Raw genomic sequence first — 72089 nt, 5'->3', positions numbered from 1 at the left:
CTGGTGTGAAAACCGTGGGCGAGAGTGTCTAGCTCTATATCTGAGGGTGTGAAATATCACTACGTATCCCGGCTAGTCACCAAGGGGTGTGAGCTACACTGTATGGAAATATAATCACTGTGAAGTTCTAGGTTTCATGGAGTAGTTGCGTGTTGGCAATGTAATCGCTGTGGAACTTTGGATTCATGGAGTAGTTACGTGCTGTTGTGAGCTACATCGTATTGGCAATGTAATCTCCTGAAGCTTCGAGTTTCATAGCGTAGTTGCGTATTAGTGTGACGACATTGACCGTATGTTTTGGTATCGTATGTTCTTGAATGCATTTGTGAAAATACTAGAACTGTATGGAACTGTATGAAAATGTTTTGGAACTATGTCGTATTGTATAGTGTTATGTTTTATGTATAACAACACTGGTATGCCGCACACTGATATAACCTGCTTTCTCCCTTACCGAGGGGTGTCTTACCTCGAATGTACATACAAATGTTTTTCAGGTCCATCAGGTAGCCGCGTTTAGCATCCTAGCATTCAGAAGAGGGGGTATCGTTAGCTACTGCTAGTGCCTGTTAGGTATGAGTTTTTGTATTCGGGTTGTTGGGATGGTTTTTGTAGGCGCCCGGAGTATGTTTGTATTTATAGGAATGTATATACTAGTTTTGTATAGACTCTAGTATGGTATTGTTCATGTATAGAAAAGACTGTATTGTGCTGTGTATTTGACGAGTATAGATGTGTATGTTTATATTTTAAGGGCATCCGTATACCCCACGGGGTTGGACCATCATTTGGTGTTGTATCATGTATGTTTTGAATTGATACAGAGATAGGTTAGGTTACTATATTTACACATGGGAGCCATCACCGGGTTCAGGGCGTGACACACATCCTCATAGACCCGTCCTTCTTCTTTACAAACAACACTAGAGCTCCCCACGACAATACATTGGATCGTATAAATCCCTTATTCAGAAAGTCTTGTAACTAATCCTTTAATTCTCTCAATTCATCTGGAGCCATACGGTAAGGAATCTTAGAGATCGATGTTGTCCTTGGAGGTAAATCTATAGCAAAATCCACCGCGCGTTCGGGAGGCAACCCAGGTAGCTCCTCTGGAAAAACGTCTGAAAATTCTCATCCTACTAGTGCATTGTCAAGTTTCAATTCATTTTATGGAACTTCCTTTTCAAAAGACACAAACCCCTGACTTCCGTCCAGGAGCAATCTGCTCGCCTGCATGGCTAACTCTAGCTGCGACGGAGCACGTACCCGTGAACCAACAAATCTGAATTCTTGCTCGCTAGGGGATCTAAAAATCACTTTTTTATGATGGAAATCAATACTGGCATGGTTAACTTCCAACCAATCCATACCCTGTATTACATCAAACCCACATATATCTAACACGATTAGGTCAGCTCGTAGCACTCTCTCATGAATTTCTATTGGAAAGCCTCCGAGTACCCTTTGACACCGCATCATTAACCCTAACTGTGTAGCCACTGATAATTCTATATCTAATGACTGGGTCTCACTTCTAGATAATTTGAAGTAGCATGCAGAGACAAAGGAATGAGTAGCACCAAAATCAAATAAAACAACAACTGGATATGATAGAACAGTAAAAGTACTTGTCACCACATCCGCGGTCGACTCAGCCTCACCCAGTGTCAAAGCATAAAACCTCTTCGAGGCTACATTCCTCCGTTGGCCTCCCCGAGCTGTCTGATATCCTCCCCAATAGGGCCTGGGAGTTAGAACCTAGTCTAGTTGTCCTGGGCATGCACATGCCATGTGCCCGGGTCTCCCATAATAATAGCAAACATCTCTCCCTGCCCCGTACTCCCCCAAATTTTGTCTTCCGCATGTCTAACATACTGGGTGGGTCTGCTTACCCTGATTCTCCCGAGGTTCTATCGTCTGCCTCTAATATCACCTATCACGACCTCCTCTCCATGGGCCCCGACTAGAGCCTACCTAGAAACCCTGAGGCATGGGCCTCTTTCTCTAACTCTAAGTTGCTATACCTCTCTCTCTACCACTCTCAACAATCGTAGCTATGTCTACAACCTCTACAAATGTATAAGCCCTAAAACCAATCATCTGCTCAAACAAGTTCTACCTCAGACCCTCTTCAAACTTTCTTTCCTTTTTCTCTTCACCTGGTGCTAAATATGGGGCAAATCGCGATAAAAGAATAAATCGAGCTGCGTACTGAGATACTGTCATCTTCCCCTGTACTAGGCGCATTAACTCTGCTGCTTAAAGAATAGCTCCTTGGATTGGTCCCACGTCACTGGCACTGGAACCGGCCTCTGCTCCTCAATTAGTCACGCTGATCTCCACCAACGTTTCGCCTCTTCTGTTAGTTTAAACACCGCAAATACCACCTTCTGTTCATCCATACATGGGAGCATAGCCAACGTCTCCTCAATGTCTTGAACCCAATTTTTAGCTATAATCAGGTCATCTCCTCCAGCAAAAGATGGGGGTTTCATCCGTATAAACTGCTCGATCGTGCAGCTATGCTCCCTTGAGCTCTTGGCCATCTCGGCCATCACTTGCAGGGTGACACTGCGCAGTACTGCATCAGTATCTCCACCTCCCATACTGGAAGGTCTTGGTCTGTCTTCCCCAGCGTTCGTGCCATTGCTTCCTAGGTCCATACTGAAAAAAAGGAGAAAAAAAGGAACACCCTTAAAGACCTTGTCTCCCGTGCAAACTAATACTATTCCATTTAATTGAAACCCCATATTCACACTTAACTGCCTCCCCTCGTACTAAATTTCAAAATCAAATCCTGTAACCTAAACACATGACCTGAAAATAGTTTACTATGGCTTTCCTGAAATCGTCACTCCAAGAAAGACACAGAAACTACCACGAAAATCCTATACCCAAACTACAGAACAAAACCTCAATCCTTTCCTATACTTTGGTATTGCTTCCGCTGCACTCTAAAGTCTACAGAACCTAGCAACCTAGGCTCTGATACCAAATTGTAATGACCTGCTAAATTTTTTATTTTTATTTTTAGGTTATACATATATACTGAAATTTACACCGCTCTGATACCTTCTAATACTAATCTAACTATCAACCTAAGCAGCGAGAAGCTGAATTCACATAAATCCACAACCATATATATATATATACAATACTAGAGTGCCACAATATCCTCAAAATACACATATACCCCTGAACTAGGGCTACATAAAAGTACTCGCTTCCCCAAAAAGACTCACCCTACTAACAGGGTAGCACTGTAGCCTCCTTCTATCTGCAAGCTTGATTTGCTTGCCTAGTAGGATCACCTAAAAAATTTGTCAATTTGACAGGGTAAGATGACGCTCAGTAAGATGAAATATGCTATTGCTAATGTGTGGCAAGTGAGCTACATACTTGTAAAATCTGATTTATAAAACTACCATAAATAAAAAAACTAAATAAAACATGTATTCTTGCTGTAATATAAATCATACCTATGTTGCTTAACATAAACTAATTTTTTTTTTTAATATTTTATTCATAACATTGCTAATTTCTATAGGTAAGACTATTTTCTGAAAAACTGATCATACATATATATAATAAGTGAGAAAATTTCCTGGATGGATAACTGAAAGTCATGATTTAACCCCTCATGACAGGGTTGTGTGGCCCGAAGGCGGGACCTAACCTGACTGGCCGACCAGGGTAAGTCAACTGAACTCCAACAGTCAGATCGGCTCCCTCAACCCTTATCTGATGGGGAGTCTATTCACAACATAGGCACGATCGACTTATGAATACCACATACTATCTGAGTAGTGGTTACACTATGAACTGAGTATAGCTACGGTACCGTGCTCTCCTAGCTGAATATGGTCCATCAAGGTCTGATACTATATATAAATAACTGATATTTCTAAAATACTGCTTTTACCATGATTTTATAACAACTGAAATAACCATAACATTATATAAACTGATCTGAATAAATTGTAATAATTAAATATCTGAGATATCTACATAACTGAATAACTAAAATATGATTAACTGTAGTAACTGAATGTTATGGTTATGAGGTTTGTATATCATAGTATTTTGAAAATATTGTAAAATACAAGTTTCTTCTATATGTATACTGTAAATCATGGTATTTTGAAAATTATATAAATCCTGTGCTAATCTAATATTAAACTTATGCGACAAAACTAAATATCAATATTACCAAGCTCTGAAAACTGTATATATGGTCTGAATAATAATTTGCTAAAAACATATGATTTGTACTGAATCATAAGAGAATTGCTTAGCATAACATATTTCCCTTATTTGATTTGTGCTAAAGTCCCCTACTGTGACTGGTCCAACACCTGCAGGGTTCCCCACTCAACACCCTGAAAACAATATATCTTAGAATAAAATATCATTATTTTTTCGACTACTACATGTCCTACAACTGCTGGAAAGCCTAATTTTGAATAAAAGACCTTACCCTAAATATGGGATGAAATCCAACTTGGTCCTACCAACGATCCGCTTCGGAAGACTTGGAGAGAACTTCCTCAGGAGTTTCGTGGTGACCTCAGAACGTCAATATGGCGACTAACGGAGCCAAAATCGAAGAGAGAGGAGGGAGAAACCGTAGAGGAGAGACAAAAGGAGGATTTTGCTAATAATTATGCGTGAAAATCCGGGGTTGGGACTATTTATTTTATGGGCTTTGTCGACGAACCAAGTCATCTTGTCGACGAGGTCAATAAGGAGGTTCATCATCGTCGACCAAATTCAGAACTTGGAAAAAAAAAAACCTCTCTGTATCTTCTCATCTACGAGACACATTTTCATCGACAAGATCCTCATGTACCCTCGTCGATGAATCCCTTGTGTTCGTCGATGAGGCCCTTATAAATTTTCTTGGGTTATTACAATATGCCTCTAGACAATTGAAAGAATATGAAAAGAATTATCCTACTCATGATCTAGAATTGGCTGCAATAGTTCATGCATTGAACGAAGAGAGATGTGAAATATTTTCAGATCATAAAAGTTTAAAGTACTTTTTCATGCAGAAGGAGTTGAATATGCACCAAAGAAGATGGTTAGAGCTCATCAAGGATTATAATTGTACCATCAGCTACCATATAGGTAAAGCTAATGTGGTGGTTGATGCTCTGAGTTGAAAATTAGGGGAGGCAGCACAGTTAGCATAACAACCCAAAAAATAATGGTATTTAAATAATAAAAAGGGAGAGAAATTGAAACAGTAACAGAAGAAGGCAGTCGACTTTGTTGACGAACGCTCCATGTTCATCGACGACATCGCTCTTTGGAAAAATACCCCAATAAATTTATTGGAGCCTCGTCAACGAATACAGGGGATTCGTCGATGAGGGTATAGCAGGACCTCGTCGAGGAGGGTGAGCTTCATCGACGAGAAGATACCAAGAGACGATTATGGGGAAGTCTAAAATTCGTCGATGAGGGAGCAGGTTCGTTGACGAACTTTTTATAGGACTCGTTGGTGAGGTGACGTGGCTCGTCGATGAATCCCATAGTATAAATAATGTAAAAACTCGGTTAAATGCAGACATTCAATGTCGTTCTCTCTCCTCTCTCTCTCTCTCTCTCTCCCTCTCTCTCTCTCTCTCTCTCTCCTATGACCTCTCCTCCATATCTCTTCAATTTCGGTCCCGTCAATCATTGGATCAAGGATCTAAGGCCACCATGATGCTCCTAGCGGAGTTCTCTTCAAGTCTGCAGGGGCGGATCATCGGTGGGATTGAGTCAATTTCTCCCCAGAATCAGGGGAAGGCCTTTTATTTAGTTTTTGACCTTATGGCAATTGTAAGAAATGATGTGGGTCAAGAAATATTAATATTATGTTCTGGAAAATGTGGTTTTCAAGGTGTGGAATAGGAAGCCCTGCGAGTGTAGGACCAGTATACGATAGGGGCTTTTTGACAATTAGGTAAAGGAAATATGCTATGCTATGTAATACTAGTATGATTTTAGTATGAGTTATATGCTTTTACCAGATTATTATTTCATAGCAGGAATTTATACAATTTATCAAATACATTTAAAATGTTTTAAATTACTATGTGGCATGAGAATATGAATATAGTATAGAAACATGTTTTTACGGTATTTTCAGGATTTTGCTTTTACAGATTATACAGACAGGGAATATGTTTTATAGTGTTTTTAGAATACCATGATTATACAATTTTCAGTACCATGATATACAATTTTACAGTTTATTTCAGAAATACAGTTGATACAGATACAGTTTATCACAGCGTCATGGTTAATACAGATATTATAGAATCATTGTAAAACAGATAGATTGTATATAGTAATGCATTATTTAGTATCAAACCCTGATGAATCAGACAGTAGAGCACGGTACCGTAGCTATAGATATACAGATATTTAGTTCAAAATGCAACCACTTAACTCAGATAGTAAGTGGTATGAGGTCGATTATGCCTAGTTGTGGACAGGCTCCTAATCAGATATGGGTTGAGAATGACCGATCTAACCAAGGAGTAAAGTGGTTTATCCTGGTAGGACAACCAGGATAGATCCAGCCTTCAGACCGCACAACCCTATTATGAGGGGTTAAATAATGACATACAACTACCTCGGAAAATATTCTCAGATATTATGGTATTAGCAGATTTTTCGAAATAGTAGTATTATTATGAAAAGTAATTTCATACAATTTGACATGTTAAATTATGTAGTTAAAGGTTTTATAATATGTTATGTAGTATCAGCATTTTCAGTTTGAGTTATTTGTACTACTCTTAACTAGGATTAATTTTTACAGATCCACATCTCAGTGGCCACACACTAGTGATAGCATGTTTCGTCTTACTGAGCTTTGGCTCATCCCAGTCTTGAATTATTTTTCAGGTGAGCCAGTTGGGCGAGTGGAGCAGGCTTGCAGATAGAGGGGCCTTAGTGTTGCCCTAACAGTAGAGTAAGTATTTTTGGGAGTATTTTTGTATAGCCCTAGCCCAGTTAAGGGTATTTTAGGGAACAGTTGTACATGTATATTTTGGGAATATTTAAACACTCTAGTATTGTATATATATGAGGTTTTGTTTCATGTTATTTTCTTTCCGCTGTGTAGGAAATTATTTTAATTTAAAATAGTAAAGAATTTATCTTTATAAAGAGGTCGTTACAAATGTGGTATCAAAGCCAAGGTTGTTAGGTTCTGTAGACTTTAGAGTTCAGCGGAAGCAATACCAGAGTATAGGGAAGAATTTTAGGTTTGTTCTGTGGTCTGGGTACATGATTTTCCGTGGTGGTTTCTGCATTTTTCCTAAGGTGACGATTTCAGGAAAATTATAGAAAACTATCTTCGGGTTGTGTGTTTAGGTTACAGAACTAGATATTGAGCTAGGAATGGGGAGAGTAGTTAATTATAAATATAGGATTTGAGTAGCATGAAATAGATAGGGTATATGTAGAAGATAAAGTTCTCAAGTGTGTTTTTTGTTTTCAGGATGGATCCAGGAAGCAGCGGCACGAATGCTGGGGGAGACAGGCCAGGACCTTCTAGTATTGGAGGTGCCAATACGGATGCCGTTCTACGCAGCGTCACCCAGCATGTGATGGCTGAGATGGCCAGGAGCTCAAGGGAGCGCAACTATTCAATTGAACAGTTTACACGGATGAAGCCCCCATCTTTTGCTAGAGGGGATGACCCGATTGTAGCTGAAAATTGAGTCCAGGATATTGAAGAGACGTTGGCTGTGCTTCCTTGTACAAATGAACAGAAAGTGGTATTTGTGGCATTTAAATTGATAGGGGAGGTGAAGCATTGGTGGAGAGCAGCTCGACTGATAGAGAAGCAGAGGCTAGTCCCAGTGCTGGTGACTTGGGATCGATTCAAGGAGCTATTCTTCGAGCGATATTTTCCTTCGATTGTTTGGAGCGCAAAGGCAGTAGAGTTTCTGCATCTGGTACAGGGGCAGATGAGTCTATCCCAGTAGGCAGCTCGGTTTGTCGAGTTGTCACGTTTTGCCCCACATCTAGCACCTGATGATGAGAAAAAGGCCAGGAAGTTTGAAGAGAAACTGAGGCAGAATCTGTTTGAGCAGGTGATTGGCTTTAGGGTTCAGAATTTTGTAGAGGTTGTAGATAGAGTTGCAATCATTGAGAATGGTATTCAAAGGGGTTTAGTAGCTTAGAGGAAGAGGAAGAGGCTAGCGCCTTAGGGTTTCCAAGCTGGCTCCACTAGGGGTCCATGAAGAGGAGGCCGTGATAGAGGAGACCAAAGGCAGACGACAAGACCTTGGGAGTACTAGGGTATGCAGACCTTCCCAGTGTGCCAGACATGTGGGAGACGTCATTCAAGGGAGTGCCTGGTAGGGAGAGGCGTATACTATCGATGTGGGAGACTCGGCCACATGCCAAGTGCATACTCAGGGCCGCAGGACCAGGTTCCAACTCCCAGGCCCTATCGGGGAGGATATTAGGCAGCTTAAGGAGGATATCAGGCACCTCATGGTGGCCAACAGAGGAATGTGGTCCCAGCGTGAGTATACGCTCTGATGCCAGGTGATGTTGAGGCTGCTACGGATGTGGTGATAGGTACATTTACTGTTTTATCATATCCAGTCATTGTTATTTTTGACTCAGGTGCTACTCATTCTTTCATCTCTACATCTTATGTTAAATTATCTGAGAGTGAGACCCAGTCATTAGATATAGCATTGTCAGTAGCTACACCATCAGGGTTAGTGATCAAATGTCAGAGGTTACTTATGGGCTATCTGATAGAAATTCACGGGAAAGTGTTACCAACTGATTTGATTGTATTTGATATGTGTGGGTTTCATATAATACTGGGTATGGAATGGTTGGCTGCCAATCACGCCAGCATTGATTGTCGTCGGAAAGAGGTAATTTTCAGACTTCTTGGTACGTAGGAATTCAGATTCATTTGGTCACGGGTACGTGCTCCAACGCAGCTGGTGTCAGCCGTGCAGGCAAGCAGATTAATCCTGGATGGAGGTCAAGGATTTATAGCGTTTGCGAAAGAAGTACCCGAAAGTGAATTGAAGATTGACAACACCCCAATAGTATGAGAATTTCCCGATGTTTTTCCAGAGGAATTACCTAGGTTGCCTCTTGTACACGAGGTGGATTTTCCTATAGATTTACCACCAGGGACCGCGCCGATTTATAAGGTTCCCTATCGTATTGCTCCAGCCGAATTGGGAGAATTAAAGGAGCAGTTGCAAGGCTTGTTAGACAAGGGGTTTATACCCAGTGTATCGCAGTGGAGAGCTCCAGTGTTGTTTGTAAAGAAAAAAGACGGGTCTATAAGGATGTGTATCGATTATAGAGAAATCAACAAGGTTACTATTAAGAATAAATATCCTCTACCCCATATAGACGATTTGTTTGATTAGCTCTAGGGTGCACGGGCATATTCTAAGATCGACCTCAGATCTGGGTATCATCAAGTGAGAGTAAAAGCAGAGGACGTCGTGAAGACAGCCTTCAAGACCAGGTATAGGCACTATGAGTTCCTCGTTATGCCTTTTGGTTTGACGAATGCCCCAGCCGTGTTCATAGACTTGATGAATAGAGTTTTCCACCAATATCTAGATCAGTTTGTAGTAGTTTTCATTGATGATATACTAGTATACTTGATGAGTTTTGAGGATCATGAGGTGCATTTGAGGCAGGTACTGCAGATGCTCAAGGAAGAGAAACTCTATGCCAAGTTTAGTAAGTGTGAGTTCTAGCTTGGGAAGGTTGCATTTTTAGGCCATGTGATCTCAAGAGATGGTATTTCTGTAGATGCCAACAAGATTGATGCGATAGTGAGTTGGGCCAAGCCGAGGAATGTACAGGAAGTTAGGAGTTTCTTAGGACTGGCAGGTTATTATCGTTGTTTTGTTGAAGGGTTTTCAGCTTTATCAGGACCTCTCATGCATTTGAGCAGGAAAAATGCCAGATTTATATGGGATGAAGAATGCGAGTAGAGTTTCTAGGAATTAAAATAGCAGCTTGTAACTGCACCAATACTAATGATTCCATCGGGAGGTGATGGTTATGTTATTTACAGTGACATGTCCTTAAAAGGGCTCGATTGTGTAGTGATGCAGCATGGTAGGGTGGTAGCATATGCGTCCAAGCAGTTGAAAAAGTATGAAAAGAACTACCCTACTCATGATTTGGAATTGGCTGTTGTTGTACACGCACTAAAGATCTAGAGGCATTACCTTTATGGTGAGAGGTGTGACATATTTTCTGATCACAAAAGTCTAAAGTATTTCTTCACACAAAGAGAGTTGAATATGCGGCAAAGGAGATGGTTAGGACTCATCAAGGATTATGACTGTACCATCAGTTACCACCCAGGTAAAGTAAATGTTGTAACTGATGCTTTAAGTCGTAAGTCAAAGGATACAATGTAGTTAGCAGTAACAGTTCAGCACCCGATTCAGATGGATTTGGAAAGACTTGGCATGGAGTTAGTAGAAGATAATCCTCACGCGCTTATTGCCGGTTTGGTTATACAGCCTACACTTTATGAGAGAATTAAAGTTGCTCAGAGGGATGATCTGGAATTGGTAGAAGTGATAGCTAGAATACAGGATGGTCAGGGGGAAGAATTCAGCATTGCTGATGATGGAGCTCTGAGATTTCGCATTAAAGTTAGCTACCCTATGAACAAGTTAGCAGAGATTTATATATAGGAGATTGTTCGACCCCATGGAGTGCCGGTATCCATAGTATCAGACTGTGACCCTCGATTTACATCATGGTTTTATAAGAGTCTGTAGGAGGCTTTGGGCACTCAGTTAGCATTCAGCACTGATTTCCACCCTCAGATCGATGGTCATACTGAGAAAAAAATCCAAGTATTAAAAGATATGTTTCGTGCTTATGTGCTAGACTTTGGAGGTAGCTGGATTCAGTTTTTGCTGCTAGTTGAATTTGCTTATAATAACAGTTATCAGACTAGCATCGACATGGCACCCTACGAGGCATTATATGGTAGGAGATGTAGATCTCCTCTTTTCTAGGATGAAGTAGGTGAAAGGCAAGTTTTGGGTCCAGAGATTCAGCAAGCGTGTGAAAAAGTGTGACTTTTTCGAGACAGGATTAGTGCAGCGTAGAGTTGGCAGAAAAGTTACGCAGACACTCACCGTCGAGAAATGAAATTTGAAGTGGGTGATCATGTATTTATGAGAATAACTCCACTGAAGGGGATCTTGAGATTTGGGAAGAAGGGTAAGTTGAGCCCTAGGTTGATTGGCCCATTTGAGATACTTGAGAAGATTGGGTCAGTAGCTTATGGGTTAGCTTTACCGCCATCTTTATTTCGAGTTCATGACATATTTCATGTTTCTATGCTAAGGAAATACGTCCTAGATCCTTCCCATATCACCAGTCAATGTAGAACTGGAAATCAGTAAGGCTTTAGCATATGAAGAAGTTCTAGTACATATTTTAGATAGAAAAGAACAAGAACTACGCAGTAAGAAGATACCACTAGTAAAAGTTCTATGGAGAAACCACATGATTGAAGAAGCCTCGTGGGAGCTTAAAGATGAAATCAGATGGAAATATCCCCACTTATTCGATGAATTATAGTATTGATGTATATGCTAGGATGGTAATTTTATTTTGTTGAGTTCAGTGTAATTGTAATGTAGAGCATAGGTTAGGTAGTATTTTGGTTTTGGGGGAAATTTTCTTTTTATAGTTGTAATCTCCCAAAATTATCCATGTAACCATGGTATTCCTCTGTCATAAGTGAGGGCAAGTAATAAAATAAGTACACCATTTGCCTTTATGAGATGGTAGAAGGTAATATAGATAGTAAATTTCGAGGACGAAATTTAATAAGGAGGGGAGAATGTAACGACCCAAAGAATAATGGCATTTAAATAATAAAGAGGGAGCATTCGTCGATGGCATTGCACTTTGGAAAAATTCGCGTTCATCGACGACATCGCACTTTGGAAAAATGCCCCAATAAATTTTTTAGGGCCTCGTCGACAAATACAAGGGATTCGTCAACGAGGGTATAACAAGACCTTGTCAACGAGGGCGAGCTTTGTTGACGAGAAGATACTGAGAGAGGATTATGGGGAAGTCTGAAATTCATTAACAAGTGGGCAGGTTCATCGATGAACTTTTTATAGGACTCGTCGACGAGGTGACGTGGCTCGTCGACGAATCTCGTAGTATAAATAGTGCAAAAACTTGGTTAAACGCAGACATTCAACGCCGTTCTCTCTCCTCTCTCTCTCTCTCTCTCTCTCTCTCTCTCTCTCTCTCTCTTTTTCTCTCTCCTACGTCCTCTCCTCCATCTCTCTTCGATTTTGGCCCCATCAATTGTTGGATCAACGATCTGAGGCCACCACGACGCTCCTGGTGGAGTTCTCTTCAAGTTTGCTAGGGCGGATCGTCGGTGGGATTGAGTCAAATTTCTCCCTAGAATCAGGGTAAGGCCTTTTATTTAGTTTTTGACCTTATGACAGTTGTAAGAAATGATGTAGACCAAGAAATATTGATATTATGTTATGGAAAATGTGGTTTTCAGGGTGTGGAATAGGAAGCCCTATGGGTGTAAGACCAATATACGATAGGGGCTTTTCGATAGTTAGGTAAGAGAAATATGCTATGCTAGGTAATACTAGTATGATTTCAATATGAATTATATGTTTTTACCAGATTATTATTTCACAGCAGGAATTTATACAGTTTATCAAATATGTTTAAAATGTTTTAAATTACTATGTGGCATGAGAATATGAATATAGTATAGAAACATGTTTTTACAGTATTTTCAGTATTTTGCTTTTATAGATTATACAGATAGGGAATATGTTTTATAGTATTTTCAGAATACCATGATTATACAATTTTCAGTACCATGACATACAGTTTTACAGTTTATTTCAGAAATACAATTGATACAGATATAGTTTATCACAGCGTCATGGTTAATATAGATATTACAGAATCATGGTAAAACAGATAGATTGTATATAGTAATGGATTATTTAGTATCACACCCTGATGGTTCATACAGCAGAGCACGGTACCATAGCTACAAATATACAGATATTTAGTTCATAGTGCAACCACTTAACTTAGATAGTAAATTGTATAAGGTCGATCGTGCCTAGTTGTGGACAGGCTCCCCATTAGATATGGGTTGAGAAGGGCCGATCTGACTGAGGAGTAGAGTGGTTTATCCTGGTAGGCCAACCATGATAGATCCAACCTTCGAGCCGCAAAACCTTGTCATGAGGGGTTAAATCATGACATATAGCCATCCAACGAAATATTCTCAAATATTATGGTATTAGCAGATTTTTCGAAATAGTAGTATTATTATGAAAAGTAATTTCATACAATTTGACGTGTTAAATTATGTAGTTAAAGGTTTTATAATATGTTATGTAGTATTAGCATTTTCAGTTTTAGTTATTTGTACTACTCTTAACTCGGATTAATTTTTACAGATCCACATCTCAGTAACCACACACTAGTGATAACATGTTTCGTCTTACTGAACTTTGGCTCATCCCAAGGTTGAATTACTTTTTAGGTGAGCCAGTTGGGTGAGCAGAGTAGGCTCGCAGATAGAGGGGCCTTAGTGTTACCCTGATAGTAGAGTGAGTATTTTTGGGAGTATTTTTGTATAGCCCTAGCCCAGTTTAGGGTATTTTAGGGAATAGTCGTACATGTATATTTTGGGAATATTTAGACACTCTGGTGTTGTGTTTCATGTTATTTGCTTTCCACTATATAGGAAATTGTTTTAATTTAAAATAGTAGAAAATTTATTTTTATAAAGAGGTCGTTACAGTTAGCAGCAGAAAATCAACACCTGATCCACATTGACTTGGAGAGGCTTGGCGTGGAATTAGTAGAAAATTGTTACCAAGAATTTATTGCCAACCTGGTGGTGTAGCCTACTCTACCAGAAAAGATTAAGGTAGCCCAGAAGAATAATGTAGAGTTGATGAAGTTAATAGAGAAGGTACAAGACAAACAGGGGGAGGAGTTTAGTATATCAGATGATGGAGCTCTATGGTTCCGTACCAGATTGTGCGTGCTTGTAGATGAGATTATCATAAAGGCAATCCTTGAAGAGGCTCACAGGTCCCTGTACACAGTACATCCAGGTTGTACTAAAATGTATAGGGATCTGCGAGAGTATTTCTAGTGGAGTGGCATGAAGAGAGAGATTCCTAAGTTTGTGCAGCAGTATTTGAAGTGCCAGTAGGTTAAAGTTGAGCACCAAGGGCTAGCGGGCTAGCTACAACCACTTTACATCCCGGAGTGGAAATGGAATCACATTTTTATAGAATTTGTGATGGGCTTACTGCTAGTACGATAGGGCTAGAATGCTCTTTGGGTAGTCGTTGATTGACTAACAAAGACTGCTCACTTTATCCCTATCAGAATCAACTACTCCATAGACAGACTGGCAAAGATATATATTCAAGAGACAATGCGATCACATGGTGTGCTAGTGTCTATAGTATCATACTGAGACCCAAGTTTCACATCACGATTTTGGAGGAGCTTGTAGGAGGCTCTAGGGTCTCAGTTATTATTCATCACGACATTTCATCCTCAGATGGATAGGCAGTCAGAAAGGGTGATTTGGATATTAGAAGATATGCTACTGGCATGTGTGCTGAATTTTAGGGGTAGTTGGACCCAGTATCTACCGTTGGTAGAGTTTGCATACAATGACAGCTATCAGACCAGCATCGGCATAGCACCTTACGAGGCGCTATATGGTAGGAGATGTTCTTATCCTCTATACTGGGATGATATTGGTGAGAGGCGAGTTTTGGGACCAGAAATAGTGCGGTAGGCATACAATAAAGTCCAGCTTATTAGAGAAAGAATCAGTGCAGCTTAGAGTTGGCAGAAAATCTATGCAGATAATCACCGCTGAAAATTAGAATTTGAAGTAGGAGACCATGTATTTATGAAAATAGCGTCATTGAAAGGTACTATGAGGTTTGGGGGAAGGGTAAGCTAAGCCCTAGGTTTATTGGCCCTTTCGAGATACTTGAGAAAGTGGGGTCAGTTGCCTACCGGCTAGTCTTACCACTAGTTTTATGCAGAATACATGATGTGTTTCATATTTCTATGCTAAATAAATACATTCCAGATCCCTTCCACGTGGTCAGTTATGTAGGGATAGAACTCAAAGAATCACTGGCTTATGAGGAGATACCAGTGCAGATCTTAGACAGGAAAGAATAGGAATTGTGTTATAAGAAGATTCCATTAGTAAAGGTTTTGTGGAGGAATCATGCGGTGGAAGAAGCTTCATGGGAGCTTGAGAAAGAAGTACGACAGAAATACCCACATCTATTTAGTGGAGATCAGTAGTAAATATGAAGGGATGCAGGTAAGTATGTTAAGTTTATTTTGTGTAGGTTAGTTAAGTACATGTAATAATATTTTGTTAGTAGGTAGTGTTTTAGTCTTGGGGAAATTTTTCTTTTATGTATTTTTAATCTCCTAAAACCCTGATGTAACCACGGTATTCCTCCGCCACAAGTGAGCGTAAGTAATAAAATAAGTACTCCATTTTCCTCAAAGGATGGTGTTAAATACATGTAGTAAATTTCGAGAGATGAAATTTTATAAGGAGGGGAGAATGTAAAGACTCAAAAATTTTAATAATTAAATAATTGAGAAGAAGGATAAATTTAAAGGAGATTAAGCAGGGTTCGTTGATGAATTTGTTCTCTTCGTCGACGAACCACCTTCTTTACTTCGTCAACGAAGCCACGTGTCTCGTTGATGGGAAAATATCGTGTGAGGTTATAGTAGAACCTGAAATTCATCGACGATGGTTAGAAGTTCGTCAACAAAATTTCGTCTTGGACTTGTCGACGAGGTGACGTGTCTCGTCGATGAAGCCACCTGTATAAATATGCAAAATTAGGGTTTTCAACTAGATTTTCATGCAAAATCCTTCTCTCTCTCTAAACTCATTCCACTCTCCTTCTCTCTAAGTTTCTGGCTTCATCCTTCGCCGGTTCGACGATTGGAAGCCACCACTCTACTCCTGGGAAGATTCTCTTCAAATATGCTAGAGTAGTTCGTTGGTTAGGCTAACTTGGGCACCATCCTAAAATTTAGGTAAGTTGGTTATTTTAGGCTTTAGAAGTTATTTGGCGTTTCTGAATTGAGGAAAATGCTTTATATAGAATAATACTGAAGTTTTGTTAGGGAAAATGCAATTTCAGGGTGTTGAGCTGAGGAATACATGGGTGTAGGTTTGGAATATTTTGTGAATTTTTCAGTAAGCTAGGTAAGGCGATAAATTAAGTCAATATTTTTCATGAAATTATTATGAATTAAACAAAATTTATTTTCTGAAAAATATGTATGATATAGAATTATGTTTGGGAATACTACTGTTGAACAGAGAAATGATTTTAACACACTTTATATGGAAATATGATTTCAAGATAAATTATGAGTTTATAAGGCTATGAACATTTGTGTGGCATGAGTATAATATTTCCATGAAATTTATGTTATATTGAAATATTATTATTTTCCCAAAATAAGCATGTTATATGAGTTTACAGGAAAACCATAAAAATAGTAGAAGAACTATGATTATAAGAATATTTTGCTAACAAGTGCAAAAATTTCGTGTACAAGTCCTTCATGTTATGTCGGCGCTGATATTATGATTTTTATGTTATGATATAATGGCATAAAATGTCGTAATTATGCATGTGATGTCAAGTTTCAAGAAAATATTATCATGTTATGTTTTACCCTGATATATGAAATTATTATGTTCAATATCATGAAATGTATTATATGTTATCACAACCTGGATAGCTTAGTTTAGTTTCACGAAGTATGGTACAATAGCTATATGTTCACGTTTACATTTATATTAGTGCTACCACACATCTTATGTAGAGTGTGGGAGATGGCAGTCGATGTGGCTTCATGGGAGTTTTGTAGTTATCCTGGGAGTTTGGCATAGGTGGAACAAGCCCATCGTACTTACACTATAACCGATATTGAGTTAGCATGGTCAGTTAGCCATTGCTAGGTCCAGCTTTCGGGCCGCACAACCCTGTCATGTGGGGGGGTAAGACATGATGATAGCTAACTATCTATCTATCTTGGGTAATAATTTAAGTATGTTATGTTTATGTATGGTGATTTTCCAATACAAGAATTTAGTATGTTGAACTATTTTATGCTAAATCATGTTTTATTCAAATATGATACAACTGTTTATACCTGATATGAATTATGTATTGTTTATAAGTATATCATGAAAAATACTCATGTTTTCACACACTGATATTAATTTGTCTCCCTTACTGAGAGGTGTCTCGCCCCAAAATTACAAACATTTCAGGAAATCCAGGTAGGAGGATGGATAGAGCCTACAGTAGTAGAAGTGGGTTGAGTTACCCTATTTGTAGGGTAAGTGGGTGAGTTATGGTCAGGTGGATTTTTGGATTGAGACCCTAGGAATACTTTTTGGTCTTTTTGATGGATGAATGTATATATATATTACAGATTTAGTAGAACTTTGGTATGGTTTCTGGTGTTTAATGGCATGCATGATTTTATGTTTCCCGCTGCTTAGGTATCAGAGTTATATGACAGATATATCCCTGGTACCACGGGTCCAAGTTGATCATGATTGTGACAGTTTAGTTGGATATTAGAATTATTAATATTAGCTTTATATGGGAAAAAAATAAATATATGGTAAATTAGGTAGGTCGTTACATATAATATAATAATTAACATAAATACCATAATAATATAACAATAACATAACAAAAATGCTTATCTCAACCTAATAATAAACATAAACAATATAATATAAACACAATAATAAACAAGAAATCCTAATAATGATATTGATGTGATGGTAAACATAAACCTAAAAATAACATAGTAATAAATAAAACATGATAATATAAACTTCGAAATAAATATAAACACAGAATCCTAGTATCATAACAAAGATCAACATCATAATAAACATAAAAAATGTAATATAATCATCACAATAAAATAAATATAATAGGAAAAGGATAAGAAATAAAGACAACAATAAAGAGTCATAGTCGTGTAGTCCTTGGTGTGCTCTGGAACTAATGAACGTAAGAAGAGGGAAACACATGTGATGAAGAGGTTCCTCATTGAATTCTTGCATGTTTCTAAATGGCAAAAAAGAGAGTTCCCACTGAAGCAACAAAATCCAACAAAGCACAATATACAACAACCAACATATTGAAAGGTATTGAGAAGAAATATATATATATATATATATATATATATATATCATAAAATGAGTGCAAAGTGTGTGTGCAGCGTGAGTTTGTGTAGAGACCCAAATTCATAAAATAAAGAAATAAATGATAAAAAAGGAAAGGGAAAATAAAAAGGGGATTTCAGCAGGCTTCGCCGACGAGTCCCTTGTGTTCGTCGACGAAGGCTCTTATATGGTTCGTCGCTGAAATTCAAAGCTTCATCGACGAAGAGATCCAGAATGTTCGGAAAATATCAGGCTTAGGGTTTGTCGACGAGGTCCTTCTTTCGTCGATGAACAACCTTCAATGGTTCATTGACGAAGGCGCCATTCATCAACGAATTTGACTGGGTCAAGGGGTTTATAAATAGAAATTTTGTTTGCTTGTTCATTAAGAAACAAAATTTCTCTCTCTCTCTCTCTCTCTCTCTCTCTCTCACTCTCTAACCCATGCCCATACTATCTCTCTCTACTATTTCTCTCTGCTCGTTGAAAGATTCGACGATTGGAAGTTACTACGAGGGTCTAGGGGAGATTCTCTACAAGTCTAGTGGAACAGATCTTTGATTTGAGCTTTTCGAGCATTACTCCAAAATCAGGGTAAGTAGGTTATTTTAAGGCTTTAGGGTTGTTGTAAACTATAGGAAGGCCTAGGAAATGATTAATGGTTGTTGATCTAGAGTTTATGTTGATTTATTTGGGAAAATTGTGGTTTTAGGATTTCGAACTGCAAACGTTGTAGGGTGTGGAGTTTGGGGTTTCTAGTGGGCTTTCTTGTAAGCTAGATAAGGGGATTTGTTTACATCAGTTACTTGTGAAATTTGAACTGGTTAAACTGTATTTTATGGTTTCATAAAAATTAGGGTTTTCGGGTGTGGTCTTTATTTTTCTTTAAGCTTATATATTCTTATTATATTAAAGGTTGGAGATGCTTGAACCCATGTTTTTAAATTAAATGATATTTTTCGAACCATTTATTATATTATAGCATATTTAATCAAATGAGTGTGACATGAGATGGTAAATGCGAATGAATTGAATTGGTTAAATATTTGTATGAGATATGGGAACTGGCATTCCAAATTGTTTTTAGGAATTATGGAAAATAGGATGCCGATTTAAGAACGAGGGTTATGAACACATGGTAATGACGATGAATGAATGAGTTTGTGAAAAATACTGGAATTACTTAAATGCTTTATGGAATGAACACATGTTACTGTGCTTTCGTTATAAATTGTATATATGATATATGAACCACCTGAGGAATTGGTTATTGTGAGAGCACAGTACCGTTGCTAGTGGATGATACAATGCAACTACACGTTATTGGTAAGGGTGGGTATCTGAAAAGTCGATTGGTCACTGGCTCTGGTGTTTGATCTAGGGTGGGATTGACCAAAGCAAACTTGTAACATTTAAGTGATTATACTGGTGGGCCTCCAAAGCTAGGGTCTACAGACTGCACGACCCGTACCATGGGGGAAGTAAATGGTGTTTATGTGGTGTTCCTAGGCAGGGATGAGTTCGATATGCATATACATGATTTAAAAATAAAATGGGTGGAGCTACAACTTTGAGTACTGAGCCGAGGGATTTTAAAGTGTATAGGCCTGTATCCTACCCCAACCTCGGGAACTCTCGCTGGTAATGAGCGACACTATCTTTTGTTGGAATTATATACATATCTTCTATATTACAGGGTTGAGAATGTTTTAACTATGTAATTCATTTCAGTTAAAATCACTATTGTTTTTCTATTGGAATAAACTCATATAGTCACACACTGATGTAATATGATCCACCTACTGAGAAGTGTCTCACCCCAATATACAAAACTTGTTTCAAGTCCTGTAGGAAACCGGACCTAGCATTCTAGTGGGTTCTGGAGCGTAGTGTTTTGGGAGTCCTTTTTGTAAGTACTCGTGTAAGTAGTGGACTATGGTCAGGTTATTATTTTTATTTTATTTTTTTGGGATTATAATAGAAACATTGGAAGTATTTATGTAATAGTATTGACTTAGAACTCTGGTATGGTATTTTGGAGATTGAAACTTTTCTGTTGCTTTATTGTATGTTGTTTATGGATAGGGCAACCGCAAACTCTTTGGGATCGAACACTGCTATAAATGGTATTAGAGAGTATTTTGTTTTATGTTATGTTTTCTAGCACTCCGGGCCCACATGGTGGGTAGGGGCGTTACAGTTTGTGTTCGCATACTGTGTGTTTAAAGCATGTGTTTAAAATGTATATTTTGTTGTGTGTTGTCTATGCAATGTGCATTTATGCATATGTAGCGTGTGCTTTGCTGTTTGTGTGCAATGTGTTTTACTATGTGTGTTGTTGTGGCTATGAGTGGTGTTGCCGCTACTGTCTAGAGTGGTCATGAGGATGAAGTTGTAGGGAAGAAGGTGGCCTTGGCAGTGCTTGAGGATGGTAGCCATAAGGTTGAGGGCAGACAGTAATAGTGAGGGCTACTTGTGGTCGAGTTGTTGCTTGTGCTCATGGCTACTAGAGGCAGTGAGCTAGGTTCTATGTGAAGTGTGGGGTTTTGCATATGGACTTCGATTGTGACTATGGGAGGTGGAAATCGCAGGCTACTATGTTCATCATCATTGGAGACGTGAGGGGTGCAAAGGTTGCTGTGGTGGTTGACGATTCGTGGCCAGAGCTGCTGGGTTTGGGAAGTTGGGCGAGTGGCTTGCATGGTTCAAGATGGAGCTGCTCAGCTATTGGTTTGGCATGGGCTTGCCAAGACGGTAGAGAATGAGGGAATGGTGGGGCTAGAAGATGGAGGGTGATGGAGATGAGGGTAATAGAGAGATGAGGAGAGGGATTATTGAGAGAGATGGGGAGAGTAAAGAGGCCAGAATATAGGCTCTGAGATAGGGGAGATGGAGAGTAATGGATAGAGTAAGGGAGTCATGAGGGAACGAAGACACCCTTGTGCCATCGTGAGAGGAGAGAAAAAAATTGTGCAATGATGCTATTCCCCCCAGCAGTCGTGAAATTTGCGTGTGCTTTCTCCTCTTTTTATAAGCTGTTAAAACCCTAAGAAAACCCTAAAATTATTTTCCTTTGATTGTTCGCAGCCCCTCCTTTTAATTTCTTCCTAAAAAAATAAAATAAAGGATAGGCCAAATAAAAATGGAACTTGATTCACAGAATAAGAAGACCCGGACTCAAATTTTAAATAAAAAGACCCGGGAAAAAAAATGGACTTAATTTTAAAATAACAAAGACTCAAATTATTTAAATGACTGAGACTTAACTTCAAAATAATTGAGACTCAATTTAAAATGACGAGGACTCACATTTAAAAATAACGTGACTCTGATTTTTTTTTTTAAAAAAAAAAAAAACTAGAACTCAATTTTTTTTTTTTTTTAAAGACCGAAACTTAATTTTTTAAATGACTAGAACTCAATTTTTGAAATGACTAGGACTCAATTTTTTAAAAATAAAAGAAATCAATTTTGAAATTAAAGGACCCAATTAAAAATAATTGGTACTCGAATATGAAAATAAAAGGACTTGATTTTTTAAATAACTAGGACTCATTTAAAAAAATTCTAGACTTAATTTAAAAATAATTGGACTCAGATCGGGTCCTCCCATTCGTTAGATGCAAAGTCGACTTTTTTTACGAAGGGTCTTCCCAACCTAGCCTGGTTAAAATTGGGGTGTCTACAGTTGTCACTTTGTGCGTCATCATCTCACCTGTGGCACCATTGGATTATTATCAGTTTCTTCTGCTAATCAATCTACACATACTTCACTAAGACGCATCCTCCAAGATGCATCAGAATTTAGTTTCCAAACTCAAATCGGTCTCCATTTTACAACCTTGAGTTTGAGGGTGACTAGTAATGTATATAGCACTTGTCCCACATCGAGTTGATAAACAAACTTTTCTCTTAGACTAGACTATAAATAGGATACCCCTTTTGTATACAAATTGCACCATTCAATACAATTATCTTCTCTTGTATTGTCTCCCTCTCTCTCTCTCAATAAGTATCATTAATTATATTCTTATTGACCCATTGATTGATCGTTCACCCATATTTACTCCAAATTTATGCCTACTTGTTTCACTAAATTTATGCTAGAATCAAACTTCATGATATGCTTGTGATTGCATTTTAACTTCAATTTATGGTAATAATAAAATAAAAATTATCATTTTATCAAACATAGAAATAATAATTGACTAGCAAAAATGTATATCAATCAATAAAATAATAAAGAGAAGATTTTTATAAGTATAATTTTTTTTTTAAAGAAATTATAATTTTTTTATGAATCATTTTAAAAATAATTAAAAATTAGTGTGATAATTAAAATTTGTGAATGCACACATGAAAACTTGTTACACACATGAAAACTTGTTACGTTGCATGCATGGGGTGGCATAACCGACTTTTAGAAATTTGATTTTGTGATAATTTCTTTTTTCAAATTTAATGTCACAACTTGTCGGTCAGAGGGACAACGGCATGAGGGGGGCTGGGTGCCGCATCGTGTGACATGTGGCACAACCATTTTAATTTTCTTTTATTTTAATGTTAGAACCAAATTTTGAAAAGTCAAGTCTGACTCTTAGTACAACTCACTAACCTTATTTATTATTATTTGAAACGGACTTTTGAAAAATTGGCTCTAGCTTTCAACCAATCACAGAAACTGTATGAGGGATTAGGGATAGCACAGAACGACGATTTGCGACGGAACTGCAAGCCATCACCATCGAGGACAGACCACGGAAACTACACGCCATCGTTGCTTGGGGAGTCGCCGTTGATTCTCTGCACAATGCTCATTCCTTTCCGAGGAGACGCAAGAGGGGTTTGCTACTCCATAGCTTGGCATCACCGTTGCCCTCACCCAAAGACGGACAAGGAGAAGGAGGACCAAATAGCATGCAGGTCAGTCTCTTTCCCATCTAGAAAACTCTAACTCTATTCTTTATGTATAGCAGCTCAGTCTCATCGGCGTCAACTTGTCAATGTGTAGTGTGGTTGGGAAGGTGTCATCCCCCACCGATGGCCTCACTGTCAGCGGGGAATGTTGTCTAGGTTGGTTCAAGGGTGCAGTCGTATACACAAGCCGTAAAAATAAAAAGTTGAGGTACCTACATTCAAAATTCCTGTGAGATTGCTAGTTAATATCAATGGTGAATTGGGATTTATTTTCTCAGATGCGGAAATAGTTAAGGCTGAGGAAGAGTTTTGTTTTGCATTAGTGATGAAATTTTTGAGGAATCGGCCATCTATTGAAAAGTTTTGTTATCGATTGTGAAAACGTGGGGCTTGATGGAAATTCCAACGGTCAGTGTTATGGATGATTACCATGTGCTAATTCACATGAAAAATGAACGTGATTTTTTGCATGGTTGGGCAAGGGAAGGTAGAACTATGGAAGGAAGTTCGTTTTGGCTGTTCAAATGGACAAAGGATTTTGGTGTCAAAAAAGAATCTCCATTGGCTCCTAAATGGATTTTATTACCGGGGTTACCAATGCATCTTTACCAGACATATTTTCTACAAATTATAGTGACTCGTTTTGGTCGTTATCTTGGAACCGATAATGCAACAATCAATCGTACGAGAGCCCTGGGGCACGTATTTGCATGGAAATCAACCTGACGATGGAGACAGTAAAGGGATTTCCTCTTATTTTATCTCTGAAACAATGTATTTGGCAAGAGGGCAAATATGAAAAGATGGGTTTTTTTTCATCTAAATGTTGCCAGCAAGGACATACCTTAATTGTTTGTTAGGTGGGAGAGAAGCGAAGGGATGATGGAAAATAAAAAGAAAAAAAAAAGATTTGGAAACCAAAGACTAATGATGGTGTAATGGAAACCAATACCGATGTGGATAAGGAGGCAAAGAAGGTGGAGCAAGAAGCAGGACCCAATAATGTGCCGATGAAGAAGAGGAGCATAGATAGGTGTCCTGTATTAACAAAAATTCATGTAGCTAAAAAAACGGGGAACTTACTAGGCAAAACTCTGATGTACCACAGGGAGGCTTGAAAAATAAGGTAAATGAAGGTTCAACAAAGAGTGATGAAGAGGAGTGTGAGGAAGACTGGTGTGATGATGATGCTCGAGTTTCGTACGGTGAAACTATGTCTCAATAGAAATTGGATCATGCGGATAGTATTTAACTGACTAAAAGTGGGAACCAAGGTTTACATCAGGGGGAATTAGCTCTCAATTATTCGTTAGAAAGGGATGAAGGTGAAATTTTAGGGTTAAAGGGCAAAGAAAAAATGCATGAGTCTGATACAAGGCAGAGATGGACTCCCAAAAGCACTAAAACCATAAAGGAAAAATCTGAAAGGAACTCCCATAGGGTTCACATCCAACCGCATAAATTAAATTTGTGACTGATACAAATTTTTTTTTGGAATATTAGAGGATTGGGCAGGTCTAGAGGCAGGTTAAAGAAACTAATTAATAGGTTTAATGTTTGTTTGTTTGCTATGTTAGAACCTTTCGTGGCTATGGACATGATGGTAATGTTGGGTGGTTTTCTAAACTATCACCATTTTATATCGAATGAAAATCAGGGTGATAAATTGTGGTTGTTTTGGAAGGATATGATCAATGCCCTTGAGGTGATTTCAACCACGACTGAGATGATTTCCACATGGTTCTTCAAGGAAGGCCAAAGGATGTTGGTGAGTTTTGTCTATGCCAAATGTTCTTATGTTGAGAAAAGAGAATTATGGTGGCAACTGGAGGAGTGCCAAATTTCGGATTTTCCTTGGTTGGTTCTGGGTGATTTTAATGTTATTCGAACGGATGCCAAAATAATTGGTGGAAATCCAATACCACTCTTACCTATGATGGAGTTTAATGACTATTTACATCATTGTGTTCTTTTTGATTTACCAAACATAGACCCTTGTATGTCATGGTGCAATGGCCATGAAGGGGTGGCTCGTAGCTGGGCTAAGCCTGATCGAGCTCTCATTAATAATGCTTTTTCCAACCTCTATTGTTCGTCTCAATTCAAATATCTGAGTAGGAAATCCTCAGATCATAATCCCATGGTGGTTTATACGAATACGTCAGTCTCTTTGTATGGTCATACTCTATTTCGGTTCCTTAATGTGTGGAGCTCGTATGATTTGTTTTTGTTGTGTGTTAAAGATGCCTAGATCAGGAATGACTCGGCCTCAGGTCCCTTGAAACTTGCTATTCGTCTTAAGAGAGCTAAAGTTGCTTTACGTGCATGGAATAAAAATGTCTTTGGGAGAGTGAGAGAAAACCTACAAGCTCTTGAGGAAAGGATGGAATCTCTAGAAAATCAGCTGCAATTAGGTTTTTCTGAGGAGGTCGAAGCCGATTTGTTAGCTTTGGTGCAATCCCAAGAAGGGGGGTAAATTGCTATTTAAAAAAGTTTATCCTCTAGGTCAATTTACTAACAGCGATATTACACAAGCCTAAAGTCAATCTAGTGCATATAAAATAAATCAATGTAAATATACAGCGGAATTTAAACTTCAATAGAAATTTAACCAAGCATGTACAATAAAGCAATAAAGGAGAGACACCAGAAATGTTATCTAGGTTCTGCAAACTACCTACATCCCCGCCTTGGCTAACAAGCACAAGGATTACCACTATAAGTTTACTTAATGGGTGGAGCGGCACCCAAACATGCAGGTCAATTAGCATAGGGCTGACCTCAACCTTTACAGCCAGGTTAAAATAACACATGCCTGACCTCAACCTTTAACAACCAATCCTTACTGGGCTGGATTGCCGCCCCCTCAGACCACGCTTGGAATACAATAGATTTCTTAATAAACTTTGCATACAACAAATATGCTTCTCAATTAAGCAGATTATGTATCAACGTAATCAATACACTACCGAATGATACTATAAGATAAGCTCAGTGTAGCCTTAGTGTTTACTCTCAAAGATTAATGCAAATATGACAATCTGTTTGTGAGAGTGTATGTAAGTGATAGGATCTTTGTGTCAAAATTTGTCTCAAACACAATGCACCAAAAAAGATCACATGCATACTTCAAATATCTCAAATAAATATTTTTTCAAGATAAACCACAAGAGATATTCAAAAGTGATTTGTAAAAAAAATTATTTGATCTTCGTATTAAAATGACAGTCTCAATCAAAATGTATAGTAACAAAGATCTTTAGCACTCAAATCAATATCTCAAAATATATTTCTCAAAGAAAAGCACAAGAGATATTTTGAAAATGATTTGTAAAATATTTTTAGCAATCAAAATCCAATGTGAACACCTTGAGTATTGCAATGACAATACAAAACTCAAAGGCTCAACGAAGTATTCCTAGGGAAGACTTATTAACAAAGTCTCCTAGAAACACTTCGGGCTTACTCTCAAGATAAAGAAATTTCAATCAATCACCAAACAAGTGAGAGTGTAAGCCTTATGAGAAGAATACTCAATCACACTTACAAAGAGATTTAAGCAATAAAAATGAGTAAGAATGAGTGTAGGAGGCTTAAAAATGGAAGTAGGATTTTTTGAATTTCATAGGATTTTTTCTAATTAAGATTGCTAATCCTTGACTAAATTTTGCAAATGAGGGGTATATATAGAATTCCCTAAAATCATAACCGTTCAAGACATATTAGTCAATTTTTAAAACGTTCAACTGAACTTAATAAATTTTAACTGTGTTTTAACCTTGGTAATTCTCGCCAAGCCAAGAGCATTGGTCGAATGAACTTAAGGTTCGGTTGACCAAGTGGGTTGGTTCGGTCGACCGGGAGAAATTTGAACTAGAAGGTTGGTCGACCGGACATGAAGGGTTCAAGGGCAATTTTCCAAATCCACGCGGTTCGGTCAACCAGGTCAATTTGAACTACAAGGTTGGGTCAACCAAGCAGTTGGCATTTCCCACATGGGGGTTCGGTCGACTAGAGCATTGCCCATATAATCTTGGTTGGTTGACCGAGCGATCAACTTGTTAACTCAGGGAGGTTCAGTCGACCAGGGCTTGCCTGTATATATATGGTCGGTCGACCAAGCAGTCAACCTATTGACCCGATGAGAGTTTCGTCGATCGAGGAACTTAGTGAAACTGAGTTTGGTCGACCAAACATGCTAATTTTGGCATTTTCGGTCCTTTGCTTTTTAAAATGTTTTTCCTATTCATATGATGATTAATTTTAAGTCAATAATGAACACTTTTATGCATAATAGTGTCCTATGGCTAGTCTAAGGTCTTTGAGAGCTGACCGAAAAAATTCTGCGTCAGTCGACTGAAGGGTGCCATACGGTCATTTGGTTTTATTATGGTCATTTGAGCTTATCTACTTTATCATACATGTAATGCATTAATTATTGCATACAATTGAGCTTCAATTATTACAAACCGGAATAAAAACTTAATTAAATTGCAATTAATAAAAATTCTAGGTCTTTGTCTTCTTTAAGCCCATATGTGTGCACCATATGATACTTCCAATTGGTCTTGCACACAAACTCATCAACCATTAAATACCAAAGTATTTTTCATAATCAATACGGGATATGACCTATAAGGTCAACATGATTACTTGACCACTAAGTTGGAAATTTAGGTGTGGGAGAATAGGGAAGCATCTCGCTTAGGACAAATTGCAAACCAAAAAAAAAAAAAAAGGTTGATTAAGGGGGATCAAAACTCTAAATTTTTCCATTCAATTATCAATCAGAGGCAGAATAAGAGTTGTATAGACTGTATAGTTTTGAATAATGGGAGGATATTGGATGGTGCGGAAGTAATACACAATGAAGCCGCTGTTTTTTTTTTTTAATTTTCTCTCAGAGTCTTCAATGGTTCAACCTTGTAATCTCACCGAGTTAATTCAAAGGCAGATTTCAGATGCTGATAATAATTTTCTCTACACCGACCCGATGGAAGAAGAAGTTAAAAGAGCAGTGTTCTCTATTCCTAAAGAAAGTAGTCCGGATCCAGATGGATTTGGCTCTGAATTTTATATATCTTGCTTTGACATTGTGAAAAAAGATGTCTTAGATGCGACAAAGAATTTTTTTCAAGGAACTCATCTTTCTAGGTTCTTTTTCTCTTCATTTATTGTTTTAATTCTGAAGGTGGACAATCCTTCTAGTTTTTATAAATTTTGGCATATTAGTTTGTGCTCTGTGACTTACAAATTTTTTCCAAGATTATTGTTTTTAGGCTAACTGAAATTGTTGATAAGTTGGTCTTGCATGAGCAAGATGCTTTTTTTCCCGGGCATAGTATTTTTGAGAATGTTACGCTTGCACATGAAATGGTTCATTCTTTGCACAAAAAAATGGCTAGAGGCAATGTGATGGTAAAACTAGATATGGCTAAGGCTTATGATAGAGTGAATTGGAATTTCTTCTAGAGATTCTTAAGACTTTTGGCTTCTCTTAGAGGTTTTGCAAGCTTATAAAAAATTGTGTGGAGTCCCCGTAGTTTTTCGTTATGATGAACGGAACATTTAAAGGGTTTTTTCAATCAACTAGAGGCTTGAGGCAAGGGGATCCACTTTCTCCTTATTTATTCATCATAATGGATGAAGCTTTTACAAAGTTGCCTAGGAAAAGCAATGAGACATGTCGTATTAGACAATTTAATCATCCCATTGGGGCCCCTTTGGTTTCGTATTTGCTTTAAGTGGATGATATTCTAATTTTTGCAAATGGTGGGAAAAGCTCTATTAGAAATTTGGTTTACACTCTCGAGATATATGAGAAGTGGTCGGGTAAAAAAATTAATAAGACAAAGTCTGCGTTATTCCTTTCGAAATACATTACTCCTGCTCGAAAATGTGGTCTATTAAGAATTATGGGTTTCATGGAAGGTAAATTCCCAGTTACGTATTTGGGTGCGCGTTTGGTTTCTGTAAAATTGTCTTCCATGATCTTGGAGCCTCTTGTGGAGAAGATTAGGAAGAAAATTGTAAGGTGAAAATTTAAGTTGCTTTCGCAAGGTGGAAGATTGATTTTATTAAGACATGTGTTCTCTAGCACGCTAATACATTTGATGTCGGTTATTAATGTTTATCGCATAAACTCTCTTCTTGCTAATTTTTTATAGGGACAGGTGAAAGGTAAAAGGAAGATTCATTGGTGCTCTTGGAAGAAAATTTGTAAACCTACCTCGGAAGGGGATATGGGCTTGAGAGATCTTAAAGAAGTCCAAAAAACTCTTCTTATGAAATTTTCTTTCAGACTGCTCACTTCTAACAATCTATGGTCAGGTTTTTTCAGGACTAAATATTGTAGAAACGATCATTTCACTACAAAAGGACTGGCTTTTAGTGATGAAAGTATTAGTGACGGATTCAATTTCGTCACTACAAGGGGGTATTAATGACGAATTTGAAAACCGCCACTAATACAAAACTATTAGTGACGAAATTGAATCCGTCACTAATAATCTCGTCACTAAAAACTGAAAAAAAAAAAATCGCAAGAAATAATTTTTCACGCAGAAATTATCCCGGGAAAATACTTGCAATGATTTGTACAGTATTTAGTCACGAATAAGATCTGTCACTAAAAAATTCTTATTAGTGACGAATAAATAACAGTCACCACTATTATTTTAAATATAAATAAAATTTTTTATTTTAGAGTATTAGTGACGAATTTGTATATTCGTCACTATTGCCCCAGTATTAGTGACAGATTCGGGAACCGTCACTAATAATTCCTGTATTTAAAAATAAATAAGAATTTTTTTTTTCAAAGTATTAGTGACGAATTTCTTTATTTGTCATTATTTGCCTATTATTAATGACGAATTTGAAAACCGCTACTAATACTTCCCGTATTTAAAAATAATCTCAATATTTTTGTTCTAGAGTATTAGTGACGAATTTGTATATTCGTTGTCATTGCCCCAGTATTAGTGACGGATTTGAGAACCGTCACTAATGCTTCCTGTATTCTAAAATAATTTCAATTTTTTTATTTCTGAGTATCAGTTACGAATATCGATATTTGTCACTATTTCCCTTGTATTAGTGACGGATTTGAGGACCTTCACTAATACTTCACGTATTTAAAATAATAATAATTTTGTTTGCAGAGTATTAGTGACGAATTTATTAGTTCATCACTATTGCCATACTAGTAGTGACAGTTATGGATTCTTCACTACTAGTCCTTTTATTAACTTTGCCTGATCTTCCTTCTCTTCCCTCCTTTCCCTTTCCTTTCCCGCTCGTCTACATGCCTCCCCTCCTTTCCCTCTTCCTTCTATCCCCTGGCTTTCCCTCCTCCCTTCGTTCCCCTCCTTTCCTTCCTCCTCCGGCTGCCTTCAGCAAGTATCGTAGCCGCCACCGCCGCTACCCGCCTCTCGCCATCGAGTCCCCAGCCTCCGGCTGCACTCAGAATCACAGCCCCAGCCACGCTGCCGCTACCCAACTAGTTGGTCGCCGTTGGGTACCCCACCTCCAACTGCATTCGGAGCCGCACCCCCAGCTGCGCCACTGCTTGAGTCCTCTACCTCCCAACCTCAGTTGGTTTTTTTTTTTATTAAAATGTGAGCGATTTTAGGCGATGGAGGCTAGGATCCATTGGATCAAGAATTTGGTTTAGCAAATTCTTGGAATATAAGAATGAAATTTATTTTTCATCATATTTTCTCTTAATATTAAATATTGTTATAAATAAAAAGTATTCTAATATGATTTAAATGTTCAAACAAGAAAAATACTTATAATATGTAAAATCAAATTCTTATTTATTTATCTGCCATGTATTTAATTTCTATCTCACTTTCTATGATAATAAAGAATGAAAAAATAAATTCTTCATATTTTTCTTTCGTTTATCTAACATTTTCGAAATTTTAAACAAGTCCTTAATTTTTATGCTCTTTTTAAAAAAAAAAATTTTTTTTCCAATTTCTAAATCACAACCAAAGCAAAAATCAAAATTTCTAAAATTTTGCTCACCATGAAATTCAATAGTTAGTTCAAAGATAGCAATTTTTTTCTACACAACGCGCACACAAAGAACTTCACAACATATTTAGAATAGAATGATATTAAATTTCCTCAAAACATTCACAATTACACCCTTTTCTAGCAACAATTAAATAAAATTCAATGGACACCAAAAAAAAAAAAAAAATCCATTCAGCTGCCACAAAAGCTATTGAAACTTTGTTCTGCAAAAAAATCTAAAACCCATTCGGCTTAACCCAACAACAATTGTTTTGCTTCCTTGTACCGTAGAAATTCTCCAAAGAAACTTCATAACCAAAACAGTGATACCTTTTTATTTTCAGAGAGTAGAAAATAATGCTTTTAGTCTCACCATAAAATCTGGGAAAGTAAATTTTATTCCCCATTTTTGGGGTTTTAGCGACTGCCCATACAATGGACGAATCACTAACAAAGAGCATATGGTTTCCCAAACTCTCAATTTTGACCCATACCATGGCAATGCGATTTAGCCTTAAGACCTCAACCCATTTTCCGAAATGACCCACAAAAACTGATAAGAGCTCTCAATCACATTCTGCCAAGTTGCCTCCATTTGACTCAAAAAATTTGTTTGACTCAAAAACTTTGATGGGTAGTGGATGGTGACAAGTACATGCAAGATATATTTATAGCATAAAATGTTTCAATTTATGATTGCAAATTAACTTATTGAAATTTAAATTTTGAGGAATATGACTAGAGTTCAACTTATTTCTTCTCTATTGGTGGACAAAACTTACATAAATGGCGAAAGAAGGCCTTTGTGCAAATGTCTAGAAGTTTTAAGTTGGGTTTTAGGGGAGGCTTATCCAAATCTTATGTTCATATGATTTGTTTCATCTATTTGATATCCTTCTATGATATTCATATACATTCGAAATGATTTATGCCTTTTTATGAATTTATGATTTGAGTTAGGAATCATACAATTCTAAGAGTTATGATTATACATATAGTACTATGTTGCTATAATCTATCAAGTTTTAGGGCAGGAATTTTTTGGGATATGTTCAATTTACAGACGACATGCTGCCAGATTTTCGTTAAAGTTTGTCCATAAATAAAACTATGTACAAAGAAATTTATGCATGATCATTTAAAACTTAAAGTCATTCTAACTCGCGCCTCTCACGTGTTGAAATTCGTAAGAAAAGAGATGATCTTTGGCTGATAATTGAAAATCAAAAAGACTTGGCTAATAACAACAATCTTAAGTGTACAGTGAAAGGTCGAGAACTAAATGTCATATGAAGTAAAATTTCAAATTAATTACTGCCATTTCATGTATTCATTGAAGCTTAGACTCCTCCAAGAACGGTTACTATACATTCATTCCTAATCGTACATATGGGACAAATCAATTGTTATATTTCAATTGATTATTAGTCATACTATGTTGACTAATAATCACTTGAACATGTTAATTATTTGTTTCACTTACCATTAGTAATGTTTGTATTTCAACCATTCTTAGATTGTCCAATGTGGACAATTCAAGAAGTTGAATTTACGTTGTTGTCTTTGTTCACGCTTTGTCAATTTTCATTATATATTTTGAGCGCATCTCTACTGGTGTTCTCTGGGTGCATAGTGGGATGTCATGACAATTTGTTAGTGATGGAAAACTAGCAACATGTTCACTTCCCCCCATCTCGTGTACTTGGAGAGACATGGGGAGATGCTGCCGAAATTTATAACGACTACGACGAAGGAATTTAAGTAATTGATCGCAATGTAAATGCAACATTCCTGAATGGGATAGGATCCGTACCCTTTATAGTATGATGGTTAATTATAGGATTCACGATGCATGCGTTATAAAAATTACGTGAACGTAATGAACACCATTTACTTGAACATGTTATAGGGTAATTAATAAACATGGATAAGAGTTGGATGAACGCTCAGGGTAGGTTTTTTCCAGAATACGTTAAAGGGGTATATGATTTCATAGAGTTCGCGCGTCGTCGTGCAAACAAAGCCAGTAGAATAAGGTGTCCTTGTAAGAAATGCCAGAACATAACATTCAAACACATTGATTGGGTCCATTCACATTTATTAGACTTTGGAATGGAGAAAAGGTACACAACGTGGGTGTTCCACAATGAAGATTACATAGTTCAGAGCGATGATGATAACAATGAAGATGAGGGGGGAAAATATAGTAGGTGGTGATACCTTTTCGGAAGGGTTAATTGAAATGTTAGGTGACTTGCAAAGGGGGATTGCAATGGACACAACCGATGTGCCTATGTCGCATACTGGTGATGAATCTACTTCAGCAGGTACCGTACCTTGCGATGCTAGTATGTTGAATTGACTCGGTAAACTATTTGCTAATCTTATGAGGGATACACGACTGCCCCTATATCCAAACTGTAAAAAGTATTAAAAAATTAGAGTTTCTGATAAAGTTTTTTCATGCAAGGACAATGCATGGGTTATCTCAGAGTGCATTCAACATGCATTTAAGCCTTATTAAGGCAGCATTTCTCGATGGTGAAACACTTCCAAAGTATTTTTATAAGGCGAAGACGTACATTTGTGATTTGGGTCTCGGTTACACTTTAATGCATGCGTGTAGGTATGATTGTGCACTCTTTTATGGTGAACATGAAAATGTGAACGAGTGCCCAGAATGTGGTGAACCAAGGTATACAACTAATCAGAAGAAGGATAAAAAATCCCCAAGAAAATTTTGGATTATTGTCCATTAATCTCACAGCTGCAACGATTGTATATGTGTAAAAGGACTGCTACAGATATGAGATGGCATCAAGAGAAACGTCTTCAAGATGGAAACACCCTTAGCCATCCAGTGGACTTTGAAGCTTGGGCCGATTTTGATAAAATGCATTCGTGGTTTGCTAGTGATCCTTGCAACATCAGACTTGGCCTTGCTTCAGATGGGTTCAATCCTTTCGGTAACATGAATAACCCGTGTAGCATGTGACCAGTTATGATGATGCCATACAATATGCCACCATGGCGATGTAAGAAAGAACCTTTCATTTATATGTCTCTACTCATTCTTGGATCGAGGGCACCTGGTAATAATATTGATGTTTACCTGCATCTGTTAATTGACGAGTTGAAAGAATTATGGGAAAAAAGGAGTGGAGACATTCGACATGGAAACCGAGACAACATTTCAAACGCATGCTACAGTCTTGTGGACAATTATTGATTTCCCCGCTTATGGCAACTTGCCAGGTTGGAGCACAAAAGGTTACTTAGCATGCCCATTATGTAATAAGGATGCTAGTTCCTTATCCTTGAAGAATGGCCGCAAGTTATGCTTTATGTATCATCGTCATTTTCTACGAATTGGACATCCTTGGAGGACTCGTAGCATCAGAAGCTTCAATGGAAAACCTGAACGAAGGTCGCAGCCAAAGCGAATAAGTGGGGAAGAGATATTAAACCAACAAAGATTGATCAAAAATGTGAAATTTGGGAAACCACCGACCAGTAGAAAAAGAAAACGCACTAAGTGAGAGTTGAATTGGACAAAGAGAAGCATCTTCTTTGAGTTGTCATACTGGAAAGATATTCTACTATGCCACAACTTGGATTTCATACACATCAAAAAGAATATTTGTGAGAATGTCATTGGTACATTGCTTGATATAAATGGGAAGACAAAGGACACCACAAATGTTCGTCAAGATATGAAAGATATAGGAATACGACCTGAGTTGCACCTGTTTTAGACGGGGAAAAAATTCTCATGCCATCAACTTGCTACTCATTTTCGAAGGATGAGAAGAATAAATTCTCCGAATTGTTGAAATCAGTGAAGTTCCCCGATGGATATGCATCGAACGTAGCTCGATGCATAAACACGTAGGAAGGGAAATTCTAGGAATGAAAAGTCATGACTGTCAGGTCCTTCTATAACGGGTTCTACCCATTTTCCTTCGTGGACACTTGACTGAAGATGCTTGCTCAGTGTTGAATGAGCTGGGAATCTTTTTTCGACAGTTGTGCTCAAAAAAATTGAGCGTAAACGTACTTGAATGGTTAGAGGATGACATCGTGATCATATTATACAAGTTGGATAAAATATTTCTGCTAACATTCTTCGATGTGATGGTCCACCTAGCCATCCATTTACCAAGGGAGGCCATAATTGAAGGACTGGTTCAATATCTTTGGATGTATCCTATTGAAAGGTAAATTATAAAATCCTTGTATAATGGTCACGTGATTTCCTTGTTTTTATTTTTTTTTTCTTTACTGTGTCTACAAGTCTATAATGCTACGTAAAAAGCACAGGTTCTTGTCCACTTTAAAGGGCTACATTCACAATAAGACACGATCAGAAGGTTCAATCATTGACGCCTACATTGACAATGAAAGTATTGCATTTTGCTCAATGTATCTACATGATATTGACACAATGTTCACTCATGAGGAGCGAAATGCAGACGTTCATGCTATTAATGCCAAAGATGAAGAACCCAGGAGCTCTTTATTTTGATATAATGTTCGGCCTCTCGGTGCACGAGTTTATGATTTCATTGATATGGACGAGCTACAAAAGGCTTACGTCCTCAATAATTGTGATGAAACTATTCCATATATCAAGTACATAGTTCCAACCTCCTTGCTTTGCATTGTATTTACATATACATAATTATATACTTAGTTGACATTAACACGTACTACTATTGCATATAGCGAACATATTGCTAAACTCCTGACCCAAAATGAACGGAATGTTGATGAAAGACATAAGAAGGAATTTATCAATTGGATTAGGAGTCGTGTAAGTAACAAATATTGCTTGAGTGAGAAGCAATGTATGTTTTCACTATTGACAGTTTATTCTTCTAAACTCCTGCTTATTTAATAGATGAAAGTCATGTATTACAATAAGGAACTAACGGAAGATTTGACCACGTTGGCATGTTGCCCCTATCAACGAGTTAACAGCTACAGTGGTTGCTTTGTCAATGGGTTACGATTTCATACAAAGTCCCTCGAACTGCATAGAAGAACCCAAATTGGGAAAAATATTGCACGGCTCATTTAATCGACTAGAAGTTTAGTAGGTGCAACATAGAATAGATTACGGTCTCATAAACTAGTATAGATACTTGTGAATCCATAAATCTTCTTGAGCCCTTCCATGCTACCATGAGGCAATTAGAATAGCATGATTATCCATTGTAGAAAAGGATTGCCCAATATCACTGGAGTAATCACTACGATTTCCAATTGAATTCGTTGCATATGACAATTAGGACAATTCCAGCACTCTCTTGGAAACTCATATCGTTTTCCGTTCATAACAACACACCTTATATTTGTTGGCCTTAAGGTTACGACATAGAACTAAACTCCCCAAATAGTACTATCCATACAACAACCTCACATTATCAAACAACTTGCGTAGTACACGCTCATGCTTTAGACCTTGCTCTTCAAAGAAACATTGATGAAACCTCTTGGAAATAAAAACAAAAGATTACTATACAAAAACGTATATGTCATTATGCTGCTTGTGGAGTATTGTAGTATAACGTTTATATTTTGGAGTATACATGCTTCATGGATCTTTTGCATGCTGGATAAATTAGTGCATGCTGATTGACTACTGGATAATGCATGCTGGTTGGATCATCATATGCAAGCAACTGAATGACAATAGGCAGTTGATTGTGTGCTGACAAGTTAATGATGTATTGGGAACTGCATGTTGAGTAGTTGACATTAGGATGTTGCATGCTAATTGATGAAAGGATTAGTCACAATGAAAATTGCATGCTGAGTAGTTGTTATTAGGTTGTTGTATGTTGGTTGAGTGGTATTATGTAGGATGATAAATGATGAATGAGTAAATAAACTCATTATTAATATAAATTGCATAAATGCATGCATGATAACATTCATGGAAACTTAAGCTTCATCCTAGGAGAAATTGTCTTAAAAGTGTTATGATGCATATGTATGAAACTCATTGTGTCTTGGTTGTTAAGCCTTTCCTAAAAATGATGCAAATTATATATAACTTATTTGGCTCCATAAAAATATGGTTCATGGACACCATTTGGTACAGTATTATGCTCTAGAATTTACTAAGGATTCAAATGGTTGCTTATACTGGTATTGAGAACTCAATTGAATTGATATAAAATAAGTATAAGTGATTCATTTTGTCTGAGCTAGTTTTAATGTCAAAAGGGGGAGTTTTTGAAGCAAATGATTATTCTTGTTCCTCACACCTTTTGATGATGTCAAATGGGGGAGATTGTTTAGAAAAATTCTTAACTTTTCATCCTTGATATGCTCACCCAACTTTTGGCTTAAAAGTTTAGCTTAGATTTTACTGTGTAACAAGTGTTTAAAGCATAAATGACTTGTTTTTGGCTCACAATAATCATAAGTATCAAATCGATACTTAGGAGCTGAGTCTCTGAGCTTTGCCATACACTTGTAGCATATGGCTCATAATAATTGAAAATTTGTTTAAATGTCATTTTCAAAGCTAAATGCAAACTGAACTAAGCTTAAAGGGTTTTAAACTTGAAATGTTCTAGAAGTTTTCATTTGAATATGCTTATATTGAGACATAGAGTGCTTACTCTTTTTATTTATGCATACTGTGAGGGGGAGCCTTGTTGAGTAAACATCAAGTTTTCCAAAAGAGTAGTGCCCAAGAAATATATTTAAAAAATCTTCCTATTGAGGTTTTAAAAGTCTAATCGAGTGGCAGTAGCCTGCCATGACCTGGCATTCGCCAGTCATAGTGAAAAAAAAACAACCAGAAGATTGGCAGTCGCCTGCCAAAACACGGGCAGTTGTCTGGATTAACCACCCAGACGCCTGACAAGGTTCAGGCAGTCGCCTGGGACCCTACTGCCTTACAAGTTTAATTCTTCACCTAGGCGTCTGATAATGTTCAGACAGTCGTTTGGGACCCTACTGCCTCCTAAGTTTAATTCTTTTCAAATTTGGCAATCACCTGGCTCTCAGAATTTTCCTTATTTGCTTTGAAAACTTTTCTTCATTTGAGACCTTTGTTACTTTGATTTAAAAACATATTTTAAGGTATTTTAAAAATGTGTTTCTTATTTTATTTTTTTTTTATAAGAGCTTCAATTCAGTTTATATTGAAGTTTACATGAAGTACTTACAAAGAGACATCTTTAAAACTCTAATCTTTTGATCTTCAAGTAAATCATTGTTCTTCCTTGATTATCATTTTCTCCTAAATTATGAGTAACTTATTCTTTCATTTCCTTTCATTTTTCTCAATTCCCTTTAAAATTTTTTAAAATGCATCCATCTAAAAGGAGGATCATGTAATGAAACATGACTCCTATTCTAAGTCCTCTCCTATTTTAAGTCATATATGCATATTTTCCCTTCTATTCAACTTATCTGATTTCTCCAAAAAACTCTTTCAATTCAAAGGATGGCAAACTTTAACGACCTGCTTAATTTTCACACTATTTTTTTCCTTAAATAAAACAAATCAGTATAGTAGATCCAGCAGATCATAATCAACCTAAACCCGTGTGTACCAGGGATAAAATAGAAACACATAACGGAAGCCTAAGCAACATGAAACATAAAATCATAATATTATAATCACAAGATCATCCATCTCATTACCAGAGTTATTACATCCATTATATTTAGGTATATACATCCCAAAAGAAAGTCCTAGGGACATTTTTCACAAAATCAAACCGGTTGTATCAAAACTTACCCTTCAGAGAGGGCAAATCAACAGTACTAAATCAGCGGAGCTTTACCCGCTCTCCTATTAGGAGCTCCTGAAATGTTTATAATATTTTGGGGTGAGACACCTCTCAGTAAGGGAAATAAACTAATACTAGTTTGTGGCAACATGAGTATTTCCGTGTTCTATATATAATCATACATAAACATATTAGTATAAATGTCTGTATCATATATGGGAAACATATATTCTTATATCATGGCAGATCATACAGGATTTCCATAAACATAATTCATCTCCTATAATATAATACGAAAACAATCCTAGTAGGTTAGCTGGTTGTTGTCATGTATTACCCCCACATGAGTGGGTTGTGTGACCTGAAGGCGGGACCTGACAATGGTTGGCTGACCACTGCCAAGTCAAAAGTACAACCTATAAGTTCAATGAGTCTTCCAGACCTAGTCTGTATACCAGGGGCGCTCACACTTCTTAAAACCACATCGACCATCCAACCTCACACCACTCCATATAGCAACGTTAACACAAATATCATGATAAATCATGAACACATAGCATCGGCACCATGTAAGAGCTAGCCTAAACCAAGCCCAACTAAGTTCTGATAACATATAGCATATAATCAAACTGTGATATATTGATATTTCATACTATTAGTTCCTAAACCAATATGATCGCATCATTTTGTATATTTACATATATCGTAAAAATCATCGGCTCGTACGCCGGTATCTCATATTTTACCATAGTTCGGTCAGTACGCCGGCAAATCATATCCATAACTCAGCCCATACGCTGGCAAATCATGTCCATAACTTGGCCCGTACGTCGGCAAACATATCCATAGTTCGGCTCGTATGCTGGCAAATCATATCCATAGTTCGGCCCGTAGGCCTGCAAATCATATCCATAGATCGGCCCGTACACAGGCATACATATAAAAATCTCGACCCATATGCCGGTTTTTCATTATAAAAATCCATATCTTTATCATATTCCTAGAAAACCGTATTTCATTATAATTTATACTTATGCCACATGAAATAGGTTTCATACATATTTAAACATATTATCTTTTATAGCAGTATTTCCCAAACAATAAGCATATATAAATATATTTATTTTCCTGAAATCAGATGTTGTAATAACATACATACATTTTCATAAAATAACTAACTTAGTTTATCCCCTTACCTGATTCTTGAAAAGCCCCTAAAATAAAAAGTCCCACACCCGCAGGGTTCCCCGTTCGACACCCTGAAAATGACATTTCCCAAAACTAAATTTTAGCATTTCTACGCGTACTATGCTTTTTACAACTGTTAAGAAGTCAAATATTGAGTAGAAAGTCTTACCCTGAATTTGGGATGAATTCCAAACTCGACCCACCGACGATCCACTCCAGAAGATATGCAGAGAACTTCCCTAAGAGTGTCGTGTAGGCTTCAGATCTTCAATCCGGCAAAGAACGGACCCTAAAAACTAGAGAGAAGGTTAGGAAACCGAAATGGGAGAGAGAGGAAGATTTTATGCTAGAAATTCGGCTGAAAATGGAGTGTAACACTATTTATATACTAGCCCTTGTAGACGAGCCACGTCACCTCGTTGACGAGGTCATGAAGACAACTCGTCGATGAACTCTCTTCTCGTCGACGAAATTCAGAGTCACCCAAAACCCCTCTCAGTATTTTCTCATCAAAGAATCACACCCTCGTCGACGAGTCCAATATACCGCGTCATCGACAAACGCAAAGCATTCATCAATGAAGGCTGCTACCGCCTTCTTATCCTAACTCCATTGTCCTTTCTTTTTAATATTTAAATACCATTATTCTTCAGGTCATTACACAAACTGATTAAGAAGAATACAAATTAAATAATTAATTCATGAAATTTTTAAAGACGTAATTAAAACCTGCTCGTAAGCACCTGAGCTTATCAAAAGGGCAACAGAGGACTCAAATATTAGACATAAATTTATTTAATTGGAGATTATGGTAGAAGGACAGACTAACCTTGTTGACTTTTTGAGTCCGATCCCTATTTTGATGCTGACGAAACACATGTTTCTTATGTGTGTATTTAACATGTGAACAGGTCCATTAATTTAACACACACATAAGGAAACGACGATGAAAGCTTGCAGGACTTAAATACTATACGATCAACCGCATTCCATGAAGTTAGAAAAGCAAAAAGACGAAGAAATTTGTTTTTAATTTGTAATTGCATTTAATTTTATATCTCTGGTCTGTAATAATGCATGCATCTGCATGATGTGTTTGAATGTTCAGAACGATCGTAGATAGACCCTAGGGACTAGCACATCTCACCAAAAACCTTTTTCTAAAAAGACTAAAATCATACAAAGTTTTTGGAATAGTTTTAGGATCAAACAAAGTTTACGAAAACTTTGATCGACCTTCGGTCGACCGACACCGGATTTTTTCGGTGTCTTCAAAAGGATCTAGAAATGACCCTAGGACACTCACCCATACACTTATATATGTTAGTCATTTGAATAGGGTGTTTGTTGTCTAAAACAGGATTGAAATGCACAAAATGTGCACACTTGGTCGACCGACCGTTCTTGTTCAAAAGTCCTCAATCGATCGAACCCGGACCAGGTTAACAGTTTGACCACAGTCCAGTCAAGCTTATGTAGTTCATTTGACCCCGGTCAACCAAACCTCCTAGGGAGTCAACTTTTTGACTACCTGGTCGACCGAGCTCAAAATGTACTCTAATGCTTTGGTCGACCGAGGGTCCTCGGGAGATGCCCTAACAACCTGGTCGACCGAACTTCTAAGTTCAAAATGTCTTGGTCGACCGAAACTCACTATTTTGAAAAATCGCCTCTTTCGGTTGACCGACCAGTTAGTTCATTTTCACCCTAATCGACCGAACCGCGCTAATTTGGAAAAAAATCGTCATTCCTGGTCGACCGAACCTAAAGTTCAAATTTGGCCTGGTCGGCCGAGCCATATGAACTTCGATCGACCGAAAGTCTTCTGGTCGACCGGTGCTCTCGGGTTGGTCCAAATTTTTACCACGATTAACTTTTTAAAATGAGGTTAATTTTAATTAAACGTCACTAATCTTTTTCTAAAATAACCGTCGTGTCCCCAATGGTCATATTTCTCATAAACTTTATAAATACCCCTTCATTACTCCAAATTAGTAACTTTGATTAACTCTAAATTTCTCTCTAATCCTTGGTTAATCAAAGTTCCCCCAAAATGCTTTTTTTTTTTTTTGTTTAAATCACTCTTTTGGGGTCAAATATTTTTTTACTCAAATCTCTCCAACTCTCTTTCATGTATTTATTTCAAAATCTTCTTTAAGGAGAGTATTTTATTTAGGGCATTTCATTTGCACATATTCTCACTAGGCATCAAATACTTGAAAAACATTTCTGAGAATATTGCTTAGGTGTTCTCTCGAATTATTTCCTTGATAAATATCTTTTGGGAGAAGTTATTTATTACACAAACATTTTATTGAACTTAACTCCTAGATTATCCAAATATTTCTAACTTGCATATATAAATCTTTGTAGGAGAACTTAATACACATTTTTCATACACATTGCATTTGTGCAAAATCATTAAAAGAGCAAAACCTTAGGTTCTCCTATATTATTATTGAAATACCTTTTTGGAGAAATTTTTTTTATTAGGGTTTAAATATAGTCAAGCACCCTTACTCTCTTGAGCATTATTTCATATCATTGGAGTGCATACTTTTACTGAGCTTATTGTGTACATCTCTGCTTGTATTTTAGAAGCATATTTTATGTACAAAAATGGTTTTCATGTAACGGTTTGGTTCAGCCCGTTAATTGAACTAGGGAGTCTCAGCCCCGTAAGTGAGATCGGTTCGGTTCAGCCCGGAATTGAACTGGGGAGTCTTAGCCCCGCAAGTGAGACTAGTTTGGCTCAGCCTAGTAATGAAATGGGGTTTTCCTCGCCCCGCAAGGAGATGATGTAAAAGGCTTTTACTCCGCCCGGTTAAGTGAGCAGGTATAGTGGAATCCTTGGGGGTAAGCCCAAGGTGGGGATGTAGGCTGGTTTGGCCGAACCTCGATAAAAAATCCAGTATCGCTCTTTCTATCTTATTTAAATTCCTGCACTTTAATTTCAGCATGTGTATGAATGTTTATTTAATGTCGAAATTATTCTCATGCACACGTTTGATTTAAATAAGATACTGTACAAGTGTATGTTTGCTTTTATTGTTAAACTCGCTTTTCATACACGTATACATGTTGAATGGGATATGATACTGTGGTGAATCAGCGAATTGTTTAAATTAGCCAAAAAGTTTTTAAAACCCAATTCACACCCCCCCCCCTCTTGGGATCACACCAATTCTAACAAACCTCGTGTCCTAAAAAATTAATCAACTATTTAAAAGATCTTAAACACCATCATAGAAAAAAATAATAAGCTAATTTTCATGACTAAACATGCCTAAAAGACTTAAACTAAAGGTGTCTCAATCTTAAGATAATAATTACATGTATGGTTAATGAACATTATCAAATTCTCCGTGGTTGATTCAGTTGCTTTGGCATTTTTTATTATTGGTGTTCTCTTCAGTTCTTCTGTTGATTTGTTGGTTGCTCACTATTTTTATTGCCTAATTGGTTTCCTATTTTAGGTCTTCTTGCACTTTTGTATCCTCAGGTCTCTGACTTGAGCTTTGTTTATTAATGAATTCACTCGGTTTTACCTTTCAAAAAATTAAAAGGTAATTACACATAATATATATATATAAGTAGTTGCAAGTATAATTGTGTGTGTATCTTCTCATGGTTATTCAAAGACCCTTTCATCCCTTCAATTTTATAGGCTACCTTTCAACTGTGCAACTCAATGGAAATATGTGAACTCAGTGTTTAGCTTTAAATACTGACATTATTTTTTTCATTATTGATATTACTATCATATAAATTGTGTAATGTGCATGATTATGAAATCTTTGCGAATTTGTTATATCATATAATTATTTTTCCTAATTATGCTGAGCGCCAGCTCTCCATTTGTATACTAATTTTTCTTAATGACTCTTAATTTGTAGAGTTCGCGGCTGTTATAATATCAGCACGATACCATGTGTGCACTACAGTCAACGTCAGATGCAACTTTTGACGATATCTTTGCAATTTTTATTGTCATTTGAACAAATGAAATTTTTGTATTTTAATTTGAATTTGTACTAGTATTTGTATTTGAATTTTGAATATTTTGAAAATTTTTTTGTCATATGAACATATGTTATTTCTTTAATTTAATTGAATTTGTATTTGAATTCGAAATTTTGAATGATTTACAAATTTTGTAGTAATTATGGTTTCAGTTTATGTATTCGAAAATGTAATTACAGATATATAGGAATTGATGATTAAACAAAATTAGTATTAAAGGTTTTTAAAATTTTTTAATTATTAGTGAAAGATTCAAATTCGTCACTAATAATAGGCATTAGTGACGAATTACATATTCGTTACTAATACTGTACAATTAGTGACAAATAACAAATTCGTCACTAATGGCTAGTATTAGTGACGAATTTAAATCATTCACTAATGTCATACTATTAGTCACGAATTACAAATTCATCACTAATGCTACTATTAGTCACGAATTTGAATCCTACTAATGCTTAATGTAATTCGTCACTAATACCTTACTATTCATAATGAATTTGAGTTGAGCCGTTCTTGAATTTATAGTGACGATATTAGAGATTTAGTGATGGTTATGATCCGTCACTAATACTCCATTATTAGTGACAAGATTTTTAATTCATCACTAAAAGTTAGTAGTAACGGTATATATAGCAACTATTTTAAAAACGTCACTAATACTCATAAATTCGTCACTAATACCCTGATTTTTTTGTAGTGTTTATTAATAAGGAAAGGGAGGCCAAATGACTCAGTTCTTGAAATCAATGATGGCCACCGTTCTGGAAGTTATGGATGATGTTAAAATTTTGGTGAGAGGTGGGAATTCTTCTTTTTGGTTCGATAGGTTGCTTACATCAGGCCCGTTAGTAGTGCATACTAAGGATTTTTCGAACAAGAAACTATGTATTAAGGATTGTTGGTTGAATAACAACTGAAACTCTGATTTATTAATGGAATTGGTTTAGGCTGACAAAATAATGGAAATCTTGCATAATGTGCCAGCTGGTAAAAGTGGTTAGGTTATATTCATTTGGAAGTCTGCCCCTGATGACAAGTTCTTTACAAAAACGGCATGGGAGGCAGTGAGGAGCAGAAGTGATAATTTTGAGTGGAATGACTGGTTTTACTATTCTTTATTACCTAGAAGAATCTCAATGTGTTTATGGAAAGCCTAGTTTAGATGTTTGTCAGTAGATGATAGAATTCAGGCCAAAGGAATATCGATGGCTTCAGTTAGTGATTGTTGCGTGTAGAGAAACCAGGAAAACACTGATCACATTCTTTTTTTAGGCGAGATGACTTCAGAGGTTTGGTGTTGGGCTAGTGTGGTGTTAGGGATTCCTTTCCAACTCCCTAGAAAAACTGAATTGCAAACTTGTTCCACTATGCTCGAAAATTATTTATTAAAGGTATTTTAATCGGTTTGGTTCCCTATTTGATTATGTGGTGCGTCTGGAATCGAAAATGCAAAACGAGAATGGAAAGAGTTTATCAAAGTGCAGATCAGACATGGAGAAGTGTTCGATACTGGGTTAGTTCTTTAGTTGAGAGCTTTAATTATTTTCGAAAATTGAAGATATCAGACATTACGATTTTGAAAGAGTTTCAAATTCAGAATTAGAGAGTTTGCGCCAAGCTTGGAACAAATATTTCATGGGTTAAATCCCTAGTAGGGTGGATAAAACTTAATTGTGATGGCAGCTATAGGGGCAATCTAGATACTTCAAGAGGTGGAAAAATTATTCAAGACTGCCATGGCATGGTGAAAGCAATTTTTTCAAGCTATTTTGGCAATGATATGAACAATAGTGTGGAATTAAAAGCAATTTTGGAAAGAATTTATTTATGCAAATGACTTCATTATTTTAATGTGATTATTAAAAGTGACTCGTGAATTGTTGTTGATTAGCTTCAAAAGGGTAGATGTACCTTATGATATCTTTATGATTTTTGGGAGGACCTCGTGGCGGAACTAAAAGAAGTAAATTTCATGGTGATCCATCAATATAGGGAAAGTAATAGTGTGACTGATTTTCTCGTTAAAGAATGAGAAATGGAAAATAATGTAATCTACGAAAAACAACATTTTTATCATGTTCTCTGAAATGTATCCTTTAGATGAATAGGTTGAGTCTCACTTCCTTTTGTCATTAGTTTAACCTCTTGATTTTTGTTTGGTAGGTTTAGATTTTTTGATTTTATTTTATTTTATTATTTTTATTTTTGATAAGTTTGTTTAGATTTTTTTTTATTTAACTTTATTTGGATTTGTAGTCTTGTTTTAGTTGGTTGTTGGTGTTGTTTTTGGAAAGTTTTTAATTTTTTATCTATAATCTCTCAATGCTTATCTTGTAACTACAGTATTTATCCGCTAAAAGTGATATCATATCAATAAATAAATGGGAATGCCGCTCTCCTTATTTATTTATTTTTTTAAAAAAAGGAAAAATAACTAATCACTTTTAATATTTTAATTCTTTTAATAAAAATTGACATTTTAATAGTCGATTATGTTCATTTTTATAAACATATCTATTCCTACCTTGTGTTTATTGTATTTTATTTTAAATATTTTCCTAAAAAAAATCTCAGATATTCCATGTTTTGGTGGTTTGTTTGGCTCTTTAGTATCAGGCGAAAATATGTCTGACACAGTCTCAAAGCCAAACAAGGGAGGGCGGTGCTATCATTTCACAAGCTTGCATTTTCCAATTCCCTCGAGTTTCAGCAGATATTCCTGTAGTATACTCAGTAGGCGTTAACTTCAAAGTTTTCATGGAGTCACTATTGCTCTGGTGGTATAGCCAGAGGGCACGTCCTTAGCAATTTCACAATGTGGCAATGAATTCACAAGTTTAATTTTCATATTACTTAAAGATGTTTATGTCTTCAAGCAAAAGTTGTCTATTTCATTTCGGAAAATTGTACCCTACAAACCTAGAGAGATAGGCAGGCCATTGAAATTTAAAATCAATGGTGACTAAGAGGGTGCGCACGCTGTGTCTGTGATAGACACACTTTGAGGTGTATATGGTAGAAGTCTGGATGATGGTCTTTGTTTATATTGTCAATCCACATATTGCAATCCTACCCTCTACCCTATTCACCTTACCTAGCCGTCATTCGGCCAGGAAAAAAATGAATATGGTGGGCTTCAATTTTTTATTCACTTGGGTTGAGATGTTACACGTCTTCAAGTAGGTTTAGGCTTTTAGTTTCAACCATGTTACATCACAGTTTGGCATATGACCCATCTAATATCATTCGCAAGTCGCAACCTGCTCAACTGGAGGGATCCTTGATTTCTTGGTGATGTTTGAATAATACTTGTCAATATGCATATATAAGTGGCTCACTACTTGCACCTCAATTGTTAGGATAACTCTCCCGGCCCCTTAGCTTCCTACTGCCACCACACACACTCTCCCAGGGCACTAACACATTCTACTACACCATGGATATCTTATACTGTTAACTTGCTCTCTTCTTGTCACTTCTCATTTTTCGACTTCAACTTCGTCCTCGCCGAATTTCACCACCGACCCCATTTGCTCTTCCAATAATTGGCCACCTTCACCTCATTAAGAACCCACTCCACGTAGCACTCGAGAGACTATCACTCCGATACGGTCCCATACTAAATCTCCGGCTCGGTGTCCTGCCTATCGTCGTCGTGTCTTCTCCCTCTGCTGTTGAGGAGTGCTTCACCAAAAACGACATAATACTTGCAAACCGGTCGCAATATCTTGCTGGGGATGTCCTTAGTTACGATTATACGTCCCTCGCATTTGCTTCATATGGTCACCTTTGGCGAAGACTTCGTCGCAGAAATTTTCTGCCATCCGTAAAGAAGAAGTTCGTGACTTTCTTCGCCGACTTTATGAAGTCTCAAAGAGTGGAAGCCAAAAGGTGGAGCTGAGGTATTTTTTTCTCCCTTCTAAGTTCAATGCTCTCATGAGGATAATTGCCGGAAAGCGCAGCATTGAAGGAAAGGCTGCAACCACCGATATGGGAATCAGGCAGCATCTGCAAGTGTTGTGAAACTAGATATTGTTCCACCTAACTTTACACCAATTACAATTGTACAGGTAAATAGAGAGTGAATAATTGTGCAAAATTACACCAGGTAAATTCCCAGAGAAGTGGGGGGTCACAACGGACTGCTTAAATCCCTCTTTCCTAGACAGAATTTTCCTTAGACATGTAATTAACACAATATATTACTACAACTATACCCGACAAAAGTTAACTACTGAATAGATGAAAGGAAGAACACCAGAATTAACGAGATTCGGCTAATTGTGCCTACGTCCTCAAACACTATCAATCAATATTTCTCTATTGTAGAAATATTACAAAATGAGAGAGAGAAGAGAGAATGTGCCTAAGAGAGAAGTAGACAATTTTGGGGATTAGAATACAAATTGAGGTGATGGGTTTATATAGGTTAGGAAATACCACTATTACAACCACTAATCACCTACCTTTGAAAAAATAGCCCACCATTAAAGACTTCAATGGCAATGGTAGGCTTCTAGAATGAGCCATAATTCAACAAATCTCCACCTTGGTGAAATTCCATCTCTTAACATCTCTCATAGATTCCATAATGTCTTCAAACGCGCTTGTAGTGCAAAAATTTCAATTTTCAACAATGTTGATCAAGTTCAAGTAATGTTGAAACTTGATCATACTCACCACTTTTGCCATCATATCAGCAGGATTCTCAGTGGTTCGAATCTTCTGGATTACTACTCCACATTCTTCCAGAATTTCTCGAACAAAGTGATATCAAACGTCGATGTGCTTTGTCCTTGAATGGTAGACTTGGTTCTTTGCTAGATGGATAGCACTTTGGCTATCACAATGCACCTTGATGTGTTTCTGTTCAATTCCCAAATCTTTCATCAATCCTTGAAGCCAAATTGCCTCTTTCACAAGCTTTGTGACTGCCATATACTCTGCCTCTGTAGTGGACAAAGCAACTGTTGACTGTAAGGTAGACCTCCAACTAACTGGCGCTTTTGCAAGAGTAAAAACATAGCCAATAGTTGACCGACGCTTATCCAAATCACTAGCGTAGTCAAAATCACAGTATCCAACAATACTATGATCATCTTGCTTATCCTGCTTAAATATTAGTCAAACATCTACCGTATACAAAATGTATCGTAGAATCCATTTCACAACTTGCCAATGTTCCTTTCCAGGATCATGCATATACCTGCTCACAACTCCAACGGCTTGTGAAATATCGGGCCTTGTACACACCATGGCATACATCAAGCTACCAACAGCACTTGAATATGGTACTTTTGACATGTATTCTCGTTCTGCTTCAGTTTTTGGAGACATGGATGCATTTATCTTGAAATGAGGAGCAAGCGGAGTACTAAGAGGTTTTGACTTCTCATCCATACCAAAACGCTTCAGTACTTTCCTCAAATATTGTTTTTGAGTCAAACAAAGTCTCCCCAATTTCCTTTCTCTACTTATCTCCATACCGAGAATTTTCTTTGCTTCGCCTAGATCCTTCATCTCAAACTCCCTATTCAACCGAGCCTTTAGTTTTTCAATTTCTGTCTGACTCTTGGAGGCTATCAATATATCTTCAACATAAAGAAGAAGATATATGAAAGATTTATCTTGTAGCTTGCAAAAATACACACAGTGATCATATTTGCTTCTTCTGTACTTTTGCCCCATCATAAACTTGTCAAATTGTTTGTACCACTGCCTTGGGAATTGCTTTAATCCATACAACGATTTTTCAAGTTTGCACACCATATTTTATTTTCCAGCAACTTTGAAACCTCCTGGCTGAGTCATGTAAATTTCCTCTTCCAAGTCTCCATGTAAAAATACAGTTTTTATATCTAATTGAACTAGTTCCATATCCAATTTTGCTACCAAAGCCAATAAGATTCTAATGGAGGAATGTTTTACTACTGGAGAAAATACCTCATTGTAATCAATTCCCTCCATTTGTGCATAGCCTTTAGCCACCAACCTTGCTTTGTAGCGAACACTATTCTTGTCAGGAAATCCATTTTTCTTTGTATATACCCATTTACACCCAATTGCCTTCTTTCCCTTCGGAAGACTAACAAGCTTCCATGTTCGATTCTTATGAAGGGACTGCATTTCTTCATTCATGGCTTCCCTCCACTTTTCTTCTTCCGAACTTTGGATTGCTTCATTGTAAGTAACAGGAGTATCATCGTTTGCAATTGGAGATGCGTAAGCCACCATGTCAACAAAGCGAGCAGGCTTTCTAATTTTTCTCTTTGGCTTACTCAATGCAATAGATTCATGTTGCTGTGGAGGTTCTTGGGGTGAAACCTCTTCTACAGGAGACTCTTCTTCTACCGAGTCTTCATTTTTTGGGTAAACAATTCTTCTATCAAACTCCACCTATTTTGGAGCACCATCTTTTTGCTCAACACTTTCTGTTGTCACCTTTAAAAAAGTGGATTCATTAAAGGTAACATCCCTGCTGAAGATTATTTTCTTTGTTTATGGACACCAAAGACGATATCCCTTTACTCCAGAGGTGATTCCCATAAAGATTGCTTTCTTTGCCCTCAGATCCAGCTTTGATTCCTTGACATGATAGTAGGTAGTGGAACTGAATACATGTAAGGAATCATAATCTGTAGCAGGCTTTCCAAACCATTTCTCCAATGGTATTTTACCACAAATAGCAGTAGATGGTAGGCGGTTGATGAGGTGGCAAGCATATGTTACAGCCTCAGCCCAAAATTCTCTACCCAACCCAGCATTAGATAACATACACCGAACCTTCTCCAACAATGTTCGATTCATACGTTCTGTCACTCCATTCTGTTGTGGTGTACTTCTCACTGTGAAGTGTCGTATAATACCTTCATCTTCGCAGACTTTAAGAAATGGATCACTTCTATATTCTCCACCATTATCTGTACGGAGGCGCTTGATCCTTCTGCTTGTTTGAGTTTCCACCATATTTTTCCATTTGAGGAAGACTCATAACACTTCATCCTTAGTTTTCATAGTATACACCCATACTCTTCGAGAAAAATCGTCAACAAAGGTCACATAGTAGTGTTTTCCTCCTAGTGAATTTGTATTGGAAGGTCCCCACACATCAGAGTGAACATAATCCAAAATACCCTTGGTATTATGGATTGCAGTACCAAATTTCACTCTTGTTTGCTTCCCTTTGATGAAATGTTCACAGAAATCTAGCTTGCAAGTCTTTGCTCCCTTTAATAATCCTTGATTTGTAAGAACTCCCAAGGATTTTTCACCTGTATGCCCCAAGCGTATATGTCATAACCTAGTTGCTTCTATTTCTTTATCATCAGAAGAAACTGTTGCTGCCGTCCCAATAACTGTACGACCTTGATAGTGATACAAGTTATTGTTCTTCCGAATTCCCTTGATTACCACAAGTGCACCAGAGATGATCTTCATGACTCCGTTTTCTGTTGTTACTTTGAATCCCTTTGATTCTAGGGTTTCCACAGAAATAAGATTCTTCATCAAACTTGGTACATATCTAACGTCCGTCAATATTTTGATTGATCCATCTTGATTCCTCAAGCGGACTGAACCAATCCCATGTGTGGTAAAAGGGACATCATTTGCTGTGTAGACGACTCCACCTTCTAGTTCTTTAAAATCAAAGAACCAATCCTGATTGGGACACATATGATGGCTACACCCAGAATCTAGTAGCTATATACTCGAAGAACTAGTTGATGGCGTAGCAGCAAGCGAAATATCTGAGCTCCCGTCTTCGTACTCAGCCACATTTGAGATGGCCTTTCCTTTATCAGGTTTGCCTTTATTCTTTAGCTTCAGACAGTCTTTCTTCCAGTGTCCCTTTTCCCGACAAAAGGCACATTCATCTTTGTTTGGTCTGGACCTTGACTTGGATCTCTCTTTCTTTCTACTATTCTGGCTTTGTGAATGGCCTCGAACTACTAGAGCCTCGTTGGCTCCATTTGTGCTTTCAAGCTTGTCCTTCTTCCTCAATTTATAGCTGTACAAAGCAGCACAAACCTCGCCAAGAGACACTTTATCCTTTCCATGGAGTAGAGTAGTTTCAATAAACTCAATCTCCTCAGGAAGGGATCCCAACAACATCAAAGCCAGGTCTTCATCTTTAAAAGTCTCATCCAGATTAACTAGATCAGTAACCAACCTATTAAAGTTGGTGATATGATCATTCATAGTGGTACCCGAGACATAAGTGAAGCGAAATAGTCTCTTCTTCATATGGAGTTTGTTTTGAGAGCTTTTCTTCAAAAACTTTTCCTCCAGTGCCTTCCACAACTTGTTTGCAGAAGTTTCCTTACAGAATGCATACTTCTGTTCTCTTGAAAGACACGACCGAATTGTACCACATGCTAACCGATTGATGGTCCCCCATTCTTTCTTCTCAATATCTTCTGGTTTCTCTTCTTCAATGGCAATGTCTAGACCTTGCTGAAAGAGAGCGTCTAGAACCTCACTTTGCCACATACCAAAATGACCGGTGCCGTAAAAAATCTCCACTGCAAATCTGGCATTTGTCACAGTAGTTCTTGCCAAAATAGACGAGTTTGATGTGGATGCTTTTGCACTATCTGCCATCTCTACCATAAATGCTATTCAATAGTTGCCGATGCGGAATGCCAATAGCCCAAGGAAAACTTTTCTGATGTGGAAGATCAGACTAAGCTGCAACCACAGAGCATACTAAGAATAACTTTGGCTCTGATACCAATTGTTGTGAAACTAGAGATTGTTCCACCTAACTTTACCACAGTTACAATTGTACAGGTAAATAGAGAGTGAATAATTGTGCAAAATTACACCAGGTAAATTCCGAGGGAAGTGGGGGGTCACAACGGACCGCTTAAATCTCTCTTTCTTAGACAGAATTTTCCTTAGACATGTAATTAACACAATATATTACTACAACTATACCCGACAAAAGTTAACTACTGAATAGATGAAAGGAAGAACACCAGAATTAATGAGGTTCGGCTAATTGTGCCTACGTCCTCGGACACTATCAATCAATATTTCTCTATTGTAGAAATATTACAAAATGAGAGAGAGAAGAGAGAATGTGCCTAAGAGAGAAGTAGGCAATTTTGGGGATTAGAATACAAATGGAGGTGATGGGTTTATATAGGTTAGGAAATACCACTATTACAACCACTAATCACCTACCTTTGAAAAAATAGCCCACCATTGAAGACTTCAATGGAATTGGTAGGCTTCTAGAATGAGCCATAATTCAACAGCAAGAACTCAGAGAGACTTTCCTTCCGTCCCTGTCAATGAATATGTGTGACTTCCTGCCAATATTGAGATGGGTTGGGTACAAAGGATTGGAGAAGAATATGGTCAAGATTTGTAGGAACAGAGATGAATTTCTGCAGAATTTGATAGATGAGGTTCGACAAAAGAAAGCATCTAATTCATTCAATTGCACTCCCAATATGGAAAGCGGAAAGAAGATGACAGTGATTGAAAATCTATTGTCCCTCCAAGAATCTGAACCTGAATTATATTCAGACAATCTCATCAAAAGCATAATAGCGGTAAGAGCTAGGTAGCAAACGCTTCGACGTTATTTTTTAACACTTTGCTTGCACACTTACCAGGAAGGCGTTGATGTTTTCATTCTAGCATTGACTAGCATATGTGGTCCAGCTTATGTTTGTTGCAGGAACTGATAAATCAGCCATTACTTTAGAGTGGGCAATGTCTCTTCTACTGGATCACCCAAAGGTATTAGAGAAGGTGCGAGCGGAGATTGATAACCATGTCGAACATGAGCGCTTAATTGACGAGTTGGACCTTTCCAAACTTCCTTATCTCCGTTGCATAGTATATGAGACTCTTAGATTATATCCTGTCGGGCCGCTATTACTTCCCCATTTTTCATCTGGTGGTTGCACACTCGGAGGATACGACATACCGCGACGAACAGTTCTGTTGGTGAATGTTTGGGCTCTTCACAGAGATCCCAAAGTATGGGAGGAGCCCGAAAAGTTCAAGCCAGAGAGGTTTGAGGGCACTGAGGGGGACAGAGAAGGGTTCAAATTTATTCCTTTTGGAGTGGGGCGGAGGGCATCTCCGGGAGCTGGCATCGGCATGCGGATAGTTTCATTGGCATTGGGTACAGTGATTCAGTGTTTCGAGTGGGAAAAGGTTGGGCAGGAGGTGGACATGAGCTGTAATTTTGCCACGACTATGGCCAGGGCTGAGCCTTTGGAGGTTGTGTGCGCCCCACGCCAGAATTTTTTTAAACTACTATCGCAACTATGAACTAAAATCGTGTTACCTTTATCTATTATTATTATTATTATTATTATTATTATTATTATTTTGCTACTGCACTGCTTACTTGCTGTCCCTGAGGCCCCGTCCCAAGCATTAATTTTCTTTATGTTGCCTATAGAAACATAGTTTTGGGACTTTTCATTTTCATTCATTCATCCATAAAATTTCACATTCAAAAATTTTTATTTTCTACATAATTTCAAATCTAGAACCCCCAACACTGTTGACGTTGGTGGAACTAAGATTTTTTTTTTTTTTTGGGAGGGGGGTTATAAACCCCAAAAAAAAAAAAAAAAAAAAACCACTCCTTATAATCTCTTCAAGCTTCTTGATCATTTTCGACGTGAAACATTTCAAACTCCAAGTCAGGATCATTTTTATACAAGAGCGATTACTTAACAAATATTAGCTAAAAATATTATAAATTTGTTTTGGCATTAAGGTAATTATCAAATCAGAGCACAATCATTCATTTTGTTACTTTATAATGGGACACGCAACACAAAATCATTGAGTTTATAGGTCATTCCTGATCTTGATAATGACAAATACTCTTTGTATTTGATGACTTTCAAGTTTGTGTACAGGATCATACAAACTAGATCACATTGATAGCATGCAGCAACTTGAAGAATTATGAACACCCGACATATATATATATATATATATATATATCATTTGTTGTAATATTATTGGGTCTGTAATAATTTAAGTTCAAGAGTCTGTAATAATTATATGCTCTAAGGCCTTAGATTGACCATAATACCTACAATATTACATGAAAATGACCCCCCATAATCTTAGTGTTTTTTATTATATGAATAGGGGTAACTTTATAAGAAGAAAAATACCGAAATGCCTAAGGATGTTATATTTGGTTGACTGAACTCAGTTATATTGATAGACTCTATGTTGTGTAATATTATAAATGTCTAGTAAAACCTAAGGAAAAACTTTAAATACCCAATTCACCCCTTCTCTTGGGATTGTACCAAAGCTAACAAAGTATTTCATTCTAATTGATTAATTAAGAGAAAGGAAACTCTTTCCCTTTAAATCACTTCTTTGAATTGTATTTTATGAAATAAACATATATATATATATATATATAGAGAGAGAGAGAGAGAGAGAGAGAGAGAGAGAGAGAGAAGTAGATCCTATCATATTCATTTTGAATCTCTTTAAAAGTGGAGAAATTTGGAGAGAAGGTACAAATTTTATTTATAGACATTCAATTTTGTCTGAATTGAAATTTTTAAAATTAATTAAAGAATAGGAAAGGATAATTGATCAAATAAAGTTAATTGAGGCTTTCTCATCTTACTTTAGTCCATATTATGTGCAATTTAAAATTGGGAGACTCAATTTCACTTTTTGAAAGTACATTGGTTAATTGAGTTAATTGTGAAGTTATCTTAAATTGGGATAAGGTAGAAAACTTGTTTTCAAACATCCTTATAGAACAAAAAAGTTTTTCTTGCTCTAAAAGAGTATTTTTGAAAGTTGAAGGCTAAGGCAATGGCACTTGTTTCTACATAAAAAGGAAGTTATAGACCTTAGCCACACACACACACATTCATTGAACCACGAAAAGGAGCGTCCATTCAATGCAAGAGAAGACTCCAAGGAAAAGCTTGTGTGTGTGTGTGTGTGTGTGTGTGTGTGAGAGAGAGAGAGAGAGAGAGAGAGAGAGAGAGAGAGAGAGAGAGAGAGAGCAAAGAGATTCCATTAGTAAAGGGAACTCAAAGCTTGAAGAAAGAATTTTCAAACTTAAAAGGAGAATCAAAATTGGCTTTAGTTCTTAGAAGATTTAGTTTTGTAAAGGAAAACAAGATAAAAAAAAATCATCATTAGTAAGAGTATCCTTGTCGTAAAAAACTTTAACGATACTATAAAATATTATTATTGCTCGTCGTTATAGGCTTCACTATCAAAAAATTTAGCATTGAGTTTACAAAAATTGTCATTAATGATTAATAGGGACAAAAATGAATATTGTCATTAGTGTACAACAATGATTACTTTATTACACTTTAACAATTATGTTCTCACTATTAATGTTTGAATTTATAGTCGTTGCATTTACAATAACATTCATCATTTTCTCGTTGTAAAAAGAATAATAATTCAAATATCTTTTAGCAACAAAATAATTTGTTGCTAAAAGTTTAAAAATTTGCAAGTAAAAGGTTTTATATAAATTCAAAACACAAATAGTTCTTGTAAGTCATATAACCTATCCAATTATATTATCAGCACATTCAAGAACTATGTATATGCTTATACAATTAAAGTAAACCAAAATTTAAAAGTATGTTACGTAGTCTAATGCAAGAATATCTAAAATCAAAAAATAAATTAAATTAAACAAAAATTTAAAATTTTTTTACATATAAAGTTGAGTATAAAAAAATAAAATTGTACACTTCCTTGTATCAATATTTTTATGTTGACCTTATATGTCACGCCCGATTTTGATAATGACAAATACTCATGTATTTAATGGATATCTAGTTCATATACAGGTCTATATTAGCAGATATATTGATGACACGTGAAAGTTTAAAGTTGGAAGACCCAATACATATTGTACTTTATTTCATGTTGTAATATAATTCATTTATATGCAAAGGGTTTGTAATAGTAAATAGAGATTGGTTTGTAATAAGTTCACACACATCACATGCATGATCTAATAGGTAAACTCAAACCAACCGTAAACTAAAAATGACCTTAGAATGACCTTAGGGTTTACCCTTCGTTCGACCGACACCGGACTTTTTGGGTGTCTTTAATTGAACATAAATGATCCTAGGACACACACCATTGCACCTATGAATGTTAAGCACTTGAATAGGGTTTGTGTGATTCAAAACAAGACCGAAATGCACACATTGTGCACTTTCAATCAACCGACCTTGACAATTCATTCTACCTCGGTTGACCGAAACAGGCCTGAGTCAACAATTGACCAAGGTCCCAGTCGACCGAACCAGTGTAGTTCAAATCCCCCCCCCCATCGACCGAAACCTCCTTAAGTCAACAAATTGACCATCTGGTCGATCGAGCCAAATTTTAATTGCAACTATCTGGTCGACCGAGGGTCCTCGGGAGAAATCCCAACTGTCTGGTCGACTGAACCATTTAGTTCAAAATGGTCTGGTCGACCGAACCTCGGAGAAATGGAAAATCGCCCTTTGGACAAGCACTTTCGGTCGATCGAGTCTCCAGTTCAAAAGTGTCCTAGTCGACCAAACCATATGAACTTCGATCGACCGAAATGGTTCTAGTCGACTAGACCTATCGGGTTGCCCTGATTTTTATCGCGGTTAAACATTTTTAAACAGGGTTAATTAGGCTTAAAATTATCTTAAAAATATTAATAATACCCTACATGTCCTAACCGCTATAATTCTTCCAATGTCTATATATACCCCTTCATTTGGGAAAATTAGGGACTTTATTAGCAAACAAAATTAAAAATTTTCTCTCAAACAAAAATACTCTCTTTTATCCCTACTACTCATATTCTCACTCATACAACTCAAACTTACCTTCTTCAAGTTTCCATATCCACAATAAGTGTGTTGAGTGTTTGTGGGAAGATGTTTGCTCTCTCATTGTTGTAAGATTGATTTGATTTTCATTGAGAGCTAAACCTAAGTGTTCTTAGAGGGCTTTGCTCATAAGCCTATCCTAAGAAGATTTGTCTAAGCTTCTCAGTGTTGCATTCGTATTGCAATATCTTAGGAAGCTTGTACTTGTTTTTGGCTTGCAAAACATTTTCAAACTTACTCAAATATCTTGTGGACTCTTTATTGGTATATTTGTAAAAAAATATTTGTATTTGAGATATTAATCTTTGTGGCATTTTTTATTCAAGTATACATCATTTGCTGAATACAAAGATTGCATAACCTTTGCAAACCAAGCATATACACTATTTGAAGTGATTGACATATTCAGCTATTTGGAATATTTGAATCTTGCATGATATCTTTGTTTGAGCATCTTGATTGAGAACATCCTAAAATACAAAGATAGTTTGTTGACATTCTCACGTATGCATTACACTGATAGAAATATATTTGAGAGTTGAACTATTTATACCACACTGAGCTTACATATTAAATCATTTGTGGTGTATGTGATCGAACGTATTAGGGTACAATTCTGTTTTACGTGAAAGCACTTTTATATTGTACCATTTGATTGTAAATATAAGTGATTCCAGGCATGGCTTGAGGGGGTGATAATCCGGCCCAATAAGGATTGGTGTAAAGGTTGAGGTCAGTCATGTGCTAATTGACCTAGTTTGTATAGGTGCCGCTCCACCTGTTTAAGTGAGCAAATTATAGTGATAATCCTTGTGCTTGTTAGACAAGGCAGGGACGTAGGCAATTAGCCGAACCTCGATAACATATCTGCGTGTCACCCACTCTTTACTGCTTTCTGGTGCTTGTGTGATTGATTAAATTGTTTTATTTACTTTTTGGTATACATTTACTTTACTTGCACTAGATTGACCATAGGGTTGTGAATATACTGGTGTTAGGAGGAATACCTAGGGGTTAAATTTTAAAAATACCAATTCACCCCCCTATTGGGATCACGGTAAAGTTAACATTTTATATATACTGTAATCAAGCCAATGTGTGACACTTTTCCAAATTTTGAAACTCATTGTTTTTTTGTCGATGTCAGATTTTGTCTGAAGGTGACGATGAAGACGGATTGGTGGTCCCCAAATGAGAAAGAAATAGTTTTGATGAAAAGGAGGTAAAAACATTTAAATTGAAATTGCCCCCTTATTTATTTATTTATTTTAAAATAGAGGGAAAATAAAGAAAAACCCTGTAAAAGGTACGAAAAAACCATATTTAGAGTTCGGGAGTATACTTGTGCTTAGGGAAGGTAATCAACCTATCGTCTTAGTAATGATTAGTCTCTCTGCACCCCTAACGACTGCCATTTGAAGAATGGTTACTACAATTATGTATATGTGTCCTTCAAAAAAGAAACCAAAAATAAGAGATAAAAGACCATTTTTGGTCATCCAGTGATACAATCACTGCCTGAACACTTCTACATAACCTCAAGGAGCTTAGAGCATTGCTCGATCTAAAAGGGGTTGGCCTCGGAACCCTAATTTTTTTATGAAAATACTATGGTGATGGTGACTAATGACAAGAAATCTGTTGGTTTGAAAAATTTTGTGCTTGTATTACAGGCCTGAGAAACCAAAATTTTAGAAAATGGGACTGGGCTTGTATTATCGTTATTTGAAAAGAGTGAGTTTGAAAATGAGAAAGGGTTTAGTTGAAATGTGGTGGTATGCACGAGTTTTGAAAATCTAGGGCTTTATGATCGATATTATAGAAAATCGAAAAAATAAAGGAATGCAAAAAAAAAAAAAAAAAATTAGAATTTTTTGAAAATATATTTAAGAAAAAGGAAGATTGTGACGCCCCGATTTTCATACAAATTTTTTTATAAGTAATTGTTGGCCTAAAAGGGGTTTTTCAATCGGTTTTGGTGATTACAAACAAAGTACAATTTAACTTGGAAAGGTTGAGTTTTTTGTGTTTCTTGAAATAAGGATCAAGTATAGAACAAGTGAAGATCAAGTATGAATCAAGTGTGGTTCACCAAGGAAGATAAACTAACAAATGATCCAAAGAGAAACTAAGACATTTGCTGCTTAAGCAAAGAACTTCAAGAGCAAAGATTGAGGAAGAAGTCAAGCTTGGCATACAAAGTTTTAGGAAATATATTGTAAGTATTTTAAAAGTTAAATATCGTTTGAAATATGTTTTGAAGCTTTTCCAAGAGATTATGAGGACCTAAAGACCTATTTGAGAATATTGAAACAAGTTTTGGAAAAATCAGAATAAGAGAGCAAATTATTTTTTAAATAGAAAAGATTTTTAAAACAGGTTTTTATCTGTTCAGATGACTGAACTTTTAACTTCAGATGTCCAAAGAATAAGTACAAACGTCTGAAGATTTTATGGATAAAAATATAAACAAGCAGTAGCAGTTCAGACGTCTGAACTCGATACTTCAGACATTTGAACCCTACACCTCAGACGTCTGAACCCTCTCTTCAGACATATGACCCTGTATCCAGTTCAATTTTTAAAGAGTTTCAGGAACTTCAGGCATCTAAACTCGAATCTTCAAACATCTGAACATTGTTGAACGGAAAAAATTTTAAAAATTTTAATATTTTAAAATATAGCTGTTTGAGCTCCAAATTTTCTAACAACTTGAGAAACTCTTTAAGGAAACTTATTTTGGAAGCCTATAAATCTATGTTTTTTTTGTAAATCAAAAACACACGAAGCATTGAAAATCTCTCAAGCTCTCTTGCTCTCAAAGTCTTACCTTGATCAATCTCTTCCAAGCTGATAGTGCTGTGATTCTGATATTCTTACTCATTAATTCCTGAAGAAAGATCACTGATTTCTCATCTGGAGAAAAGGAATTTAGTGAAATTCTTGTTAAGCTTCAAAAGTGTATTTCTTTCTTGATATTTATCTTATGAAGTATATAGTTTCAATTTGTACTAATTTGCTCTTTGTGTGAGCATCTCTTGTACACCAGTTTTTTTTTATATCTCTTTTGTAGATTTTGGATGATTCCAGGCTGTTGGATCGTTGACCAAACAAGGGTATATTGTTTGGAGAAGGTGGGCTCTAGCCTTGGCCAAGGAGTGATTGTAAACAAGCATTGTTCCACTTGGTAACAGAACTGCTATAATGGAACCCTTCGGTGTTTTGCCAAGGGCAATGAAGTAGGTTGTGTTGAAGCCGAACCTCGCAAAAAACCCTGTGTCCTTCTCTCTTCTTTACTTCCTATTTTATGTACTAGTTGTTGTTGTGTGATTTAACGTGCAGGTTGTAGGTTTTAAAGTTAGACATAAAAAAAGACTTTTGATATTTACCGTTTGCGGAAACCCAAAAGGGAGTACGTTGGTTAATCTGTAGAAATCTTGATCAAGAGAAGTGCATACGAAGAGGTTACTCAAAGAAGGTGGTAAACATTTACAGGGAAATTGACAAAAGTACTAATATTCTTGGTTGAGTGGTTGAATTGTTTTGGTTTCATTGATTGGCTTATGAAATTAAATTTTAGTATTTTTAAGTGTGATTATCAGTTATTAATTGTGTTTTTCTTGGTGTCATAAGAAAAATCTCAAAAATTATTAAAATAAAAAGGAATCCAATTCACCCCCCCTTTTGGGAAGCTATTCCTAATTTCAATTGGTATCAGGGCTAAGCTATAGAAATTCCTAACAAGAAACTATAAAAAGATCAGATGACAAATAATGGAGTAACACCCTTCGATGAAGGCCAATCCTCAACCCGTCCACCAATCTTTTGTGGACATAATTATACCTTTTAGAAAAAGAGAATGGAAATATATCTTTAACACATGGAATTGTATTCTTCATGGCGAATGACGAAGAAGTAAATTCTTACTACTCTTCAACCGAATCTCAAAATGAGTCTTGTGATGAGTCGTGTTGTGATGAGTCGTGTGATAGCTTGCCTTCTTATAAGGAATTACAAGCTGAGTTATTCTCACTACATAAAAGATTCATAAAAATTTCCAAGAGAAATATAACTTTGAAAGATCAAAATCAAGAACTAGTGAAGCAACTTGAATCATTCAAAGCAATTGAAGAAGAAAGAAATACTTGTATTAAGAGGTTGGAAGAAGAAATAAATATAGCAAAACAAGAGTTAGATAAAACTCAGAAAGATAATTTGAATAAAAATGATCTAGAAATAAATGAACTCAAAAAGATAGCTGAGAATAAATAAAAGATTATCTATAACTTTACCAAAGGTCAAGAAAACTATAACACCATAATTTTACTTCACAAAACACTAGTATATTCTCATACAATACCAAATATAAGCTTAAATAAACCTAGTAAGACTAAAAATACCCAAATAACCTTCTTACCCTAATTTTGGGATGGTACCCAAGTTGGCCTAACCAACAATCTACTTCAGCAGACTTGAAGAAAATCTTCCCAAGAGTAGCATGGTGGCTTCCGATTATCGAATCGGCAGAAAATGAAGTCGAAATCATAGAGAGAAGAGGAAAATGAATTTTAGGAAGAGAGAGAGAGAGAGAGAGAGAGAGAGAGAGCGTTGGTGTAGTAACTCGACCCCAAGAAAAATAAATAAATAAATAAATAAAATTAAAAAATATATATAAAATAAATAATAATAATAATAAAAATAATAAATAATAAATAATAAATAAATAAATAAGATATTTTGGAGAAGATATTTTGAAAAGAGATATTTTGAGATATTTATATATAAATATCTTGGAGGAGATATTTATTTAGATTACTTAAGGGCTAAGTTAGGTTTTATTCTATATATTCTCTTATTCTCTCTCTCTCTCTCTCTCTCTCTCTCTCTCTCTCCCTCTCTCTCTCTCTCTCTCTCTCTCTCTCTAATATCCTTTGCCATTCGTCATCCATTTCCAAAAACGGAGGGTACTACGTGGATCAGAAGAGGAAACTCTACACTTTTAGTGGATCGGATCGTCGTTTCGAAGAGTTTCGGGTTTTCCCAAGAATCGAGGTAGGAATATGATCCTAATTTTGATTGGATATTTGGATAGCAGTAGAAAACATAGTAAGATTATGTTCTGTGGTTTTAGGTTTTCGGAATCTCGGGTTGTCGATTTGGACCATTTTCATACGAACTTTCATTTCAAGTATAAGGTAAGGGGAATTTGATTACAACAGCATATTTGGAAAACTAAACTGCTAAAAAGCTAGTTTATGTTATTATGTATGATTTAACTGCTTATTTTTGAAATTCTACCGAGTAGAAATGCCGGTTTGAAGATTTTACGATTTTTGGTAAAAACGAGGATTTCGACGTGTGATCTCGGAATTTTACAAATATTGTTTATTTGTGTTTATACTATAGTAAGAAAGGCTCGAATCCTTTATTTATTCAGTTAAACTATGTATATTGAATTTCTATTATTTAGCGGGTTTTTGAAGCAACCTTGTGTGATATATGTTGAAATGGGAATGAACGGAATTTTCTATACTATTGACATAGAATATGGGAACAAAGTTCCAAATTTTTTATACTGAGAATGTGATAAATGGAGGCTCGTGATACATCGAGCCGCATCAGTAAACAAAAAGGGGTAAACTGAGTGGAAAGACACCAGTTTAAACCCAATGCTATTATTTGAATTTGTGAAAAATACTGGAATTGTGCAGGTTATCATATTTGTATAAATTAAATTTATGATACACGGAACCATGGCTTGAGAGTCTCGGGAGGGTTGAAAAATACTTTCTTTGTAGGGTGAAATGAAACCACTGTTATATAATACGACACAATATCGTAGCTAGATGTACACGTGTAACCACACGTATTAAACGATATGGGTACCAAGATGGTCGGCTAGTAGGGTGAAACCATTGGCTGATATTGGGCCAATGGAGGCAGTCGAATCGTATGTAGGTACTCGGCAGTGTCTGCACGAACAGGGCATTGGATGAGTATCAGTGCACAACCTGAGCCACGCGGTAAAACTGGTTATAGGGATATTTTTCTATTTATCATCTCATAAATCATTAAATGGTCAAAAACATATATGGGAATTTTGTAATATGAATATTGATATACCTAATGCACAACTGTATTAGAAATACTTGATTTATATTTCAGATGTTGAATTAAGATATGCATGTATTGTAGTCACACACTGTTGTAACTCCTTTTTCCTTACTGAGAGGGGTCTCACCCAATCATACAACCTTTGTTTTCAGATCTATCAATGCGTCAGTCCTAATAGCAAAAAGGACTGGGAGATTGTTTTTGAACAGCTTACGTAAGCATCTGAATCTTGTAGAAAAACTTATATGAAGTTCCTTTTTGGAGGGTTGTAATAATGGGAAGTATTCTAAGTTAGAAATTAAGTAAATTATGGATGTATTAGTAAACTCTGGTATAAGTCTAATAGAAATCCCAATGGATGTTTATGTTTTTCCATAACATTTACATCGTAATTATGTATGATTTACACTCGTATGTCCCTATTTAGGGCGGGTTGTTTCCATATCTTGAACAGGTATAGGTATTATGCATGAATGAGTGACGCTTGGGTCCGTATAAAGGGCTGGGTCATTACAATCGGCCTTATGTAGAATGCTTGTCCACATGGCCTTGTCGACGAGTCACGTCATCTCATCGATGAGTTCAAGAAGGGGGTTCATCGATGATTACCTAACTCTCTTCGACGAGTTTCAAGCCTTGAAATCGGCCATCTCGATAACTTCTCATCAACAAGACACGAGTCCACGTTGACGATCCCAAGAAGGCTTCTCGTTGACGAGCGCTCTACGTTTGTCAACGAGACCCTGCTGATTCCCTTTTGAAATTTTCCTTCTCTTTTTTTTTATTATTTAATTACTATAATTCTTCAGGTCTCTACAGATGCAGCATGGGAAAGTTATTGCATACGCTTCTCGACAACTTAAGAAGTATGAAAAGAATTACCCTACCCATGATCTAGAATTTGCTGTCGTGGTCTACGCTCTGAAAATTCAGAGACACTATCTCTATGGGGGTAGGTGTGAAATTTTTATTAACCATAAAAGTTTGAAGTATTTCTTCACACAAAAAGAATTAAATATGAGGCAGAGGAGATGGTTGGAGCTTATTAAGGAATACGATTGCACCATCAGTTACCACCGAAGGAAAGCAAACGTGGTGGCTGATGCTTTGAACTGGAAATCAGTGGAAGTAGCACTATCAGCAGGGATGATTCAGCATCCGATTCAAATGGATTGGGAAAGGCTTTGTGTGGAGTTGGTAGGGTGAGCACCAGACATTTATTGCTAACTTGATACTATAGCCTACCCTGCAAGAGAGGATTAAAGTTGTTGAGAGGAATGATGCAGAATTAGAAGAGTTTATGGGTAAAGTGCAAGATGGACAAGGGGAGGAGTTTAATATTTCAGATGATAGAGCTCTGAGGTTCTGTATTAGACTGTGCGTACGTACTGATGCTGAAATTAAGAGGACTATCCTAAAGGAGGCATACAAATCCCTTTACATAATACATCCTGGGAGCATTAAGATGTATTGGGACCTTCGAGAGTCATTTTGGTTGAGCGGTATGAAGAGGGAGAAAGTCGAGTTTGTGGAGTAGTGTTTGACGTGCCAACAAGTAAAGGCTGAGCATTAGAGATCGGCGGGATAGTTGCAGCCGCTCCACATTCTTGGGTGGAAGTGAGATCATATCTCAATGAATTTTGTTACAGGGTTACCAACAACGTTACACGGGCAAAACGTCATATAAGTGATTGTAGACCGACTGACAAAGACTGCTCATTTTCTCCCTATTAAACTCAACTACTCCATGAGTAGGTTGGCGAAATTATATATTCAGGAGATAGTTCGACCCCATGGTGTGCCGGTACCTATAGTCTCAGATGGAGACCCACGAATCACATCACGATTTTGGAGAAGTTTGTAGGAGACTTTGGGGTCTCAACTAAAATTCAGCACAACATTTCTTCCTCAAATGGATGGACAAATAAAAAGGATGATCCAGACACTATAAGATATGCTTTGAGCATGAGTGCTGGACTTCGGGGGTAGTTGGACCCAATTTATGCCGCTAGTTGATATTGTGCATAATAACAGTTACTAGGCCAACATTGGAATAGCGCCTTACGAGGCATTGTATGGTAGGAGATGTCGGTTTTTGCTATACTATGATTAAGTGGGTGAAAGGCAAGTTTTGAGGCTAGAGTTAGTACAGAGGGCATATGATAAATTCCAACTTATCAAAGACAGAATTAGTGCAGCCCAGAGTTGGCAGAAAAGCTATGCGGATACTCGTCACTGAAAATTGGAATTTGATGTAGGAGACCATGTGTTCTTGAAAGTAGCACCGCTGAAAGGAGTTATGAGGTTTAAGAGGAAGGGTAAGCTATGACCTAGGTACATTGGCCCATTTAAAATACTTGAGAGAGTGGGTCCAGTTGCCTACAGATTAGCTTTACCACCAACACTATCCAGGATTCATGACGTATTCCATGCATCTATGTTGAGGAAATACATCTTAGATCCCTTCCACGGGATCAACTATGAAGAGTTGGAGCTTATAGATATTTTAGCATATGAAGAAATACTAGTGCGGATTCTGGATAGGAAGGAACAGGAGTTGCGCACCAAGAAAATTTGACTAGTGAAAGTATTGTGGAGGAATCATGTAATGGAGGAAGCGTCATGGAAGCTGGAGGAGGAGATGTGCAAGAAATACCGACATTTATTTTTATAGGTCCAGAATTAGCCAGAAAAGGATAATAATGCAGGTAAGGAAATCATGTAAATAGATTTTGTTTTATGCAGGTTAATCAGTTGTATGTAATGGTTTTTGTTTCAGTGGTTTTGGGAGATTTTTGTTCGATTATTGTAATCTCCCAGAATTGTAAATGTAACCATGGTATTCCTCTTCCATAAGTCAGGGTAATTAATAAAATAAGTAGCAAATTTTTCCTTAAGGAATGGTGCAAGAGATGAATAGCAAATTTCGATGATGAAATTTTAAAAAGGATGAGAGAATGTAGAGGGCCGGAAAATATAATAATTAAAATAAATAAGGAAAATAAAAGAAGGAAAAAGGAGTTATATTAAGGAGCGTCAACGGGAATTCGTCGACGAACCTAGGGCTCTCATCGATGAACATCCTTTTAGATCTCATCGACGAAATACACGTGTCTCGTCGACAAGAAGATACCAAGAGCAAGAAATTCAGGCCATTAAGGGTTCTTTGACGAAATCTTCATCTTCGTCAATGAACACACATCTCGATTCGTCGACGAGTACACGTGTCTCATCGATAAAACCATGTGGCAGCAGTCTATATATATATATATATATATATATGTTAAGAATCATATTATCAGTGAAGATTTCCTTTCTCTCTTCCCTTTCTCTCTCTACTTAGACTCTCCCTCCTTCTCTCTTCATATCCAACTTTGTTTTTCCCTGTTTTGACGATCGAAAGTTACCACAATGATTCTGAGGAATTCTTTACAACTTAGCAAGAGCGGATTGCTGATTTAGGGTTCTTAAGCACCATCCCAAAATCAGGGTAAGTAAGTTATTTTAGGGTTTAAGCAATCATTTGGAATATGTGAACCCAAGAATACTAGTATTGAACAAATTTTATAGCATGTTATAGTATAATACAGAGTAGAACTTACTTGTGTGGCATGAGTATAAGTTTAATGGAATAACAGTATGACAGAATATGTTATAATTCCTAGAATAAGTATGATTTAATAGTAATTTTTAGAAAGAACGTAAACAATACAGAAGCTAGGATATATTTATAGTAGAATATAAAATGATTGCCGGTGCAGATGCCAATTAATGATAGCGGGCACAGATGCTATGATATGATAGCACAGATGCCGGGATCATTGAAAGCCAGATTTTATTTTAGAAATATGAAAATGCTATTTATGAATAGAAATATATTATGTGAAATGTATTATATAGTAACAGAACCTAGATGGTTACGTATATTAAGAGCACAGTACCGTAGCTAGCTAGTTAGATCGGAGAGAGCATACCCACTGTGTGTCGACTCGTTAGAGGTTTGATAGGGAGTAGGATGGGCGGACTAAATTGGTGTATAGCCAACAGTGTAACCACACTATTAAGGAAGTGTGAGTCGGAGGCCGATTAGCTAGAAGTGTTGGCAGAGAGTAGGATTGTAAAGACCCGAAGAATAATGTTATATAAATAATAAAGAGGGGGGGGGGAATGGAAACAGGAACACAAGGAGGCAGCAGACTTCATCAATGAATGCAAAGCGTTCGTCAACGACATTGCACTTTGGAGGTAATAATCAGAAATTTTTCCTCGTTGACAAGGGTATAGCAGGACCTCGTCGACGAAGCTCGCTCTCGTTGACGAGAAGATACCGAGAGAGGATTATTGGGATGTCTAAAATTTGTAGACGAGGGGGTAGGTTAGTCGACGAGGTGACGTGGCTCGTCGACGAATCTCGCAATATAAATAGCCCTAACCTTAGTTTAATCGCAGAAATTTCACAAAATTCTTCCTCTTTCTCTGTCCTACGGTTCTCCTTCCAATTTTCTTCGATTTCGGCCCATCAATCGTCGGATCGACGATGTAAGACCACCACGACTATCCTGGCGGAGTTCTCTTCAAGTTTGCTGGGGCAAATCGTTGGCAGGATTGAGTTGAATTTCTCCCCAAAACCAGGGTAAGGTCTTTTATTCAGTTTTTGACCTTTTGACAGTTGTAGGAAATGATGTAGGTCAGGAAATATTGATATTTGGTTCTGAAAAATGTGGTTTTCAGGGTGTGGAATAGGATGCCCTGCGGGTACAGGACTAGTATACGATAGGGACTTTTTGACAGTTTGGTAAGGGAAACATGCTATGCTAGGAAAACGTAGTATAATTTCAGTATGAAGTTTATGTTTTTACAAGAATATTATTCAGAACAGAATTTATGCAATTTATTATTGAGGTTGAAATATTTTAAATTATTGTGTAGCATGAGAGTATGAATACAGTATAAAAACATGTTTATACAGTATTTTCAAGAATATGTTTTATAGTATATACAGATAGTGAAATTCGTTTACAGTAGTTTTCAGAATACCATGATTTTACAGTTTTATAGCATTTATCTCAAAAAGATACATTTATTACAGAATCATGGTAGAACAGTTAGTTGTATATAGAAATGTATTATATAGTATCAAACCCTGATGGATCAGACAGTAGAGCATAGTACCATAGCTACAGATATACAAATATTCAGTTTAGAGTGCAACCACTCAACTCAGATAGTAATTGGTATGAGGTCAATCGTGTCTAGTTGTGGACAGACTCCCCATTAGATTTGGGTTGAAGAGGGCCGATCTGACCGAGGAGTAGAGTGGTTTACCCTAGTCGGCCAATCAGGGTAGATCCAGCCTTCGGGTCACACAACCCTGCCATGAGGGGTTAAATAATGACGTACAGCCATCTAGGGAAATATTCTTAGATATTATAGTATTATCATATTTTCCTGAATAGTAGTATTATTATGAAAAGAAATTTCATACAGTTTGATATGTTAAATTATGTAGTTAAAGGTTTTATAATATGTTATGTAGTATCAGCATTTTCATTTTTAGTTATTTGTACTACTCTTAACTCGGATTAATTTTTACAAATCTACATCTCAGTAGCCACACACTAGTGATAGCATGTTTCGTTTTACTGAACTTTGGCTCATTCCAGTGTTGAATTATTTTTTTTTTTTCAGGTGAGCCAGTTGGGCAAGCGGAGTAGGCTCACAGATAGAGAAGCCGTTAGTTCGCCTTTTTTGAGAGTGAGTGTTTTGGGGTTCAATTTTGTAAACCCTGGTATTGGTAAGAGCAGTTCTTGAGAGTCCAGTATAATATGTAATATTTGTGGAATTTTTAGACACTCTAGTATTGTATATGTATAAGGTTGTGTTTCATGTTATTTACTTTCTGCTGTGTAGGAAATTGTTTTAATTTAAAATAGTAGAGGAGAATTTTATGTTTATAAGCAGGTCGTTACAAGGGTACCCATTGTGTACTGACCCGTTAGAAGTTTGACAGAGAGTAGGATGGGTAGGCCACGATGGGTGGGCAATCATGCGTAGATATGTCATGTTTGACTTAACTTGGTAGGCCAGCCAGCGTTAAGTCTAGCCTATGGACTGCACAACCCGAGTCATGCGGGATTCATTCATGATATGCAGTTATACATCGAGGGTAAGATTTCAGTAATATATAGATTTAATAGATGATTTAAATGATACGAAAATTCCTTATAATATAGTAAGATTATGTTTAAAAGTACAGATTTTCATGTGTTATCTATTACAGCTTAAGATATGTTACAGTTATATTATTTGCAGTATATGTTTATAATATGATAATACTCACGTTGTCACACACTGATATTAGTCTATTTCCCTTAGTGAGAGGTGTCTCACCCTAACATTACAAATATTTCAAGAAACCTTGACAAACGAGTGGAACGAGCTCCGTGATAGAGGAGTTCGTTGGTATTACTTCAGTTACAGGGTAAGTAGTCGAGTCGGGAGCGGGACAGATTTTTGGGGTATATATATGTATACATAAAAACAGTGAAACTCTTGTATTGTATATATGTTAAGTGTATCATGGTTCTGCTGCTTCGATGACTTGTATGTATAAACACGCAAAACCCCGGTACCTATGGGTTCGGGTTGACTTTGACTATGTTTAATGGCACAGAGTATTAGTAGTATATGGGGAAAAAATATAGCAGAAATCGGGGTCGTTACATTAGATCTTTGAGGAATCCTTTTATTGTGCATTCATTTTACATAAAAGAATATCTACATTTATATTTGCAAAAATTCTTTTTGAGAACAAAACCCTAGGTTCTCCTAGATTCAACTTGAAAAATATTTTTGGAAAAGTTTTTATTAGGGTGGAATCTTTGAAGCATTTATCGTACACATTTATTCAAAGATTGCAAAAAATTTTTTAAGCAAAAATACACATACTCTATTGAGCTTAATCATATCTTGTGAGAGTCTATTGAATTTCAAATTGTACACATTAGCTTTTGAGAAGCATTCTATTGTATGAAAATTTTATTTTCATTTGTATCCCTGCGGTTCGAGTAGTGAACCATGTTGGGCATCGAGTATCGTCTAGAGAGGTAGCTCCGCCTAGAAGGAGCGAACCAAACTTGGGGTATCGTTTGAAGGGAAGGGCTCCATCCTGTAGGGATTATGTAAAGAGAGGCTCCATCCTGTAAAGAGTGCATAAAAGAGGGTTCCACCCTGTAAGGAGTGTTGTAAAAGTTTGCTCTACTCGATTAATGGAGCAGTTTAGTGAAATCCTCAAGCGGGTTGGCTTAAGGCAAGTACGTAGGCGGGTACAACCAAACCTCGTAAAAATATGTGTTTACTTTCTCTTTCCCTACTCTTTTTATTTTTCGGCACTCATACGTTTTAATTTAATTTGTTGTGATTATTATATATGCTTTAAATATTTGCGTGCTTGAATATTTATGGGACTTGAGATTGTTTATAAATACTCTAGGCTTGTGAAATACTAGTTGTGGTTTTAAAATTAAGGGAATAATTGACTTAGAATTTTTATATATCCAATTCACCCCCTCCTCCTTCTTGGGAAGACACCATAAATCACACACCATGTGAAGTCGCACCATGCCATCTCCTGCACATCCATATGAACCCTGCAGCTGTCTCACATAACAAACAGCGCTTCTCATGCCTCCATTATTTGAGTATGCCCAAATGCCTATTTAAAGGGCATGTTTGTTGTTCAAAATATATAACCTTGAAGCATCTCCAATTTTGTGTAGTGTCTCATATTGTAATTAGAGAGATTTGTATACTCCTAATTCAATAAAGAGATATCATTGTTCTCTTCTTGTAATTAGAGAGAAGTTGCATTATCCCATTTTTATA

The 72089-nt window shown here is 36.7% G+C and overlaps 1 protein-coding gene across 1 annotated transcript; it reads left to right on the top strand.

Moving 5' to 3' along the window:
* The first annotated feature begins 30542 nt into the window (after positions 1-30542).
* On the top strand, positions 30543-54519 carry LOC131162752 (cytochrome P450 81C13-like). The gene is made up of 5 exons (XM_058119357.1): positions 30543-30755; positions 47714-48055; positions 48106-48243; positions 53490-53789; positions 53902-54519. The coding sequence occupies exons 1-5, from the start codon at positions 30543-30545 to the stop codon at positions 54517-54519; spliced, it is 1611 nt and encodes a 536-aa protein (XP_057975340.1).
* The last annotated feature ends 17570 nt before the right edge of the window (positions 54520-72089 follow it).

The sequence above is a fragment of the Malania oleifera genome, chromosome 8, assembly GCF_029873635.1.
Source record: "Malania oleifera isolate guangnan ecotype guangnan chromosome 8, ASM2987363v1, whole genome shotgun sequence".
NCBI classification, from domain to species: Eukaryota; Viridiplantae; Streptophyta; class Magnoliopsida; order Santalales; family Ximeniaceae; genus Malania; species Malania oleifera.
This window is presented reverse-complemented; position numbering and strand designations above follow the sequence as displayed.

Excerpts from the sequence above, each read along its gene's own strand:
- LOC131162752 (XM_058119357.1), top strand. The coding sequence starts at position 30,543 with ATGCCTCCCCTCCTTTCCCTCTTCCTTCTATCCCCTGGCTTTCCCTCC. Across the intron at positions 48,056-48,105 it reads GCAGAAATTTTCTGCCATCC|AGTGGAAGCCAAAAGGTGGA; the intron begins GTAAAGAAGAAG and ends GAAGTCTCAAAG. Across the intron at positions 53,790-53,901 it reads TCATCAAAAGCATAATAGCG|CTTATGTTTGTTGCAGGAAC; the intron begins GTAAGAGCTAGG and ends TATGTGGTCCAG.